We start from the raw sequence: 72,089 nt of genomic DNA, 5'->3' as shown, positions 1-72,089 counted from the left end.
CTCTCGAGGAAATTCCTCTAAGGCTGAGTCACTCACTGCTTTTAAGATATGTTTGAGTTTGAGGTGTCTAATATAATGATTTGATATATGTATATATTTTGAAGTGATAACACTGATAAGGTTAGTGAACACATTTTTCACTGCACATAATTACCAGGGTTTTTGTCTTGTTGTTGTTATGGTCAGTTATTTAAGGTCTGCACTCCAAGTAACTTTCAAATGAAAAGTACAGTATTGTTAACTACAGTCACAGTTAACAGGCAAGTGCACTGGGACGACCCAGAGGGATGGTATGGGGAGGGAGGAGGGAGGAGGGTTCAGGATGGGGAACACATGTATACCTGTGGCATATTCATTTTGATATATGGCAAAACCAATACAATATTGTAAAGTTAAATAAAATTAAATTTAAAAAATAGGCATTCAGAATATCAAATGATCTTTTTTCTCTTATACTATTCTTTGGCTTACATGTTTCTTTTAGAAAGATTTTCTCCCCGTAGTAGACAAAAGAGCATGGTATATGGGCTGAAAAGGAAAGTTTTATATTTTTATGTTTAAGAGTGAATCATCATGCTTTTCTAATTTCAAAACTAATATCAGGCCCATCATTCTAACTTACTAACCTCCTTCTAACTTACTAAAAATGACTCAGTTGTGTGCAGAGGTATAAATCTTAATCTCTACATTCTTACTGTGCATTTAAATTTTCAATCTAAGACATAATTTGTTTGATCTTTGCTGTCTTTATGCATCAGAGTCCCTCATAGGCACAGGTATGATAAAGACATTTAACCAGAGAGTTCAGTAGGTAGAGATGTGACCACCGGATGGCGGTGCACCTCTGCTGATCAGAACATGTGGAGGGTTCATTGAGTGGGTTCTGAATAGATAGGTAGGCTTGGGGCAGAAGCAGAGCCTTTTTCTTATTGGCTGGGTAGACAGTGAAAGAAACCACTAGAGAAAAGAAGGGATGACTTGGTAACAGAAGCAGCTCTTCTGGCTGGTGACTGCAGATCCACAGTTGATCCTAAATGGGAAAAGCAATGAAGACATCCATTGGAGCTTTAATCACATTCTTGTGGCTACAACTGGACTGTGAGTTAAGGATTTAAGGAAAATAGAGTGTATTAGTAGATATTCTTTAGATGCCAAGACTGAATTTATTCAGGTTTCTTCTAGTTACTGTAGAAAAGGAAAAGTAAACTCTAGAGCTAAATAATCTGACAACCCTTCTCCTTTCTCTGACTTCTACTTTCTCCGTAGGTGTCAGCCTTGGGAACAAGGTGGAGCAGAGTCCTACCCTGAGTGTCCAGGAAGGAAACAGCTCTGTTATCACCTGCACTTATACAGATGGTAACTCAGTGTATTTCCCTTGGTATAAGCAAGAACCTGGGAAAGGTCCCCAGCTCCTTATAGCTATTCGTTCAAATAAGGGCAAAGAGGAAGACCAGAGACTGACTGTTTTATTGAATAAGACAACCAAACGTCTCTCCCTGCACATCGCAACCACTGAAGCTGGAGACTCAGCTGTCTACTTCTGTGCAGCAAGTACACAGTGCTTCCCAGGCATCTTCTGTCTGTACTCAAACATGTGACTGGGGCAGCCCCCTTCCTTTGGTGCAACCTTCAAATATGACAAACGTTATATTGTTTGTCTGCAGGTGGAAACTGATGTGCTAGTCATAAAAAACATGTGAAAGAAAGTGAAAGTCACTCAGTCATGTCCAACTCTTTCCTACACATGGACTATACAGTCCATGGAATTCTCCAGGCCAGAATACTGGAGTGGGTAGCCTTTTCCTTCTCCGGGGGATCTTCCCAACCCAGGGATCGAACCCAGGTCTCCCGCATTGAAGGCAGATTCTTTACCAGCTGAGCCACAGGGGAAGCCCAAGAATACTGGAATGGGTAGCCTATCCCTTCTCCAGGGGATCTTCCAGACCCAGGAATCGAACTGGGTCTCCAGAATTGCAGGCAATTCTTTACCAACTGAGCTATCAAGGAAGCCATAAAAAGCGTTGGATAAGAATATTAGGCTCAAGGATAGCTAGAAAGGGTTAGAACATGTTGTTGGATACCTGTTGCTTACTGAATTCCTGAAGAGAGTTAGTAATTTACTGATTTATTTTGAAATTGTAAGACCAACTTTACATTTTGCCATTCAGACTCCTCTTCTATAAATACTCCCCCTGTTATCCATATCACAATCCTTATTATGAATGGGTCTTAAAAATATTGTGCTTTGAAAACAGCATATTTTTCTGATCATACAAATTACATGCCAAATATAAGAAAATGCTTTATATAATTAATATGATATTGACAAGTCTATGATCACACAATGTTGCTAATATTCAGTTTACTCTTTTTATAAATTCCTATCTTAATTAGTATCTTTTTCCACTTAATATTAAATATTGAACTGAGCATTCCCCATTTCATTGTCTTGTTCCCACACATCAGCTTTGAAATAAATCTATGAGAAATATTAATAAATTACAATTTTACTTTGACATCCCTTTTATGCACATTGACCACTTTCTTACTGAGAAAATGTGACATGTGTTTTCCTTTAGTGCCAAGTAATAGTATATATTTTTTGTGTATTTGAGGAAAAGTAATGCTGAAGCTGAAACTCCAGAACTTTGGCCACCTCATGTGAAGAGTTGACTCATTGGAAAAGACTCTGATGCTGGGAGGGATTGAGGGCAGGAGGAGAAGGGGATGACAGAGGATGAGATGGATGGATGGCATCACTGACTCGATGGACGTGAGTCTGAGTGAACTCTGAGAGATGGTGATGGACAGGGAGGCCTGGCGTTCTGCAATTCATGGGGTTGCAAAGAGTCGGACACGACTGAACAACTGAACTGAACTGAACTGAACTGAAGATAGAAAGTGATTTGAAAATGTCATGTTCAAATGATTGCAAATCAAATGGTGTATTTGCTTTCTCCTGTCTGGAAAATTTACTGCAAACTTCATGGCTTTCTCTCGATCCTAGCAGGCCAGTCTCGGTGTTGATAACCTCCATTTTTCTTCCTTTCCTTAGGGGGATGTTGGCTGCTTACATCTGTCTTGTTTCTTCCAGGCCATCAGAGTGGGGCCGCCTTCTGCACATGCTTACTGCTGCTACTAAGTAGCTTCAGTCATGTCCGACTCTGTGCGACCCCATAGACGGCAACCCACCAGGCTCCCCCGTCCCTGGGATTCTCCAGGCAAGAACACTGGAGTGGGTTGCCATTTCCTTCTCCAATGCATGAAGGTGCAAAGTCAAAGTGAAGTCACTTAGTCGTGTCCGACTCCTAGCGACCCCATGGACTGCAGCCTACCAGGCTCCTCCATCTATGGGGTTTTCCAGGCAAGAGTACTGGAGTGGGGTGCCATCATCTGCAAAGCCTCACTCTGGCTGTTCTTTGTGCCCTGGGAGCAGTGACAAGGTGGGGTGGTGCTTGAGTCAGACGTTGTATGATGGCTGGAATCCCTGGGCCACTTTTGATGATTGGCAGGCAAGGCATCCCCAGCCATTGGTGGGTAGTCCTGATGGAGCTGGTGCCCCAGTAGTAGGAAACGTGTCCATTTTAATGCCCTCCTGGAGACCTGGCTGCTGTTCCCAGGTGCTCCCCACTCCCCAGCTGAGCAGCACACCTAAGTATTCTGGGTGAGGTGAGAAAGGGGTGAGGCTTTTCTGTAGGTTCTCCCAAAGCTGGAGAGCAGATCCTTACTCACAGGTCCTCACTTTCCTCTGTGGAGAAATCACAGGTCAAGAATGTTTCTCCTGAAGCCCAGCTGTGTGCTTTGAGGGGAGGAGTGATGAAGGTAATGTGAAATTGTTCCCCTAACCCATGGATGTGAGAGTTGGACTGTGAAGAAAGCTGAGCGCCGAAGAACTGATGCTTTTGAACTGTGGTGTTCGAGAAAACTCTCAGGCAATGGAAACTATCTGCTCTGTCAGTAGGGGACCCAGGCAAAGTCGCTAAAAACATGTTCACAATTAGTCCACACAAGGATGGGAGGTGGACAATCAACACTGGAGAACAAGAACGATTTTGTGCCATCTGTCTTCTTGAAGAAGATTTAAATTATGAGGACTGGAATTTGGAGTTTGGAGGAATCACATCTACTTGAAATGCCTTGAAATCTGCAGCTGTCTCAGTGTTTTGAACTCTGTCATTGATTTGTAGGACATTTTTGAATTTTTTTCCTGTTGCCACATTGATTTTTGATGAAGTTTGTAAAAATCTACTTTAGTAACTATCCTTGCTTCTGTTGAGGGTGTTGTTGAAAATTGATAACTGTATTTCAAACCTCTCATCCCTAATTTAAGCAGAACAGGTATGGACAGCTCTGTGGTCTAAGGCTCTTTCCTTCTTTCTCCTCTTCCTCTCCTGCTCCCTTTGCCTCTCTCCTCTCTTGTCTTCTCTCAGCTCTTCTGCTCTTGATTTTCCTGGACTGATTCTGTTTTCTTCCTTCTCTGAAGTAAGCGTTTATAATTAACCATTTCTTTGAGCCATTAATGTTTAAAAATAATTTTATTGTGAAATATAACAAATGTTCACAAAAAGTATGTAAAACTAACAATATATATTATTTAGGTACATACAAATTTGAGACTATGGTTTTTTGCTTATGAAATCTCTTTATGAATTTTAAAAGTTCTCTGTATTAGGGTTCCCCAGAGAAACAGAACCAATAGCATTGATTTAATGTGCGTGTGTCTTCAGCTCTAATAATCCTATTCTGAAGGCCTAGTTTGTTATACGAGGGGATAATATGATAGCTTTTTTAAGGTAAGTGTTTATGTGATATATCTTTTGCCATTATTTTGCTGTCAAAATCTTTGGGCATTATATGTCAAGTTTGGAATAAATCCTCAGATATCCACACTCTCAAGTGTTCGTTGGCCTCTTATTTCACTGAGAAAATAGAAGCAATAAGAAAATTTTCACAAGCTTCTACACTTAACACTTTTTAAGGTAATTCACAGATTTCCATTTCTTTCAGTTGGTTACTGGAAATTTATTTCCTGCCTTTGATTGTATCATGTTTTCTCAATTCATTATGCATCTTGTAGATTTGCTTTGTTGTGTGAGCTTTTGAAGCAGCAGGTACCTCTCCCAGTATTTATGGTCTGGTCTTGACTAGAAGAGACCTTCCTCAGTCAGCAGTGCTAAATATGAGGCAAGATAGAGACCAGTCCTTTTGGGAGTGTACTCCTGAGGAAATTTGGACAAGGACCCGTTGGTTTCCTGTCTTTTCATTTGGAGGAAACACCTCAGTTCTATCCTTTCTCCACCTTGCAGATCAGTACTAGCTGTAATACCACACCATTCTTTTTCCCTTTGCTGCTAGCTGTTCCAGTGACCAAGCCCTGCCAGTCATTCAGTGCTAAGTATGACCTGAAGCAAGTAGAAACTCCATGGCTCCATGGGGGATGCTTTGAATTATCTGGCATATGGCCCCCTTCACTCTGTGTGGGGTTAAAACCAGTTCTGTGCTGATTCCCAGTCTTGCAGGGCAGTGCTAGTTGTGGAACCACACTCTCCCTTCCCTTATTCCTTACTATCCCAAGGGACCGGGCTCTGCTCCGTCCTGAATTGGGGGAGATAGAGACCATTCCTACTCTGAAATGATAGGAGTAAGGCCAGCTCCTTCTCCTCCCCCCATTAGCTCTCTTTTCCCTTGTGGAGGAAGAACCTCAGTTCTGCTCTTCCAAGTTCACAGAACAAGACTGGCAGCAAAACAGATGTCGTGCATTTTCCTTTGTTTCTCACTGTCCCGAGGGATTGCTCTCTGCCTGTCATACTGGGTACGAGGCAAGATAGAAAGCCACCCCACAGAAGGCACCCAGAGAGGACTGAAGGTCGGGTGCAAGCTCCAGAATCACTCCCCTCCCCATGGGGGACACGATGGGCACGGGCCATCCTTGGTACTGGGCTGAGCCCATCTGGCTGAGGGACGGATGTGGCTGAAGTGAAGTTGCTCTTCTCTCCCCTGTAAATGTGACTACCCTCAGCTTGTTCTTCCGGGAGTGCATTTACTTTTAACTGGATTCGGCATTGTCCTTCAAGGTATATTGTTGCTAATATCATTGTTAAGTCCATGTCTGAGGAGGAAAGAGAGATAGGGCTGCCTCCTTTGCCATTATGCTGATAGTCCACATCATGTCTTTTAAATCTTTCAAAAATGTCAGGAAAGTGTTACCATATATATTTTCAGATAAGAAAACTGAGGCTTAACTCTCCTATCCAATAAGTCAGAATTCATACCGGGGTTTTTAAACATGTTTTATGTACTAACCTACTCTGTTTACAGAGATTTACAGGGGCTTATACTCAGTATTATGTTCAAAATAGTGAGAAGGAAACCTAGCAAGAAGCCTCACCCAAGGTTCTGAGCAACCATAGCTCTGATCCCAGATGGCAGTATTTGCACTGGCCTTGCCTGTGGGTATGATTGAGTATGAAGCTGCAAAATCTGGTCTTTGGCTTAATAGGGTTGTAGTCTCTGATTGGCTAAGCATAATCCCTGAGAATCCTTTGTTAATGTAAAAAAATAAAAGGTGTTGAATAGACAAGTTAGTGTTGGGGAACAGCCCCGTGCAGAAGAATGGAGATGCATGTGAGACCCTCCCTGGTGGTTCTGTGGCTTCATTTTTGTTGTAAGTTAATGAAGAGTTTTAGCCAGGTTGACACAGTAAGTCCAGGGAATATTTTTAAAGGTTTTCAAAAAGGTGTATTGCATATATTGCTTGGGGTAGAAGGAGAGAAGAATTTGGGGCCATGTTATGGTTCAGCTGGGATTCATTCTGGAAAGGAGTAAGAGATGCAAATTAGAAAGCAATAAAAATGGGTGAGCTATCTCTCAGATCTCTCTTTGCTTTTTGAACAGGCATGAGTGGCAAAAACCAAGTGGAACAGAGTCCTCCATCCCTGGTGGTCCTGGAGGGAGAGAATTGCACATTTCAATGCAATTATACAGTGAGCCCCTTTAACAACCTAAGGTGGTACACACAGGACACTGGGAGAGGTCTTGTTTCCCTGATAACCATGACTTACAGTGACAACAAAAAGTCAAATGGACGGTACACAGAGAGCATTACTATCCTGAAGTAGATAATAATTTTGATTAAAAGGGAGAGGTCAACTCTCTGTGGGATCCAGCAACTAGTAGAATGTCGACTGAGTATAAAAGCAAAATGTTGACGAAGCTGATGACAATATTTGATAAGACCGCTACTGTCTTTTGTGTTTGTTTTCTTTATCTCGCAGACATTATGCACAGAAAATGACAATACCTTCCTTCTTGTATAATTTAATGTAGATTGGAAGAAGAATCCATACAAGACTTATGAAACAGAGTCCGGATATAAGATAATTATCCTGAGCTACAGTGTCAATAACTAAATTCATATATATCCGCTCTTTGAGAAGGTTTTGCACTGATCGGAGAGAAAAGAATCTTACGAGGTTTTCCCTGGAGAGGGTTGATTTTAATTATTCAATTTTTATGTCTTGTACATGGTAGATGGTCAAGAATTTTATATAAGTAGAAAGAGAAGAGAAAAATCTAGGAGATAAATAGTAGGTGTATCTCTCCAACTACTCTGCAACGACCCTGCACTTGATCTTGATGTGGTCCTCTCTCCATGTTACCCCTTCAGAGATCAGAAGATGCTGGGTGAGTGTGTGCACAGGGGCATGGATCTGATTTCTGATTTGCTGAGGAGTCTTTCAGGTTCTTGTGACAGCAAATTCATGAATATGCACTCAGATAAACAAGTTACTTGACGTGGTAGTGTCTGAGAGCCCACAGATTCCAACCTGAGTTCTCATGAGTCTGGCGAATGGAAAAAATGGAGGTCTTTGGGAGTTTCATTCCTGGTTCTTTTTTGGCAGCTGTACTGTGAGTTTGCTGGTTTTGAAGCTATGAATAAAAAGAGCAGATCCTAGTAATCTCAATAAATCTGAAAGTTATAGAAGGGTGACTAGTGTTACTAGGGTCACCTGGGGGGGATTGTGAAAAGGAAATATATTCTTTCAAAAAATAATTGGCCATTAATATATCTCCTTTGTCTATGGTTCTCTGTTCAAACAGGGGTGAGCAGCCAATATACATTGGACCAGAGTCCTTCATTCCTGAGTATCCAGGAGAGAACACATGATGATCTTAATTGTACTTATCAAAAGAAAACATTTTACCACTTAGTTTGGTTCGAGCAGGAGCCTGGGAAAGGACTTGTATCTTTGTCTTTAATTCAATCAAGTCAGAAAGAGGAGGCAGACAAAAATTTTAAAGAACTCCTGGGAAAAGAGAAGGTTTACAGTGTTTTGCATATCTCAGCCTCCCACCCTGGAGACTCAGCTATCTACTTTTGTGCTTTGCGTCGCAGCACTCTCCAAGCACCTGCAGCCTGTCCCACAACTGCCAGCTGGGCCTCTTGACAGGGGTCTACCCTTGGGGTGAGAATGAAGGTGTTTCCTTATCCACAGAGGGAGTTTTCTTTCTTTTTTTTTTTTTTTAAATTTTATTTTATTTTTAAACTTTACATAATTGTATTAGTTTTGCCAAATATCAAAATGAATCCACCACAGGTATACATGTGAGGGAACCCTCTTACACTGTTGGTGGGAATGCAAACTAGTACAGCCACTATGGAGAACAGTGTGGAGATTCCTTAAAAACCTGGAAATAGAACTGCCTTATGATCCAGCAATCCCACTGCTGGGCATACACACTGAGGAAACCAGAAAGGAAAGAGACATGTGTATCCCAATGTTCATCGCAGCACTGTTTATAATAGCCAGGACATGGAAGCAACCTAGATGTCCATCAGCAGATGAATGGGAGTTTTCTTAAAATCTCTGTCTCCAAACAGAAATCAAGGATAATCTATCCCTCCCTTATGTGATGAATCTGAATTTATATTGAATTAAATTTCCTTTTGTTACTATTGAAAATTCATTCCTCAGTGCAAACTGTACTCCTCCTGGGCCTGTTTGCCGAGATTTCTTTTCACTGTCTACCCTTCAGGTGAGAGGGCAGGCCTCTTTGTGCTCAGGCTCCAGTTCAGAAAGTAAGTTTTCACCATGCTGTACCCACCAGTAGCATCATACTCATTAGTTCATAGTCTTCATGATATTTTTTATATCTGTGTACCATTTATACAATTATTTACTAATTTAATATTAAACTTACTTACTGACTGTGCAAAAAGTTATCCTTGTTTTAATGAATGTTATATATGAAACCAAAGAAAGGCAATGCCAAAGAATGCTCAAACTAGCGCACAATTGCACTCATCTCACACGCTAGTCAAGTGATGCCTAAAATTCTCCAAGCCAGGCTTCAGCAATATGTGAACCGTGAACTTCCTGATGTTCAAGCTGGTTTTAGAAAAGGCAGAGGAACCAGAGATCAAATTGCCAACATTTGCTGGATCATTGAAAAAGCAAGAGAGTTCCAGAAAAACATCTATTTCTGCTTTATTGACTATGCCAAAGCCTTTGACTGTGTGGATCACAAGAAACTGTGGAAAATTCTGAGAGAGATGGGAATACCAGACCACTTGATCTGCCTCTTGAGAATTTGTATGCAGGTCAGGAAGCAACAGTTAGAACTGGACATGGAACAACAGACCGGTTCCAAATAGGAAAAGGAGTACATCAAGGCTGTATATTGTCACCCTGCTTATTTAACTTATATGCAGAGTACATCATGAGAAACGCTGGACTGGAAGAAACACAAGCTGGAATCAAGATTGCTGGGAGAAATATCAATAACCTCAGATATGCAGATGACACCACCCTTATGGCAGAAAGTATAGAGGAACTCAAAAGCCTCTTGATGAAAGTGAAAGTGGAGAGTGAAAAAGTTGGCTTAAAGCTCAACATTCAGAAAACGAAGATCATAGCATCCAGTCCCATCACTTCATGGGAAATAGATGGGGAAACAGTGGAAACAGTGTCAGACTTTATTTTTCTGGGCTCCAAAATCACTGCAGATGGTGACTGCAGCCATGAAATTAAAAGATGCTTACTCCTTGGAAGGAAAGTTATGACCAACCTAGATAGCATATTCAAAAGCAGAGACATTACTTTGCCAACAAAGGTTCGTCTAGTCAAGGCTATGGTTTTTCCTGTGGTCGTGTATGGATGTGAGAGTTGGACTGTGAAGAAGGCTGAGCGCCAAAGAATTGATGCTTTTGAACTGTGTTGTTGGAGAAGACTCTTGAGAGTCCCTTGGACTGCAAGGAGATCCAACCAGTCCATTCTGAAGGAGATCAGCCCTGGGATTTCTTTGGAAGGAATGATGCTAAAGCTGAAACTCCAGTACTTTGGCCACCTCATGCAAAGAGTTGACTCATTGGAAAAGACTTTGATGCTGGGAGGGATTGGGGGCATGAGGAGAAGGGGACGACAGAGGATGAGATGACTGGATGGCATCACTGACTCGAAGGATGTAAGTCTGGGCGAACTCCAGGAGTTGGTGATGGACAGGGAGGCCTGGCGTGCTGCGATTCATGGAGTCGCAAAGAGCTGGACATGACTGAGTGACTGATCTGATCTGCTCTGATATATGAAACCATGTATTTCATGTGCAGGTTATATTTTTTCTATACAAATTAAAATAATACCTTATATGTAACATATTACAAATTAAAATAATATCTTATCTGCAACAATTACAAGTTTCTTTTATGTACTGCCTACCATGACCTCTTGCATCAATCAAACTTTAGGAAATACTGAATCAGTCCATGCCATTCATTTCATAGGTGAAAGAATTAGGACCTACAGGATTTGAATGGCCACTTAAAGCATGACTTATACCAAAATGGAAGCTGGGAACAGAACTCAGACACTCTGACCTTTTGTCAATTGCTTCTTCCACTAAAGATAAAAAATGGATCCAGAGTTTGAAGGAAGGAGTCTAGTATTTTAAATTTAAATTAAGCTAAAATTTTATTATTTAATTATATATATTAATTTTGAATAAATTAGAAGATATAAACACATTTAAAAAGAGAACACTACCATAATTTCATGGCATAAAGGTTATGACTATCACCAGTTTTCAGAATTTTTGGTACATGTATTATACAGCTATATTTTTCTGTGAGAGGGACTATAATATACCCGGAATTTATAAATATATTTGTTTTTCTCAACATTGTAGATATTTCCATGTCAGAAAACATATACTAAAGGCATAATTTTAAATGATTGGCTAATTTCCATTATTTAGATGTATTTAAAAAATTAATCACTCTTTGGTATTTTTCCAATTATGCAGTATTATATACAATATTTTTATGAACAAACATCATTTAAGTTGTAGTTTCAATGGAAGTGAAATTGCTTGAATAAGGGAAAAAACATGACATTAAATGTTTGGTTTCCATGAAGAAATTTTTCAACAAGCTGTGGCTTCAACAGCAACCCATGAAGCGGCTGCCTTTCTAATACTATACCAAGTCAGGATATTACTACTTTAAGTTATTTTACTTATATTTACTTATATTACTACTTTAAGTTATTTTACTTATATTTACTTATATTACTACTTTAAGTCATTTTACTAAGTGAAAAATTTCAGTTTTAATTTCCTCTTAATCAGTAAGGTTTTTGTTATTACATATTTTTTAATAAAAAATAAGATTAGAAAACATCAGAGTACCTCACAGAGAATAAGAACTAATATATTTTCATAAAAGTGAAAAAGCTGGCTTAAAACCCAACATTCAAAAAATTAAGATCATGGCATCTGGTCTTCATGGCAGATGGGAAATAGATGGGGAAACAGTGGAAACAGTGATAGATTTTATCTTCTTGGGCTCCAAAAGCACTGCAGATGCTGACTGCAGCCATGAAACTAAAAGACGCTTCAAAGCTATCACAAACCTAGACAGCAAATTTAAAAGCAAAGACATTACTTTACTGACAAAGTTCCATCTAATCAAAACTATGGTTCTTCCAGTAGTCATGGATGGATGTGAGAGTTGAACTATAAAGAAAGCTAAGTGCCAAAGAATTGGTGTTTTTGAACTGTGGTGTTGGAGAAGACTCTTGAGAGTCCCTTGGACAGCAAGGAGATCAAACCAGTCAATTCTGAAGGAAATCAAGTCCTGAATATTCACTGGAAGGTTGATGTTGAAATTGAAGGTCCACTACTTTGGCCACCTGATGTGAAGAACTGACTCATTGGAAAAGATCCTGATGCTGAAAAAATTGAAGGCAGGAGGAGAAGGGGATGATGACAGAGGATGAGATGATTGGATGGCATCACTGGCTCTATAGACATGAGTTTGAGCAAGTTTTGGAAGTTGGTGATGGACAGGGAAGCCTGGCATGCTGCAGTCCACGGGGTTGCATAGAGTTGGACACGACTGAGTGACTGAATTGAACTGATCTTTTCTTTTTTTTTATTTTATTTTTTAAAATTTTATTTTACTTTTAAACTTTACAATATTGTATTGGTTCTGCCATATATTGAAATGAATCCGCCACAGGCATACATGTGTTCCTCATCCTGAACCCTCCTCCCTCCCCATACCCTCCCTCTGGGTCGTCCCAGTGCACCAGCCCCAAGCATCCAGTATCGTGCATCGAATCTGGACTGGCGACTCATTTCATATATGGTATTATACATATTTCAACGCCAGTCTCCCAAATCATCACACCCTCTCCCTCTTCATAAAATAAGATGTATTAAACAAAATTTGGAAAACACTGTTCTGGTCCAGGTTACCTTCTAACTTGTCTCTTTTCTCTCAAAGTGTATTACCCAGAGTTTTGATATTCAAAATATAGACCAGCAATATTAGAACTTGTGCAGAATCCCAGGATCTACTCCAAATCTACTGAATTTGAATCTTCATTTTAACAAATCCCCAGGTGATTCTACCACTTTCAAATTTGAGAAGCACTAATCTAACTGGTAGCAACAGTGTTTTTTAAATTATAAATCAAAGTTTTTGCTACCTGCCTAAATGCTTCAATGGATTTCTGTTGCCTCTAGAATAAAATACAAACTCTTGGTTATGCTATACAAGATTCAGCACAATGTGAATCCCACCTGACCCTTCAGTCTTAGTTCATAACTCTCTTCCCTGACTCTTTGTGCAGTCACGATGCTGATCTTTCAGTTTTCTAAACTTGTCACATTTTGTCCCACGTTGGGTCTTATTCTTTCATTTATCTGCAATTTTCCTCCCCCAGATCTTGGTGAGACTGACTTATTTTCATTCTTCAGGTCTCTGGTCAAATATCACTTGTTTATATTTGGTCACTAAATTGTGTCCAACTCTTTTGTGACCCCAGGGACTGTAGTTCACCAGGCTTCTCTGTCCATGGGATTTTCCAGGCAAGAATACTAGAGTGGGTTTCTATTTTCTTCTCCAAATATCACTACTGTAGAGAAAACCTTCTGACTTTTGCTGAACTTCCTGACTAGTGTAGCCACCCACAAACCTTTTCTTAACTCTGTATCAAACACCCTTATCATTTCCCAATGATAACCAAAATGAGCAGGCGTATTTTTGATTGACATGTCAATATATTCATTGCTAGTAACTCCAGTTAGATTATAAGTCCTGTGAGGTCAGTACTGTTGTGTGTTCTGCTCATGGGCTCTGCTCTTAGTGTCTAGAACAGTGACTGGACCATAGTAGTCAGGTGATAAATATCTACTAAATAAATGTTGTGTGGGCCTTCTCCCTCTTTGCTTTCCTTTTCCCTTCTTGTCATTTCCACCCTTGGAACTCTTAACTACATGTATGTTCTCATTGCTTCTTATGTGGTATACTTCAGTTATCTCTGGCTGTTACTTGAAGACTCAGGTTCCAGCCTTCCTTTGCTCTGTAGGCTCTGGTAAATAATTAGATCCACGCAGGGTCTCAGTCTGTCATCAGTCAACTGACTTCACTTTATCAGGTGTAATCTCAATGAATCTGGTCAACTTGAAAGCTAGAAACCCTGAAGTGAAATACGTAAAAGAGAAAAAAAAAAAAAAAAGACATGTCCCAAAGACTTTGGAAAATATAAAAGGAATTTCAAGTCAAATAATTATGAGCGCGTGTCAAAATTTGATTTCAAATTACTGCAAGAGAAAGTCTCAGGAAACATATTCAAATAATTAGCCTTGGTAGAAACATTTTATAGGAAATAAGTTTTTTTTTTTTTTTTTTAAGCTTTGATTAGAGATCATAATTATGGTCAGAGGGCTGGTTCATTTTTATTCTACTTTTGATTGTGTACTGGTATTGGGTTCCTCACATGATTAATAGTCATTTGAGGGTGTAACACTAATTTCCCAGGAGTCTTTATTCCATTACAGTATGTAACAGAATTGCTAAAGCATTTCATTAGAAATAATAGTTAAGTCCCATGTAAGGCTATAAAGAATATCCTTCAGAAAAGATCCATTTTAGCCCAGTTTGGGGAAACATTTTTCTCAAAAGTAATTCAAGTATTTATTATAGTATCTCTAAAGGTGGCAGACAGGGTTTTCTCAGGTCTTGATCTGACTACAAAGAAGGCAATGGCACCCCACTCCGGTACTCTTGCCTGGAGAATCCCATGGACAGAGGAGCCTGGTAGGCTGCACTCCATGGGGTCGCTAAGAGTTGGACACGACTGAGCTATTTCACTTTCACTTTTCACTTTCATGCATTGGAGAAGGAAATGGCAACCCAGTCCATTGTTCTTGCCTGGAGAATCCCAGGGACTGCAGAGCCTGGTGGGCTGCTGTCTATGGGGTCGCACAGAGACGGACACAACTGAAGCGACTTAGCTGCAGCAGCAGCAGCAGCAGATCTTACTCTCTTACAGGCTAATAGCTTGTTGTTTCTTTGGTGCTATCAGTAAAGTCACAAATCCTGTATCAGAGATGAAGGATACTACTACTTAGGACACAGCAAGCAGCATGAACACTAGTATATTTGCTTCAGTTGCCTTTGTCCATAAGTCTCTCATGGTGATTTCAGTTCAGTTCAGTTCAGTCACTCTCATATTTGACTCTTTGCGACCACATGAATCGCAGCAGGCCAGGCCTTCCTGTCCATCACCAACTCCCGGGGTTCACTCAGACTCACGTCCATCGAGTCAGTGATGCCATCCAGCCATCTCATCCTCTGTTGTCCCCTTCTCCTCCTGCCCCCAATCCTTCCCAGCATCAGAGTCTTTTCCAATGAGTCAACTCTTCTCATGAGGTGGCCAAAGTGCTGGAGTTTCAGCTTCAGCATCATTCCCTCCAAAGAAATCCCAGGGTTGATCTCCTTCAGAATGGACTGGTTGGATCTCCTTGCAGTCCAAAGGACTCTCAAGAGTCTTCTCCAACACCACAGTTCAGGGGTGTAAATGGATGCTATGCATGAGGGATTGTGTCACAGCTGATGAATAGCAAGCTTGAGGAATTCATTGCTATTTGGTATTGCTATTGCCAAGCGGTAAGCAAGCTCACTCTTTGTCTCAGAGAAGACAGTACACCATCCATCAAGGTTACACGCTGCAAGCACAACTCTGAGAAATGGTTCAGGTTGAGTGGTAATGATCTTACGTTGTTGGTAAACCCAGAACATCATGTAGAAGTATAAGAGACTCACAGCGAACTGCCTTTCAACAACATTCACTTCATGGTTCTAAATTGTATTCATTTCTAGAAATTTTTCTTGAGAGTTTGCAACTCCATCCACTGTTCTTATTTCTCTGAATGACAAAGACTGAGATTAAATCTATTTGATTTTTCTCTAACAACAGTTAATTAAATCCACTATTAGCAGGGCTTCCCTTGTGGCTCAGTGGTAAAGAATCTGCCTGCAATCCAGAAGACACAGGAAACACTGGTGTGATCCTTGGGTTGGGAAGATACCCTGCAGCAGAAAATGGCGACCCATTCCAGTATTCTCACCTGGAAAATCTCATGGACAGAGGAGCCTGGCATGCTAAAGTCCATGGGGTCATAAAAGAGCTGAACACAGCTTAGCAAATAAACAGCAACTGTGAGCAGAAATTTATATAGCAGGATGAGACCAATCTGCATGATTAAGCTCAGTCATGTCTCCTAGGATCCCAGATTCAGTCAACTGTGAATAAGTTCCAGGATATAAACAGCTTGGATGTCATATAATATTCATTATGACCCATGCAAGACAATTGGACACACTGGTCTTTGGTTTAATTTCTAAAAAGGGACCAAAGAGCAACCATCCTTCCCAATGGAGAGATGTTCTTTCTTCCCAATCACAAACATATAACTCCAAGGGATACAGATTGGTTCAGTTTTAAATTTATTGTTAAACTTGACTAGAATCATCATTACATCACTTATCAAGTTATATGAGCAGCGTCATTCATGAGGCATAATTCAAGATGGGCAGACACCAAAAGCATATGCATTTGAACCCGCCATACTGAAACAAAGTTGTGCTGATTTATAGGTTTGTACACATAGGGGGTTGGGAATCCATGTTGAACAGCTTCCATTGATGACATCAGGCACAAAAGAACAGTCCAGGACAAGCCGTATTCATACCAATTTTTCTGTTTTCACAGACCATATAGTTGTTCTGCTTAGGCTGCAGTGCTGGGTCTAGCATACAAAGAGAGCATGAACAATCTTCCCTTCCAACAAACACAAACTTTCCAGGGTCTGAGGTGTTCCCTTCTCTAGTACCAGGGTTGTTGCTCCTTTTCCACTACCACAAAATTGGTGTGATCATTCTAGTAGCTATAACATTGCCATTTTTCCTACTCATTTCCTAATCACACTCAAAACTTTTGTATAGACTGATAAGGAGCAAGAGGTATAAGGGCATTTTCACACCATTTACAGAGATCACTTATATTCACCACCTTGGGCCTACTGGGCCATTTAAGGGAATTCTTAGAGCAGTGTATTCAAGTAAACCATAGTTATCTCCACAATCTAGGGCAGTATTTATTCAACAGGAGAATCTAGGTGGCCGAACAAGAATTAAATAACTTTAATATCATTTTGACTTGCCTACTGCCAAGAAGGTAGACTAGCCAAGCTGGTCAGAGGTTCACTCTTCAGGCAAAGAAGGAAGCATCATGCTTTCTTTCCACTTCTGACAAGCTGTATTAGGTGTATTTTTTTTTCTTACTCAACCTGTTAAGGAAAGTTAGAAACCCTGGACCACATGTAAAAGAAAAACATAAGAATTTGGAGAGAAGCCAGACTAGCCTAGGAACTTGGGGCTTGAGGAGTGATAGAGCAGTGAGCTCCCTGAGCTTCCTTTTGCCTCATGTAACCCAAGTGAGTCCTAGAGAAGCCAGAAACCTGGAAATGCCAACAGATGTAAACAAAAAAGGCCATGAAAAGTCTTCTCTCTGCAGCCAAAGGTCCAGGAAGAGGACAGCTTAGAAAGACAGGAAACTTTAGCACATTTACCTGTACACAGAGGCAAACACCACAGAGAGCTATGCAGCAGCCGAGCAAACACATAAGCAGAAGGAAATGGACGCCTGACAGGAAAGCCCTGTGGTGTTTTCACTCACCCTTGTTCTGTCTTTCCATCACTGGATCCATGACAGTTTTTAGATAGCTGCCTGCATGCCCAGGGTGGGTTCCGGTGGTGGAGGGGGAAGAGCTCTTTGTCATGAAAGAGCAGAGCTTCACGGCTTTAACCTGTCTCATGGCTCCCTCAAGGACTAACGCAAAGGGCTTGTCTATATGTCACATAACTCAGCACTCTCTCAGGGCAGAGAAATTGTTACACAGAGAACATTTTCTAAGAAAAATACAACAGTAGATTTGAATAGGCAGGAGAAAGAACTTGAAGATAGGTTAATTGAAATTGTCCAGTCAGAGAGCAGAAAGAAAAAAGAATGAAGAAAAATGAACTGAGACTAAAGGACCTGGGGGACACTGTCAAATTTTCTGACATAAGTATAATAGGATTCCCAGAAGAGGAGGAGAGTGAGAAATAGCTGTGTGAGTTTTGTCAAAAGCAGTGTTCTCTTAAAGAAAAGGATCCCACTGTTGGCACCTTCTCCCTCATCCTACTTCCTACATAGTCATCGGTGGGAATAGGGAGGACCTGACCAGTCCATCTTTGATGGATACTGTTTACCTAGTTCTTGAGCAGAAAGGGACCTGCTGAATTGCTGGTCTCTAGCCACTAGCTTCTACAAGGGCATGAGGCAGGAGGCGAAATGAGAAGGAACAGTACTTGTCTGTGCTTCTTTTTCCGTTAGACTCAGTTAAGCTTCTTGCATAGTAGCCCTCTGATAAACCTGGTTTGCTGGTTAGGGTACAATAGAAAGGCAGAGAGTGATTGCTGCTGTTCTTGTCTAGTTGCTAAGTCATGTCTGACTCTTTTGCAACCCCATGGACTATAGCCTTGCCAGACTACTCTGTCCATGGGATTTTCCAGGCAAGAATACTGGAATGGCTTGCCATTTCCTTCTCCTGGGGAATCTTCTTGACCCAGGGATTGAACTCATGTCTCTTGCATTGCCAGGCGGATACTCCACTGAGCCATCAGGGAAGTCTTGGTAGAGAGACTGATACCAGACCCATAACTTCGGAGATTAATCCTGAGATGCCAGGGCTGTGTACAAGAAGAGGGATTAGACCCATGAACATGTCCTTTGGGTTTTATTTACACTCTAGGTACTGAAGGCTAGTCCATCTACTACTACCATCAGCCCAAGTAAGCGATGATTCCACAGATATGCCACTGGTACAAAATGGATGTAAGAATTAAGTCCTTGACTTTGTTAAAAATCTGCCCAAGTTGTGAGCTGGAAACATGTTTTTTCAGTTAGATTTTAGGTCATTATGTCTTGAGAGGATTCTTTTGAGTTAGATTAGATTTCTTTAAAAATAGAAGTGGGGAAATAAGATAGAAGTGTTGGCCTGATATGAAGAAAAGCTATACAGATCCCCTGAATCATGAGAGCCTCACCCAGATTTCTATCACTAGAATATTTTAGGACTAGTTTTTCAGTGTGAGAGAGTGGCCATTTGATAAAACTGCTTCTAATCAGACAAGTGTTGACATTTGATGTAAAACACATGTGTAGACATCACTCTATCCCCACACACATTGACTTGGACCATATGCTTCTCAAATTTTTAATTTAACTAAAGTAGCATATTTTTATTTCCATCAGTTCCTGCCAGAGTCCAACTCCAGCAACCAGGGATTCAACCTGAAGAGATGGATGGTGTTGACCAATGAGACAGCCTCTCAGTTTTCTACGGACTGCCTGTTTATTCCAAGTTTAAGGTTCTCTTTTATACTTTTACAAAAACATTAGGCCAGAGGTTTGACATTTTCAGTTCCCCCTCTCCCAGATTTATTATCTCCATAAATGGTTGTTGCCCTTCAAACAGAGTTCCTGCTTCAGTGATTCTCTGGGAATCAGCCTTATCGTCTATTATCTACCTCTTCTAATGTGTCCTATAGTTAACTTGTGATTACATTGTAACTCATGCTACATTCCTCAGTTTACTCCTTATCTTCCTAAGTCCTGTTTGCCCCTAACATCCTGAGCTCACTATCTCTTAAAAAGGCTACTAGCTATGTGTCTCTAAAAATTCCTAACTTCTATAAGCTATAGTAAAATATGCTAACTTGACAACATTCCTTACATCTTTAACTTCTAACTATTTTAATTATTTCTAAACCCTAAATTCAGTAAGCTCCTTTGCCATAAACATTCTCCTCAAAATAGGCTTCAGATATCAATCCCTCCCATGGCCTCAAGCTACAGCCTATGTGCTCACCCTGGAACACTCTTTTGTAAAAGTCCTTGAACAAATGTCAATGATTAACTTTATGAATTATTTTCTGAGCAATGCTGCAGAAGGCTTTGTGCCTTCTCATGCTCCTCTCAAGACCAATAAGCACCTTAATATTCCTTTTCAGTCAACTCAGCTGAGGAGAGGAAAAGAAAAGTTAGAATTACAAGGCCTAACTCCTTCATCCTGGGATTCGTGCCTGTAGAATAAGGAGAGGGGGCTGGAGACTGTGCCTCCATTTTGTCAGTAATGCCTAACACGGCTCCCGACAAGTTCCCATTGTAAGGATCTATGTTTCATATATTTCTTTGATCAGGGTCTTGAGTCCACAAGATGGCAGTGTCTTCTCAGGGACCCTGCTCATGTATTCCTTCCTGTATGTGTGTGTGTGTGTGTGTGTGTGTGTGTGAGAGAGAGAGAGAGAGAGAGAGAAGGTGGGAGAAAGTGGGAGGAGAGAGGAGGATCTTGGTGGTGTGCTGCATGGGTAATGAAAAAAGTCTCTTTTGTCTTTGATTGAACAGGCTCTTTTTATGATTTCTAAAGCAGAAAAATTGAAATGTCTGAGCTCGACTCTTTTTTTTTTTTTTTTCAGGGCTTAAAATTTGAATCCTCAGTGAACCAGAGGAGGAAAGAATGATGAAATCCTCAAGAGTTTTATTGGTGATCCTGTGGCTTCAGTTGATCTGTAAGTTTGCGGCATTTCTAAGGGACCATAAAATACACTATTTGGAGTCATTGTCCCTTCTAGGCTCATGGAGAAACATGAACACTATTTCCGTTAAATAAGGGATGGTAGAGGTGTGAGGCCTGTGAAAAGATAACTTGAATTCTGGAGAGGAAGCATCACCACCTAACTCACCTTCTCTGACTGAGCGTTCGTGTCTCTTTGCACAGTGGCGAGCACCCAGCAGAACACAGTGGAGCAGAGTCCTGCGTCTCTGCCCGTCCCAGAGGGAGCCGCCGCATCTCTCGGCTGCACTTATTCTGACAGTGCTTCTCAGTACTTCTCATGGTACAGACAGTACCCTGGGAAAGGCCCTGAGTTTCTGCTGCAAGTGTATGCCAACAACAACAAAGAGGAAGGAAAATTTACAGCGCAGTCCAATAAAACCAGCAAGCATGTCTCCCTGCGTATCAGAGACTCCAAGCCCAGCGACTCAGCCACCTACCTCTGTGCAGTTGAGCACACAGTGCTCCCCAGGCACCTGCAGCCTGTGCCCAAACCTGCTGGGGCCCCGGCAGTGCCTCTTGGAGAGCTTAGGCTGCAGGGCACAGACATTCTGTTACCTATCTAGCTGTAGATGAGGATTAAGAGTAACAGTGTAGAAGGTTTGATTGATTAGGGAAGTATTTTCATAATTCTGAAAACAGTTGATTCTGAAGGGAAATTAAAGACACAATTTGGTCTGAATGACTGAAATATTTTTCAAGCTTCTTATTGTACTCTAGTTTTGTACCATAACTTTACTCACTGGAATTGGTATTATGATGCTTTTACATATGACAATATTTTAATATGATAACTGAGATACTCCCTCATAGTTCCTGGTACATTTTGCTCTTTCCCCATGTAGTTATTCAAGGTTTTTGATATTCATTGCTTTAGAAAATAATAGAAAAACATAAATGCAGAAGTCTTTTTTTTAAGTTTTTTTTTTTTTTTTTTGATGTGGACCATTTTTAAAACCTTTATTGAATTTGTTGCAATATTGTTTCTATTTTATGTTTTTTGCTTTTTGGCTGTGAAGCATGTGGGATCTTAGTCCCCAGACCAGGGATTGAAAGGCACACAAGTGGAAAGAGAATTGCAAAGTCCCCCTGCATTGGAAGGCCAAGTGTTAACCACTGGACCTCCAGGGAAGTCCCAGAAAGGAGTCTTAAGCAACTATTTTGAAAAAGTTATAAGTCATGAATTATTTTAGTTATAGATCTGCCGCCTCATCTTCACCCATCTTCATCTTCAACTGCAACCCCATTGGTGGATTAGATAAGGATACATTTGATGGGTGGATGGAAGGACTAGCATCAGACAGTGAGAACTTGTTGAAACAAAAAGCCTAGAGAGTTGCAGGAATTCAGATCAGAGGTTTATGTTACCATTTTTGAGTAAAGGATGAGTACAACTCAAAGTTCCAAGTGTGAGCCTTCTGGGAGAGTGCATTGATTCCTGTGTACTTGAGTGTGGCTGGGGATGGTAGAGAGAATCAGCTACAGCCATAGAATATCCCACACCCACAGCAGGGTGTAGGGGTACAGATTTCCTGAGAAGGATCTCTGAGTAACCAAAGTTATGGTGATTAAAGGCCTACATGGATCATTATCAAAGACCATATGGTATTGAGGATGTTTTAGAAAATGTTGGTGAGAGAGCTAGGAATACCAACAAGGATATGAACATCTGCCCTCTCCTGACTCACTGGCACTGTGGAATTGTCCTATAACTTATGTCAAAGTCCAGGAAAAATGTTTGTGATCTGATGGAAATCAATTGATGCTTTTGAACTGTGGTGTTGAAGACTCTTGAGAGTCCCTTGGACTGCAAGGAGATTAAACCAGTCAATCCTAAAGGAAATTAATCCTGAATATTCATTGGAAGGACTGATGCTGAAGCTTCAACACTTTGGTCACCTGATGCAAAGAGTTGACTCATTGGAAGACCCTGATGCTGGGAAAGATTGAAGGCAGGGGAGAAAGGGATGACAGAAGACGAGACGGTTGGATGGCATCACGATTCAATAGACATGAGTTTGTGCAAGATCCAGAAGATGGTGAAGGACAGGGAAGCCTGGCATGCTGCAGTCCATGGGGTCGCAAAGAGTCAGATATGACTGAGTGACTGAACAATGACAAATAGATCCCGGGAAAAAAAATTAGAAGTCACAGTAGTCATAAAGCTGAAGTAGTGGTCTGTTAGACATGACATTGTTTATTTAGTCCAAAGAGCAGGAAAAGCTGGAAATGACTAATTAAGATTTTTACTCAGTTTTGTTCACATAGTCACTGACTAAAAGGACGTATAAGTATAAAAGGCTACAGCCCATGGGGTTGCACAGAATCAGACACAACTGAAGCAACCTAGCATGCAAAGAAGGATGTAATCTAATCGGAATTTGCTTCAAGTTCTCAGTCTGGAAAGGTATGACTCAGAAATATTTCCAAATCATGGAAAAAGCACTTGAAAGGCAATGAGAAAGGGCATGAAATGTATTGAGCTCAAGATACTCGAATTCTCTTTCCACTTTTGTGTCTTCTGGTGCCACTGGAAAGAACCTGGTTTGTGGTGCTGATCTGATTATCTTTTGTTGCTAACGAGTGGCTTGATTTCAGGCTATACTCATACATATTTCAGGATAGGTTTAGGATTAAGTGAGGTAGCATATTGTCTTAGGTTGACTTCCTTAACAAAGCCAAAGTTGGGATTTCTGACACCCATCTTATTTTGAGAAAAGCAAGTTAAGTGGGGAGGGGAAGAGGGTAAAAATTAATGTGGCTGAGCTGAACTCTCGATCCAGCCTGACTTCATGGGGGTCTCTGGAGCATGAAATGCCCCACAGAATTGATCCCTCCCACCTTGAGTCAAGGGGCCATACAGCTGATCTTAGAATAAGGCATTCATTGGAACAGGATATACTTTACTGGAGAATGGTGATGTATATTGGTGTAGATCAGTTTTCTGGGAAAGAGGGCAGCTATGAGCCAAGCATAGCCAACATTTGCAGCAGCTGGGAATTGGGTCCACAGGCCTGGAAAAGGGGGTCTAGTTTGAGCACCAGCAGTGTCTACTACTAGCATGAAACTCTCTTGTCATGTGAGTGCATTCAATCAATGGTAGACTTGAAAATTATTTTATTTTAAAAGTTAATTTCTTTCTCTATTTCTTGAAAGTGAAAGTGAGTCACTCAGTCATGTCCAACTCTTTGTGACCTCATGGGCTATACAGTCCATGAAATTCTCCAGGCCAGAATCTTCTTGTTAATTGGGAAAAGTGAAAAGTCAAAGTGTTAGCTGCTCAGTTGTGTCCAACTCTTTGCGACCCCGTGAACTGTAGCCTGCCAGGCTCCTCTGTCCATGGAATTCTCCAGGTCAGAGTACTGGAGTGGGTAACCATTCCCTTCTCCACGGGATCTTCCCAAGGTCTCCTAAATTGCAGGGATTGAATCCAAGTCTCCCAAATTGCAGGTGGATTCTTTACCATCTGAGCCACCAGGAAGCCCTTTCTCTTTCTTACCAATCTGGAAAAATTAAAATAATGTATGATAAAGAACTTATGAGAGAAAAATTTTTAAAATATAAAGAATTATTATTCAAAGCAAAGACTCCAGATTTTTTGAGAGTAGTGACCAAGGAACCATTATATTATTCTCTTAGATCCTTTGGTCATTCTCCAAATATGCATTTCCATATGAGACCATAAAGCATGACATTCTGCCACAACTTTGGTTCCAGGTATAATGACTGTCATATTCACAGTTGATGACTTGGTGCTTCAAGGTATGGAAAGAAATACCATCTCTACTTATTAATGACTAATGTTACTTTGTTCTTGGTTTATATATAAGAATGAAGAACTTGGTAGTGGGATGGACTTCTTATGTCATTGTGTCCCTGTTCTCCACAAAGTTTCTTCCTGAATGGGATTCTTGGCCAGTAGTCTGGCCATGTGGACTTACCATGTTACTTGGCAGGCTTCTGTTTAGGATGAATGAGCAGGGAACTGCTTATTAACCTGTTTCTTTCTCTCCTTTCCACCTAATATCAGTTTGAAGGTGGCTTAGCTCTGTTACTTCCCTGGTAGCTCAGATGGTAAAACATCTGTCTACAATGCAGGAGACCTGGGTTCGATCCCTGGGTTGGGAAGATCCCCTGGAGGAGGAAATGGCAATCAACTCCAGTACTTTTGCCTGGAAAATCCCATGGACAGAGGAGCCTGGTAGGCTACAGTCCATGGGGTTGCAAGGAGTTGGACATGACTGAGCGACTGCACTTCACTTAGCTCTGTTAAGTACTCACAGGAAAAAACAGCGCTCCAGGTGTTTTATTTCAACTTTAGTGAACATCAGGTGCCCACATACAGGACAGCCTGCTATGCTTCTCACATGTAAGTCCAGCAGCAGGGAGACTAGTATAACTATTCCACACAGTGACCTTCAGTTCGTCCCCATGTGCTGTCCCTCCTGCCCACCATCACACTTATCCTTTCTCAGTCCAGAATCTCTACAGGTTCCTAAGGAGTAAGTTTCCTTCACTTGCATGTCCAATGAAATCTTCTCATAGTTCATTCTGGGCTGTGTTTTCTCCCTCTCTGTCTCACCCATCAGAATGCTCACATCTACTTTTTGTCTTATGGGAACTGTTGATATCTTTCATCTTTTTATTTTTTCACATTATGGATTTAGTATCATCCTGTTTATACTTGTAAATTTTATCCCAGTGGGAAGTCTGTTGAGAAAGGAGGAGAGTACATATGTTTGATCAGATATTTTGAATCATAAAATTTCTTTTTTTAATATAAATTTATTTATTTTAATTGGAGGTTAATTACAATATTGTATTGATTTTGTCATACATTGACATGAATCTTCCACGGGTGTACACGTGTTCCCCATCCTGAACCCTCCCTCCCACCTCCCTCCCTGTACCATCCCTCTGGGTCATCCCAGTGCACCAGCCCCGAGCATCCTGTATCATGCATCAAACCTGGACTGGCGATTCGTTTCACATATGATAATATACACGTTTCAATGCCATTCTCCCAAATCATCCCACCCTCGCCCTCTCCCACAGAGTCCAAAAGACTGTTCTATACATCTGTGTCTCTTTTGCTGTCTCGCATACAGGGTTATCGTTACCATCTTTCTAAATTCCATATATATCTGTTAGTATACTGTATTGGTGTTTTTCTTTCTGGCTTACTTCACTCTGTATAATAGGCTCCAGTTTCATCCATCTCATCAGAACGGATTCAGATGTATTCTTTTTAATGGCTGAGTAATACTCCATTGTGTATATGTACCACCGCTTTCTTATCCATTCACCTGCTGATGGACATCTAGGTTGCTTCCATGTCCTGGCTATTAAAAACAGTGCTGCGATGAACATTGGGGTACACATGTCACTTTCAATTCTGGTTTCCTCGGTGTTTATGCCCAGCAGTGGGATTGCTGGGTCCCATGGCAGTTCTATTTCCAGTTTTTTAAGGAATCTCCACACTGTTCTCCATAATGGCTGTACTAGTTTGCATTCCCACCAACAGTGTAAGAGGATCCCCCTTTCTCCACACCCTCTCCAGCATTTATTGTTTGTAGACTTTTGGATCAAGCCATTCTGACTGGCGTGAAATGATACCACATTGTGGTTTTGATTTGCATTTCTCTGATAATGAGTGATGTTGAGCATCTTTTCATGTGTTTGTTAGCCATCTGTATGTCTTCTTTGGAGAAATGTCTGTTTAGTTCTTTGGGCCATTTTTTGATTGGGTCGTTTATTTTTCTGGAATTGAGCTGCAGGAGTTGCTTGTATATTTTTGAGTTTAGTTCTTTGTCAGTTGCTTCATTTGCTATTATTTTCTCCCATTCTGAAGGCTGTCTTTCCACCTTGCTTGTAGTTTCCTTTGTTGTGCAAAAGCTTTTAATTTTAATTAGGTCCCATTTTTTAATTTTCATATAAACCTTCAAACTGACCATATGATTTGCTCTTACATGTGAAAGAAAATCTATCAACAGGATCAGAAAGTAAATAGAAGCACAAGGGAGAACTGATTTCAAACTGGTACAAGTCAACGGAGTGCTCAGAAAGAAGAAAGGTGTTTTTACCTTGTCAAAAGGACCCCAGCTGACCAGACTTTCATTTCAGCGGAGAATTCTCTGCTTAATTTTTTTCAACATTAGGTTTCAGTGTTCTCTATGCTAAAATAAGTTGGGTAAGTAAGTCTTTCCCCTTTGGAGTTGCATCTTATTATTAGACCACAGAAGGAGTGCTCCTTGAATGACAGACCCTCTCTCCTACCTGCATGGGATGCTAATTGCTTTGCTGTGTTGAATGTCTGTGTCAGTTTACTGCTGTGTCCTCTGTACCTACAGAAGTTCTTCTCATTCCTGCTCTCCTGGCTTCACTCCTTCCCGCTTTATTGAGTTTATGTAAGTGTGCTCTTCTTTTTCTCACAATTTTTTCCAGAATCATTTGTACGTATGCTATATTTTCTTTACTGTTAGAATGTAGCTCAGGTTTCTCTGCAGATACTCCTCTGTTGACATTCTCCTTAGTGTGAGGTCCCCTTAATTTGGCACAGTATACCTGTCTGTTCTGACCATTGACTATTGGAATGGGACTTTCCCTTTCTGCATATAAACATGTGGTGCCCAAGTCATTTTTTTTTTAAGGCTTTAACAAATATCAAAGTTGTTCACCTGAAACCGAGTCATATTTAGACTTTCTGTCTGATAAAAAAATTGTTTTTTTATTAATTTGCATTGATTAAATAATTAACATTACATGTTCCATTCTGATGTTAAGTAAAAGTCCCTGATCTAATTTATTCTTTCCCATTTAGCACCAAACGAAGGAATAATCTCTCCCCATCCCAGTATCTGCTATGACACTCATATCCATCCTTCCTTTTGTGAATGTGATGCTCACTGAACCACCTGAGTCCAGCAGGGAGCCCAATCACAAAATTTTAACATTTCTGTCACTTCATTGCATTATTTTTGTATCTCCTACACAAGATTTGAATATTATTCAGATTGTCTCTGTATCTTAATAGGAAAATTTGCCTATTTGTATTTGTGTTTACATGCATTTATTGTTCCAGCTAGTATTTTTAACTACTTGAAGCAGTGTCTTTGTTTGGACCAAAGTACAATAGACCAGGTGGATTATAAACAACATGGATTTATTTGTTTCTCACCATTTTGGAGGCTGGAAGTCTGAGATCAGGGTGCCAGCATGGTGAGTTTCTGGTGAGATCCCTTCTCTGGTTTACAGACTACTCACTTCTCATTGTAGCTTCACATCGAGAGTAGAGAGAGAAACAGCCTGTCTTGCATGTCTTATAAAGGCACAAATCCCACAGGGAGGACTCCACCCTAATTGCCTCTCAAAGATCCCACCTTCAAATGCAATGACATTGGGGGACTAGAGTTTCAACATATGAATTTCATAGCAAATAATGATGACATTTGAGATTATAGAATGCTCCCTTCTTGAAATTCTTTATTTAGATTTAGAGACTGAGCTCTTTCTTGGTTCTCTTCCTGTTATCAGTTGCTCCTTCTCAGTCTCCTTTGAAGGTTTTTCCTTCATCCCCCTGATCTCTAAACATTGGAATGCTTCAAGAATTTATTCTTAGAACTCTTTACTTTCTACCAACAATTTATTTCCAGCTAATTGTATCCAGTCTCTTGGCTTTAAAAACTATTTAAATATCAGCATTTATATCTGAAACCCACCTGGCTCCTCTGATTTCTGAACTTGTATATTAAATGATCTATCTGACATCTCCATTGGGGCATCTTCTTGGCATATCTCTAGGTGATCTCCTGATTTCCACCACTCTAGTTACTTTATCATCCATACCTTCCAGCTGCTTTTTGTGAATTCATCCTCATTTACGCAAAATACAGCTCTGTCTATGAAATTCTCTAATCATCTTGGTCGGAAACCTTGAAGTTGCTTGCCCTTATCTCCTCAATTTTTCTCATATCGCCATTTGATCTGTTAGGAAAATCAATTAGCTCTTTCTTCAAAGTAGGCCCAGAATTGATCAGTTTTCACTTCCAACTCTGCTCTTACCTGATCCAAGCCACTCTCATCTCTTGCCTGGGGGTGGCAATAATAACCCTACCTTGATCTCTCTTCTTTCCTTCTTGCCCCTCTTCAGTCTGGTCTCCACCCAGTGGAGTGAGGTTTTGAGAACATAATTCAGATCATGTGGCTTCTGTGCTCACAACTCTCCAGTGGTTTTTCATCTCACTGAGATGAAAAGCAGATTCTTACTACCTGTAAGACTACTCCATCTGGTTCCCTGCCCCCTCTCTGACATGAGTCACTGTCTCCTCCTTACTCTCTCCACCTTCACCACATTTGATGTTGCTCTGACATGGCGATTGCTTTCCAGCCCTGGGGTCTCTGCAGCTCTTCTTCCTGCACCTTGAGTGCTTTTCCTCCAGGTAGCCACCTAGCTTATTCTTTCACTTCATTCTGGCCTCTGCTCAGGAGACAAGCTTGAAACATTTATTGTGGCACTTGAGGGTGGTAACAGTTGGAAAAAAGAAATACAAAGTGTTTCTCAGAAAATGAATTCAAAAGCTGTATTGCAAATCCATTCTACATTAATCCCCCTACATACAAATGAGTTCCATTCTGAGAGCGTGTGCACAACTCCAATTTGTTTTTAAGTCCAACAAAGCTAGCTTTGTCCAACTAAGCAATTGATTATATAGTACTGTACTGCAATAGGTTTACAATACTTTTCAGACAAATAATACATAAAAGACAAATACAAAAATAAAGAAAACAAAATAAAATTACAGTACCTTGAAAATTACACCAGATATGTGGACTGACTTAAGTGACTGGACATGAGAATGCATGTTTGCATCTTTGAAAGTTTGAAACTTGAAGGTTCGTATAAAGGGGACTTAATTATTATGAAGCAGGGTGGTAGCATCAATAGGTCATCAGGATGTTAACTGAGTTCCATAACTCAAGTTGCAAACTGTATACTATTATATATAGAGAGGAGAGATAGGTTAATAATATATTCATATGTACTTTAAAATTTTGAAATGCGTAATAGAATAGAACACTTTACCTCATATCTCCTAAATTACTTCCACCTGTGTGTCCATCTCCTACTCTTATTTTCATCTAGAAAGTGTCTCTAGTCTTTAGTCTACTCCCAACCTAATATCTCTACGTAACCTCTGATAACATTCCTTTTTATCATTTCCAGGAAAAAGACAAAGCGATTGTGTTCTCATTAATTTTTTGTCTGACTGTTCTCTGTTATAAGAAATGTTTCCTTATTTCTGGATTCATTTTGTACTATCTCATGTGCCACTTTGTATATGTATACACACACATACACACACGTCCTTGTCTTTCCTATTATACTGCAACGTCTTGTAAGTAGACAAAGCTGAATTCAGTTTTTAAGTTTTAAAGACTTAGAAAAAGATCTCACTCATAGAAAAATGTTGATAATTTGTTGTGGACTTATTTTGAAATAGATTGGAACAACCTTATTCAACTTTGAAGATGAAATTTGACAAAATAGTTTAAGATAGTAGTTTCCCTTAACTGACATTTTGAAGAAGGAAGCAGATCAGATCAAATCAGTCACTCAGTCGTGTCCGACTCTTTGCGACGCCATGAATCACAGCATGCCAGGCCTCCCTGTCCATCACCAACTCCCAGAGTTCACTCAGACTCGTGTCCGTCTAGTCAGTGATGCCATCCAGCCATCTCATCCTCTGTCGTCCCCTTCTCCTCCTGCCCCCAATCCTCCCAGCATCAGAGTCTTTTCCAATGAGTCAACTCTTCGCATGAGGTGGCCAAAGTACTGGAGTTTCAGCTTTAGCATCATTCCTTCCAAAGAAATCCCAGGGCTGATGTCCTTCAGAATGGCCTGGTTGGATCTCCTTGCAGTCCAAGGGACTCTCAAGAGTCTTCTCCAACACCACAGTTCAAAAGCATCAATTCTTCGGCGCTCAGCCTTCTTCACAGTTCAACTCTCACATCCATACATGACCACAGGAACAACCATAGCCTTGACTAGACTGAACTTTGTTGGCAAAGTAATGTCTCTGCTTTTGAATATGCTATAAGTTTACTTTAAAAATCCCCACCCAAGCTGACAGTTCTTTTGTTCCTGATAATTTGTAGATGGTCCTCAGGAGAGAATGGAAAGCTAGTGGCTGCTGATGAGCTAGTTGACCCAACAATTTTAGACCACTGGGGGTACTCTGCTGCTGCTGCTAAGTCGCTTCAGTCGTGTCTGACTCTGTGTGACCCCATAGATGGCAGTCCATCAGGCTCCACCATCCCTGGGATTCTCCAGGCAAGAACACTGGAGTGGGTTGCCATTTCCTTCTCCAATGCATGAAAGTGAAAATTGAAAGTGAAGTCGCTCAGTCGTGTCCGACTCTTAGCGACCCCATGGACTGCAGCCTACCAGGATCCTCCATCCATGGGATTCTCCAGGCAAGAGTGCTGGAGTGGGGTGCCATTGCCTGCTCCAAGGAGCACTCTAAGCTACTCCAAATGACAAAATGTTTTCTCAGCATTTGAGAAGAATCTTGGTGAACATTTAAATTAGGGTTTCTGGCAGTTAGGAAAACATCTGAACTACTCAGATGGGGAACTGAGGCATCTCCATATATTCATCTGTGAGGAAGATCTGTTGCTTTGAGTGGTGTAAAGAGATGATTCCCCAGCAGAATTGAGCATCAGATTAGGGCCATGGTAAAACTAAAATTTCAAGAAGAAATCACATGCATTACCTATCTAGTTTTGATACTCATGACTAAAAATTCTAAAATATGAGCCTTACTGTCATTTCACAATTATTCCAATGATTTCTACCTTCTATTACACATCCATTTCTCTCAGAGACAAAAAAAGAAAAAAGGAGATGAGAAGATGAAACAGAAGCGAAGTAGTGTACAGAAAAGAGAGAAAAGAAAAGAGAGACTGGGGAGAAAGAAATAGGAGACAGCTACTTGAATTGTGGCCCCTACTTCATAGTTACAGAGCAGAGTCAGTGTGAAGTACTTGCAAGATGAGTGGGGAAAGTGCTGGAGAGGAGCAGAAGGGAGGTGGAATTGAAGTCAGGTGGCCATCATGTTCATGTCCTGCTTCTCTTCCATCGGTCAAAATCTTGTTGGAGACACTGTATTTTCTCATGATAATTATGTCTGAGGTTTACATAATTCTCCTAATTTTATTTAATTATATTTATTCCCTCAAGAGGATTCAATACATAAGCAATGCATTCAGTGAGATATTCCTTCTTTGTGAGAGCTTCCTTGTAAATGAATTCTCAATCATTGAAAACTTTGTGTACTGATTCTTGGCTAGGGAAATTGGGTCACTGACCCTGATCACTTTTTCAGACTTTATTTTCCCCAGATGAAGCCCATATTTTTCTCTGAAGTATCCTTTCCCTTTCTTTACTCCTTTCTGGCATGTCTGATTGCTGGGGTACTTTAAGTGGAGGCAATGCTGTGAGAGTGAAAAAGCCTAGATATTTCTGTACCTGTGATCAGCAATGTCTTAGGCAGTACGGCACTGGTCTAAGCAGCAATGCCAGTACCTTGCTGAAAAACTAGAAAAACATGTCTTTGCTCTCCAATCTCGTTGTACTCCTCTCCATTTAGGACAGATGGCACTCAACCTGCTGCTTTCTTCTCAGCTATTTGGGGGCTAGAGAAAAGACTTTCTCAAAAGAACTAGCTTCCTTAGAGGTCCACTGATCTCTGCATGCAAAGCTTCCTTCACAACCTATAGTTTTCTGGTCTTTATCCTGGAGTTCCTTGCTATTGACCCTAGATTTATTATGAGCCCCAATGGAATAACTCACTCAAGCTCTGTTGGCACAGCATTGGCTGGCTTCAACAGAAAGCTCCTTGGCTAAACACAGGGGATCAGGAACATTTTAAATCTACCCTCTTTCTAGAATTGCCTTCTTTTTAGTTCAAATGATTGTTACTTTGTTAATGAACTATTTAAAAAAAGACTGAAGATCTAAAATTCTAAAGGCCCATTCCTGGTGTGAGGAAGGTCAGAATCAATGATGATGAATGGGAAGTAACTCGGTCTGGTAATGTTTAAGCATCTCATTAACAAACCTATACAAAAGCTTAAATTACTGTGACGTCTGATCTGCTATTATTTTCCTATACTCTTTCTGACTTTCATGCTTAGAAAATTCATGACCATCCTAAATTTATTTTTTAAAAAATAGCTATTACTTAAAAATATTAATTATCTATATTTAGAATTTATTTCGGAGAAGGCAGTGGCAACCCACTCCAGTACTCTTGCCTGGAAAATCCCATGGACACAGGAGCCTGGTAGGCTGCAGTCCGTGGGGTCGCTAAGAGTCGGACAAGACTGAGCGATTTCACTTTCACTTTTCACTTTCATACATTGGAGAGGGAAATGGCAACCCACTCCAGTGTTCTTGCCTGGAGAATCCCAGGGACGGGGGAGCCTGGTGGGCTGCCGTCTATGGGGTCGCACAGAGTCGGAAAGGACTGAAGCGACTTAGCAGCAGCAGTAGCAGCAGCAAGACTCATGTATTTTTTTGTTTGTTTGTTTGTTTAGTGATATTCATTTTTGAGATACTGTATTCATCTACTTCCCAGTTCTGTTGACTTTGCTTCCTAAAAGTCCTCTAGAAGATGTCACAATCCCCACAACCCAATTCACCTCCACAATCCTCATTAAAAATCCATCTCAGTCTCTTGCTCAACACTTGACACACCCCATCACTCTTCCATGTAGTCCCTTTTCCATGGTGAGAGCGTTTTGCTAGAGTGCAGATGTTAGCATGCCAGTCACCTGGATCCCCATTTGCTCTTAGGACAAAGAAGAACTGCCTCTCCAACTTTATTTCATTACATGTCCCTAATCTCTCCATCTTTGTCTCTCCCTCTCTCTTCAACAATACTGAGTATGTCAAAGGCACTATTTTCCTCTTATATAACCCATTCATATAGATATTTTAGTTGATTTTATTTATTTATTTTCCTAAAATTCTTTTCCTTGCTTTAAAAGAGTTAAAAAAAAATAGTAAATGCCTATTCATTCTTGTATACTTGTCCAAGAGTCAGTAGCTAAGGAAAGCTTAGTGGGTATTTTAGAATTATAGAACTTTGCATTTTCAGGTTTGTAATTTATTTTTATTTCTTTCATTATTTGTTTAAGGTCTATTTTCAATCCTACTCTGTGATCTCTTTGATTATAGTGTCCATATCTGTGGTTTTCATTCTTGAAAACTCAGCATCAATGTGTCTTAGGCATTTGCTGTTGTTTAGTTGCTAAGTCATGTCCAGCTCTTTGTGACCTCAGGGACTGTAGCCTGCAAGCCTCCTCTCTTCATTGTATTTCCAGGTGAGAATCCTGGAGTGGGTTGCCATTTCCTCCTCCAGGGGACCTTCCTGACCCAAGGGATAGAATCCACATCTCCCACATTGGCAGGTGGATTCTTTACCACTGAGCCACCTGGGAAGTATCTTTGGCATTAACATCATTCAATTTCCTTATTCATTTCTATTCATTAATGTGATCTTTATTTTAAGCCTCCTCAAAAACTATGATAATATTTAGTGAAAAAAGTAATCTTTAGAGGTTTATGGATAAATTCTTGGAGTATAGAGGGGATTGGAAAAGGATAGCCACAGGGCAAAGTAGCTTGATACTTATGTTTATAAATAAAGTTTTATTGGAAGACAGCCATGCTCATTTATTTATGCATTGACCATGGATGCTTTGTGCTATACCAGCATAGTTGTAGCAGAGACTGTATGACTTCAAAACCTAAACTATTTACTATTTGACCCTTTATAGACAAAAAAGTCTGCCAACCTACAGGGTGTAGGAATTACATAAGGATTCTTTGATTTGGATTTTTTTGTTTGATAACAACAAATTAAATAATTTCTATCATATTTCTAATATTTCTAATCATCTGTTGGGCCAATTTAGAATACTCCTCATCTTTCTGAAGATTTTGTGTTATGTCATTTTTTAAAAGTTATGACCAACCTAGATAGCATGTTGAAAAGCAGAGACATTACTTTGCCAACAAAGCTCCATCTAGTCAAGGCTATGGTTTTTCCAGTGGTCATGTATGGATGTGAGAATTGGACTGTGAAGAAAGCTGAGTGCCAAAGAATTGATGCTTTTGAACTGTGGTGTTGGAGAAGACTCTTGAGAGTCCCTTGGACTGCAAGGAGATCCAACCAGGCCATTCTGAAGGACATCAGCCCTGGGATTTCTTTGGAAGGAATGATGCTAAAGCTGAAACTCCAATACTTTGGCCACCTCATGCGAAGAGTTGACTCATTGGAAAAGACTCTGATGCTGGGAGGGATTGGGGGCAGGAGGAGAAGGGGACGACAGAGGATGAGATGGCTGGATGGCATCACTGACTCAATGGATGTGAGTCTGAGTGAACTCTGGGAGTTGGTGATGGACAGGAAGGCCTGGCGTGCTGTGATTCATGGGGTTGCAAAGAGTCAGACACGACTGAGAGACTGAACTGAACTGAAAGACAAAGGGAATAATGACACTTTACAAATAAAAGCATCGTAGGTCTTAAAATGGATAAAAGTTTTAAGAATATTTTTTAAACATCTAAAAAGTTTGAATGTATCAGCATGCAATTAAGTAGAAAAAAGTAGCAGTAAATTCACAATATTTTTTTTCAGTGCTGATTTTTTGATGCTTTCTTCAATAATAGATTTATATAATGCTGACTTAAATAGATATTTTTGAATAGAAGTAAAAATACTGGAAATCACTTATCACAGTAATTCAGACAATAGTGCAGAGAAGGCAATGGCAACCCACTCCAGTACTCTTGCCTGGAAAATCCCGTGGATGGAGGAGCCTGGTAGGCTTCGGCCCACGGGGTCACTAAGATTCGGACATGACTGAGCATCTTCACTTTCACTTTTCCCTTTCATGCATTGGAGAAGGAAATGGCAAACCACTCCAGTGTTCTTGCCTGGAGAATCCCAGGGATGGGGTGGGGGGATGGAGGGAAGCCTGGTGGGCTGCCGTCTATGGGGTCGCAGGGAGTCGGACAAGACTGAAGCGACTTAGCAGCAGCAGCAGCAGCAGGAGACAATAGTGCCTTAAGCTCCAAATCATCTTAATCAGGTGAATTATTGAATGACACAATCTATAGTTTTCTTCTAATGAGATTTCACCACCTCTTCAGTAAAATATCACTTCTCAAATTAATGTTTTAATATGAATTTTATTAATTTTGTATTTTATATGCACGGGCTTCCCTGATAGCTCAGTTGCTAAAGAATCCACCTGCAATGCAGGAGACCCTGGTTCGATTTCTAGATCGGGAAGATCCGCTGGAGAAGGGATAGGTTACCACTCCATATTCTAGAGTTTTGCTTGTGGCTCAACTGATAAAGAATCCGTCTGTAATGTGGGAGATCTGGGTTTGAACCCTGTGTTGGGAAGATCCCTGGAGAAGGGAAAGGCTACCCGCTCCAGTATTCTTGCCTGAAGAGCCCCACATAGCTCATGGGGTTGCAAAGAGTCGGACACGACTAAGCGACTTTCACTTTGATGATTAAGAACTGTGAACCGAAGAGGTTTATACTTAACCTAAGTTTTGTATGTATAAAGGTGCTATGATATTTTTAAAATAGTCAGTATGAGAGTGGTCTCTTATATGAAGAACTGTGACTTAGTTTTGAGAAATACCTAATGCCCCTGTGTTCAGACCCTAGACTTGCCTCTGGAAGCAGCTCATCATACCGAGGGCCTGAGAACTATTTCTCGTAGAGACTATCCTTCATAAACAGATCATTGTACACCCGGACATGTCCACTCATTCACTTATTCATTAATTTTTCAAATATTTTTAAACCATTTGCTCTGAACTAGTGTTCTGCATATTTTGAGAAGTTGGCCAATGAGATTAATAAGATTAAGTTCCTGATCTCAGGTGTATCAAACATAGTTTGAAAAACAACACACAAATGATTCCAATATGGTGTAGAAATGACAGTGATATATGTGCGTACAAGGTACAGTGGGAAGAGAGGTGGGTCCTAACTCAGCCTGAAGGACTGGATCAGCACTTTCATAAGGAGTAAATCGGTTCTTAAAGAAGGAATAAGAAGTTGCCTAGGCAAAGATTCTGGGCAGAAAGGAAGAACATTCTAAGCAGAGACAGCTCATCCCCTGATTCTAGGGGACCAGTGAGGGAAATGACAAGAAGAGATCTCAGTTCAGTCTTTTTTCACACTCACACTATAACTTAAGTTGCCTAAATGAGCTTATTGCTCAATGTGATCAGACAATAGATGCTGGGCCTGGAAAGCCTTAAGGGAACTGTATTTCTCTGCATCTTAAAGACAGAGGAATTACCGACTGTCTCAGCTTCGGGCACCATTGCGAAGTCTGCAGAAATTATTTGGTGCTTCCTTCCTTGAGCCCTGCGCTCACCCGAGGTACCTATTTCCCTCCTATGCCTACAGCTTGAGCTCCTTTTCAGGATAAATACTAAAAGATGTACAGCAGACTGCAGAAACAGAGGGAGAACGACAGAGGGCGCTGCTCCCTTTCCTTGGTGGTTTGATATAAATTCATCTTTCATTTCTGAGAACCTTTCTCTCTTGCTCAGCCTACAGCATGATCTTGTAGGGGAGTTTGTCTTGCATAACACATGAACCAAGATTTTCTTGAAGATTTCAACAAAAGATCAAGAAACTAGAGGAATAGTTTTTTCAACTTTTGTGTATCCCCAAACTCAGCCTCCCACTGCTTCTGAGCCAGCTATGCTGTCTGCTTTGTGCTTAGGACTTGTGATCTTGTTGATAATGCGTGAGTAACAGTTATTTAAAATTTCTAAGATGTTCTATTCCTTGGTTTTAGGATGTCATGTAACCTCTATCAAGCGGGAGATGGTCCCTCTTCCTTAGCCAACTTAACAAAGTCTTACTCTGTGTGTGTGTGGTTTTTTTCTTTAAGGAGGGACCAGTGGAGACTCGGTGACCCAGACAGAAGGCGTTGTTACCCTCCCCGAGAAGGCATCTCTGACTCTGAAGTGTACTTACCAGTCCAGCTATTCAGGTTTTCTTCTCTGGTATGTCCAGTACCAAAACAAAGAGCTTGAGATGCTCCTGAAAAGCTCATTAGGAAACCAGAAGGTGACCAGCAGAGGTTTTGAAGCCACTCATATCTCAAGTGACAGCTCCTTCCACCTGCAGAAATCCTCTGGACAAACATCAGACTCAGCTGTGTACTACTGTGCTCTGAGTGACAGTGAAAGAGGCCGCAGGGGGAGCTGAACACAAACCCAAGGGCACAGATGGGGTCAGTCTGTGGGCAGCTCTCCAGAGTTCTGTGCTAGAGGCATCGTCAAAGTACTTTGAGCTCTGAAGTTCAGAGCTAAGAACCTTGGAATTCTTGGATTGCCCTACAGAGAGGAATCTGGGGTGGGACAGTATAAAGAGGAACCTAAGGGCTTTTCTCTGAATGCCTGTTTTCAGCCCATTCACATTCCCCCTAAAGACACAGAATCCCTTGAAGTGTCATTAACTTTTCAGTGACAATTCAGTTGATATATGCTGAAATATTTCACAAGCTGTTAATGAAAACTCCCAGGAACATTGTTAACGGATGACTGTATGATCTGGAAGGTAGTCTCTGGTTTTAATAATTCAGACTAGGATTGTATGTCTTGCTGAGATATACCTGCAGACACTCCATCTTCAGAGACTAGGAGCTTTATTCTCTCTTCCCTTGACTTTTCCATCCCTATGGCTGCTACAGCAAGGTTGCTACCCAGGTAAGTTCCAGGAGGAGAGTTTTCTGACAAGATAATCCTTCTGTCAATGGCCCTGTGGGTCAGAGCAGTCCAGTTGGTAACTATTGCAGGCATAATGTGTTGTATTAAAACAGGGTACAGGATATTCTCTTTGCCAATAATAACGTCACCTCAGGGGAAATTTATTCATCATCAGTCATATTTCTGATATATGGAAAAAGTGTTTATGTACTCTTACAATAAGCTATCTTTGGAGTGGAGTGAACTTTTCACCTGCTCCAAGAAACTAGGAGAAAATATCACCCGCTCCCAAGGCAAGAACATCTCCCCACTCCTCTGCTCATGAGCAGGAATGTGGAGCCACTTGGGCTCTGCATCTCTGCAACAATCATGCCCATTGCACAGAGCATCCCCTCTGCATCTCTGCAGGTTGAACTCCTGTCCACGCCTTTGGGGACCAGACTTTCTGGAAGGACAGTGGGGGACACAGAAGGTGTGAAAAGAGATATGTTTTACTGCCAGGCAGTCAGGGAGATGTGGCCTAGACACTGGTTATTTGTCATCTCATAATTTATAAACACAGCAATCAAAATACAGAGTTTAATAGTAGAATAGTTTTAATGGTCCTGGAGGATGTAGACCCCATCCTCATTTAACAGGGTGGATGTCAGGACACCTACCTAAAGGTCAGTGCAGACTTCCTCCCTAACATCCTAGAGTCCTGCACCCTGGGTGTTGGCCACCTGAGCACTGGGGGTTCAACATCTTGATAAACAGGCCAGAGAAAGGGAGAGGGAGATGAAAAAACAAAAATAAATCTTACAGTGGAAAAAAAGTATCCAAGCAGGGTTTATTTCCCTGGTGGTAACTGTATCAGCTCTCTACTTCTGATCTGATCCCTCATTCCACATCTCTGGGTCCAGGCTAGTGGGACTACAGACAGGGCAGAAGATTATTATTTTTATTTATTTATTTATTTTTTTTGCTTACCTGCTCCTCAGTCAACTGAAAGCAATTTGAGATGGGAATCATGTCTGGTTTTCAGTTTACATGTTGTAGGAGAAGGAAATGGCAACCCACTCCAGTGTTCTTACCTGGAGAATCCCAGGGATGGCAGAGCCTGGTGGGCTGCCGTCTATGGGGTCACACAGAGTCGGACACGACTGAAGCGACTTAGCAGCAGCAGAGAACTTTTTAAATTTCCAGAATGAATGCTGGAGCCTAGGGATTCCTGAACATGCACAAAAGTTTAAGAGCACCTAGGTGATCTGCTGAGCCAGAGAGTCCTACCAGCACGATAACTTGACTCAATTTTAGGGGGAATTTTTGTCCAGGGGATAGGACTCTGCACTCCCAATGCAGGGGTCCCAAGTTCAGTCCCTGGTTAGAGAACTAAACCTCACAAGCTGAAGCTAAGACCCAGGGCAGCCATAAACAAAACAAATGACAACTCGGCAAACAGCTGTGCATTAAAAAAATAGCTCTAATTTTAGTAGGAGTTCATTTTAACTGGTGAGAAAATCTCTGTAGGTGGAAAGGTACATTTGAAAAGATTGTTCTTGAAATTGTTCTTAGTCAGTTCAACTGACTACATCATAGCCATTGTTACTGGATTGACAGCACTGCCCTGAAAACCCGTGTAAGGCAACCTCACACCTGACTGCAGCCACAGAGTCTTCATGCCTTAAAATGGTTTATGTCAGCAAAGAACAATGTTTTGACTTCTTACCATAGTACAACCATACTTTCCATAAAGTAAATCCCAGAAAAAGAAGCAGCTATGAAATGACTTTGTTATATCTTCTGCTGGGTTCACTTCACTTGCACAAATAATTGCACAGGAACCTAGACAAACAGGCTGATAGACGCTGAGCAGACAGCTCTTTCCACTGCGACTCCTGAATCTCTAATAAAATAAATAAACAGGAGCCTGATAAACACCACACACATGCCTTTGAAATGAAGCAAGCCTGGTTAATATATTAAGTATCTGAACTTGACTTTCTTAAAAAAAAAATACTTAGTTGAATTAAAACAAGAATGTGACAAGTGCTATCATCCAAGTATGGTCGAGGGGCCCCAGAGGAGATCTTTTCAGGGAGGTTTACCAAACTCACCAAGGTTTCTCTCTTTTATTGCAGATTATCACTCAGCCCAAGATTCAAAGTGGATCTCCTCCCTCCTCATGCTACCGCCTTGCCCTTGTCTCTCCCTTTCTCTCTTTTTGTCCACATCCCTCCTCTCTTGTACAGTGGTCCACAAATTTCTAGGTTCCATCTCAATCCCACAGTGGGACAGTTTTGGTAAATCCCTCATGCACTGGTGCCTGGAAGCTGCCTCCATGAAGTAAGCTGGGCAATGTCAGTGCTCTTCTCTTCTGTCTTCCTTATCTCTGTGCTACCTGGTGTACAAGGTCCAAAATTTGTTTCATATATTTTGTCCAGTTTTCTGGTTGTAAGGTCAACTCTACCTTTAACTGTGAAAAAGAAGTAATGGTAATATATTTATTTATTTTTTTGAGGATATTTTTACCAACGTGTCATTTTATGATGGTAGGGTATGTAATAATAACCTTATCATTCAACCACACATTATTTGAGACCTGCCGGAGATAAGATTTCCTCCATGGCATGTTGACTGAGTCTTGGGGATGAACAGAGCTAGTTCAGGTAAAGAACTTCAGGAGAGGAGGGAGCACTTTCCATTCAGGGGGATCCTTCTCTGACTCATGGGAATCTTGGAGACACATGAAAGAAAGAAATCTGACTATTCCATCTAGAAATTCTAACTGGGGTTCCTTGCAAAGCTAGAGATACCTGTAACATGAAAAAAATATGGAAGCAATAATATATTTCCCTAAGCACGCTTATGTTTAGGACTCTCTTCTTGGGGTTCTGTCCCATTCTCCTGTATGTACCCCACAAGTTATCAGGAGGAATAGGTCAGACCGCACTGTGGTGCAATTTTCACGATCACCACCAGAGGGCGGGGCTTCCTTCGGACGCGGTTGCTCATTGTATTCCGGAGCTGGTTTCTCTTGCCTTCTTTGTAGCCACAAGAGAGAATATTGCTGCAGTACAGAAAGGGGCTCTCAGTTTCTGAGCGAGCAGCTTCTGTAACATTCAGATGGAGACTATATTTATTACATCTGTGTATTCCAGAGACCAAGGATCGTTTTCTTTTGCGAACATGCATTCTGCCACTCACTCAGTTCTTCTGATCATCTTAATATTCAGTAAGTAACATTTTATTCCAAATGTTAACGATTTTTCATTTTCCTATGATTATAGGTAAGTTTTATTTTTCTTCTCTGGCTGAAAACTCTCCTCCTGTACATTTCTACTATAACAAAGTGATTCTCTTCCAGGAGGCACCAATGGTGACTCAGTGAACCAGACAAAAGGCCCAGTGACTGTCTCAGAGGGGGCTCCCATGACCCTGAACTGCACTTACCAGACTGCTGATTTTGATCCCTATCTTTTCTGGTATATCCAACATCTCAACAAAGCTCCTCAACTCCTCCTGAAGGGCTCGATGTCAGACCAGAACCCAAAGAGTAAAGGTTTTCAGGCCACTCTGTTTAGGAGTGACAGCTCCTTCCACCTGCAGAAACGGGCAGTGCAAACATCAGACTTGGCTGTGTACTACTGTGCTCTGAGTGACACAGTGAGAGAGGGCTGCGGGGGAGCTGAACACAAACCCCGAGTGCAGATTGGGGCTCTGGCTGTGGGCAGCCCTGCAGGGGGTTGCTGTTTCTGTCTTAGGTGTGTTATGCTAGCTGTGTTGTTGTTTATGTACTAAGTCATCTCCGACTCTTTTGCGACCCTGTGACTGTAGTGGGCTCTTCTGTCCATGGGATTTCCCAGGCAAGAAGACTGGAGTGGGTTGCCATTTCTTTCTCCTGGGAATTATCCCCACCCAGGAATGGTACCAATGTCTCCTATTTGGCAGGCAGAGTCTTTACCAGAGCCACCTGGGAAGCCTGTGTTATGCCAGAGGCATTTTCAAAGTATTTCCAGCTCTGAAGTTCAGTGCCAAGAACCCTGCAATTCTTGGATTGGTCTACAGAGAGGAATCTGGGAAGGACAGTGAAAAGAGGAATCTAAAAGGCCTTCTCCAGAAATGCCTGATTTTAGCCCAGTCACATTTCTCCAGATGGCACAGAATTCCTGGAAGTGACATTAACTCTGTTCAATGACAGTTCAGTTGATATATGCTGAAATATGTCACAACATGTTGATGAAAACTCCCAGGACATCTCATTCATGGATGAATGTATGACCTTGAAGCTACTGTCTGATTTTTATAATTCAGACCAGAATTTTGTGTCTTGCTGAGTTTCACGTGCAGACACTCCATCTTTAGTGACTGGGACCTTTACACTCTCTTCCCTTGACTTTTCCAACTCTTATGGTTGCTCAAGAAATGCTGCTGCTGTGAGTTCCATGAAGATGGATTCCTGAGAAGATATTCCTTCTGTCAAGGGCCCTGTGGGTCAGAGCAGTCTAGTCAGTGAACCTTTTGTGCATGAGGTGTCTTGATTCTATGTTGGTGACACAGCTCGACCCTCATCTTGTCATCATGGCAGCTCTTCACAGAATGCTAGGTCATGATCCCGATTCTGGTCTTGAGGATCTGTGCTGTGAGAAATTCTGGACATAAACATGACCACGTAACCTGACATATTATCTTTATCGCTGTATTGAGGCCTCTGATCCTTTTGAAATGTGTCAAATTCAGTGACCAAGCAAACAGTCCTTTAGTGAAAGATGGCACATGGACTTTTGTTGACCGGGATTCTAAATTCTTGACATATTCACAATGTTCCCATAGCAGAGGAGCAAAAAAACAAAGAAATGTGTGGCTCTCATTATAACTTGCAATGAATGAAACTCACTGAGAGAAATTTGTCCCGGCATTCTGGAAGTCTCTGAACCTCACCATGCTTTATCTCTCTTGTATGATTCTGTGGGACTGACAGGTACGGATGAAGGTTTTGCAGAGCCTGAGCCTTCTGAGACTTTCAGAGGGTCTTCTTTAGACAAAGAAAATGAAATTGCAGAATCAAGTTTCTTGGGCCCAGGACACTAAGGGATCCTGAAATACAGGCTGAATTTGCTTAATGGTAAAACCCTCTGAAAGAGATGGGAATACCAGACTACCTGAACTGCCTCTTGAGAAATTTGTATGCACATCAGGAAACAACAGTTAGAACTGGACATGGAACAACAGACTGGTTCCAAATAGGAAAAGGAGTACGTCAAGGCTGTATATTGTCACCCTGTTTATTTAGCTTATATGCAGAGTACATCACAAGAAACGCTGGGCTGGAAGAAGCACAAGCTGGAATCAAGATTGCTGTGAGAAATATCAATAACCTCAGATATGCAGATGACACCACCCTTATGGCAGAAAGTGAAGAGGAACTAAAGAGCCTCTTGATGAAGGTGAAAGAGGAGAGTGAAAAAGTTGGCTTAAAACTCAACATTCAGAAAACGAAGATCATGGCATCCAGTCCCATCACTTCATGGGAAATAGATGGGGAAACAGTGGAAACAGTGTCAGACTTTATTTTGGGGGGCTCCAAAATCAGTGCAGATGGTGATTGCAGCCATGAAATTAAAAGACGCTTACTCCTTAGAAGAAAAGTTATGACCAGCCTAGATAGCATATTCAAAAGCAGAGACATTACTTTGCCAACAAAGGGTCGTCTAGTCAAGGCTATGGTTTTTCCTGTGGTCATGTATGAATGTGAGAGTTGGACTGTGAAGAAGGCTGAGCGCTGAAGAATTGATGCTTTTGAACTGTGGTGTTGGAGAAGACTCTTGAGAGTCCCTTGGACTGCAAGGAGATCCAACCAGTCCATTCTGAAGGAGATCAGCCCTGGGATTTCTTTGGAAGGAATGATGCTAAAGCTGAAACTCCAGTACTTTGGCCACCTCATGTGAAGAATTGACTCATTGGAAAAGATTCTGAAGCTGTGAGGAATTGGGGGCAGGAAGAGAAGGGGACAACAGAGGATAAGATGGCTGGATGGCATCACTGACTCGATGGACGTGAGTCTGAGTGAATTCTGGAAGTTGGTGATGGACAGGGAGGCCTGGCGTGCTACAGTTCATGGGGTCGCAGGGAATCGGACATGACTGAGTGACTGAACTGAACTGAACTGAAACCCTCTTCATAGATTTTACCCTCCTCTTTAAGATCAAAGCATTATAACCATCTTATTTTGTCCTGATATTGGCAGATTAGCACCCCCCAGGACTCTTTCTGTCCCAGCACTTGATCTGTAATTAATATGAGTATTTTCAGCTCTATCACTTTTTAAATAACAGCTTTATAAAGATAATTCACATATCATCAACTTCACGCTTTTAACTATACAATTGAGTGGTTTTTAGCATGTTCACAGAGTTGTGCAGTCAACAGCACTATCTGATTCCAGAACACCGCCCCAGGAAGAAACTTTGTACCCATTAGCAGTCACTCTCATTCCCCATTTCCCCCAGACACTGGCATCCATTCCTCTGTTCTCTGTCTCTATGGATTTGACTGTTCTGGATGTTTGCTAGAGATAGATCACATATGACTGTTTGTACCTGTCTTCTTTCACCTAGCGGAATCTCTCCATGGCGTGTCTCCATATCAGCTCTTCACTACTCCTTATGGTCACTTAATTCTCCTTATCCATTCTTCACTTGAAGAATGATTGTTTTGGAAACACTTTGGTTATTTCTACTTTTTAGCTCTTATAAATAATGCTGGTATGAGCACTCATGTGCAGGAGCTCTTGCTCTAAATGAATGCACTTTCAGCTAGAGGTTTAATTTTTGTGTTTTCATATTTGTTTCATTTCATTTTGCTTTATTTGGTACCAACATTTCCTTATGGATGTAAAATGAGTAAGTACAAGAGAAAATGCTCTTTAAAATTATGATTTAATGCTTACATGGGATGTAATCATTCCAAGCTATACCTGCATTCATTCAGGAACACTTTTTGAGCACCTACTCATATATGTCAGTCACATGAATAAGTTTTGAGAATATAGTATACCTGACGAAGTCACCTGCTTTGGGATTGTATTGCTTTAAGACACCATATGTGTCTTAAAATAATGTTTCTTTCACAAATCATTTTATTCACTCACTGAGCTCTGTTTGTCCCCAATATGTAACATTGACAGGTTTATGGGCAATGGGCTAAGCTTTTAAATCCCTCTCCACCTCTACAGGTAGATACTAGGAAACTTCCAATTTACAAATGACAAAATTGAGGTGTAGAGCTGTTTAGTAACTTAATCAAGGTTACATAACAAGTTAGGAGCAGAGCTTGGGTAGGACGTCAATCATTCTGATGCATGACTAATATTCATAAAAGCTAATTGATAGAACTACCATGAAATCTGTTTCTTTTTTGTTAAATACCATTGCTTTCTTAGAATTTTATACTTTTTGAAATTTTCGTTTGATGAAAGATAAGTTAATGCAGTAATGAAAACTGTACCTTATTCAGTGGGTAATCACAGGAGTCTGTATATATTCCTGAACACTGAAGCCAAAAAATTGCAGTCATCATCTTTTATGTCTTTGAACATAACGTTGCTCAGGTTCTCTGTGATTGAATAACCTGCTTATTCAGGGCTTATAGCTGAGCCTCAGTAGCCATATTAAAGAGGATATACATCACAGGTCTTTGCCATGGCAATGAGGACTATATTTTTCAAATTAAAAAACCCCTTCGTGTGGCAAATATGTCTCCTCTGGGACTGTAAGACAGCATTTTCTGTTCTTCTACACTGTATATCTTATTAAAGCAAATCCTTTTTTAAGACAATTAGTAAATATGGGTCTGGGCTTCCCCGGGGGCTCAGTGGTAAAGAATCCGCCTGCCAATGCAGAAAATCTTCTTCAGGATGAGTAAGATCCCTGGGTTGAGCAGATCCCCTGGAGAAGGATATAGCAACCCACCCCAGTATTCTTGCCTTGGAAATCCCATGGACAGAGGAGCCTGGTGGGTTACAGTTCATGGGGTTGCAAAGAGTCGGGCTCAAGGTAGTGACTAAACAGCAACAAATACAGGCATGATGAGGAAGTTTCATTGACTTTTCTAATCACATTAGTAATTCATGCCAAAGCAGAAACTTTCAAAGGCAATTTTCTCCCAATAAAAAAGCCTAAAATCTAGTGTTTGCTTTAGTGGCTTCAAGAATTTCTAGGGTTTTCAAGTGAAAGCTACCTGATGAAGCTGAGAGGGAGGGTAAAATGAATGCTGGTCCATCTTCCTCTCTAGCATTAAGCAGATTGATTTATCAAGAATTCTCCAGGTCAGAATACTGGAGTGGGTAGTCATTCCCTTCTCCAGGGGACCTTCTCAACCCAGGGATCAAACCCAGGTCTTCCACATTGCAGGTGGAATCTTTACAAGCTGAGCCACCAGGGAAAGCCCTTATGAAGAGCAATAACATTTAAAATTTTGACGATCTTGGTCTTACATGTTCTCATGGACCTATGTCTAGAGCAGTGAGACACAACTCCCAATATTTAAGATGGCAAAGAGTTTTAAGACTATGATGCAGGGAACAGACGTCAATGGAGATTGAACTGAGCTGGCATTTCTAACAGGATTTCTATTGCTTTTGATAGTGCTTTGGCTCTGTTGTGTATTTTTAGGGTTTTCCCTAGCCCAATTTCCACCATAATTAATGGGTGTGGTTTAGAAGAGCTGGGGGTGATTCAGAAATACATGTATTGAGTTTTAATAGAGGTTCTTATATTTAGGCACTGACTAAAATTTTCTGAATTTACTTTTGTTTACACACATACACACATGTAAATTGTGATCACATATACATGTATTTTCCCCCTACTGCTATTTAACATGGCACACACTAGACAGATTTTGTGACGCAGAGGCAAGATATGAAATCGTTCATAGACAACAAAATATTTCGCAGGTAACTTTTACCAGATTCCATAGGAGGCAGGAACAAAGATGAAGCAAAAATTTCTGCCTTTCTGTTAGAGTTGAAACCCCATTGTTACATTTGATTCTCTGATCCAAAGGAGAATGAAACGAACATGATTCAGTTTTACCACTGTTTATTTCTAGTATGATAGTGTTCTAATTCGAATGATGTGCAGAAGTCTAGCATTTCTCTCCTGTAAAGGAAGTGTGTCACATAACACAGACAAAAGGCCCTCCAGCTGCTGACTCAGTTTCCTGCATGGGTCAGAAACATCACACAGCCCAGGACCTCTGCCTGGACCTCTTGAGCACAGGGTGCAGAATTCAGATCTGGATCTGAAATGGAACAGAGGCTGCCTCACTGTAGGGAGAAGCTGCCCATATGCTGGTTGCCAGTGCGCCAAGGGCAGGCAGAGCCTCTGTCTGTCTGATGAGGGTGGCCACTCACAGGACTCATGCCCCTCTCTCAGTGTCAAGACTGTGGGGAGGGCAGAGCATTGTTACCTGATGCATCTTGAAAGGGAGGGGTAATGGGCAATGGAATCGGGGCATTACGTCCTAAGCCACTTCATCCCCTATACCACCATGGTTGTAAGTAAAGGCTCTTTCCTGCAGGATCCAGCATGACACAGAAAGTAACTCAAGACGAGTCTGCCATTTCTGTGGTGGAAAAGGAGGCTGCAATATTGGACTGTGTTTATGAAGCTAGTAGTTATGGTTATTATTTAAAAATCAGACATCACATTGAAAACTGGATTTCTAGCTTCTCTATAAAAGTGTCTAAGAGCACAACATCCTCTGGGGTAGAGGTCAAAAGTCGTGTTTGATTGCATAATGCCTTTGACATAGACTCATTTTATGTTTCAAATCTATGCAGATTTACCATTCACAACATGAATAGCCCAAAAATAAAATTTTAAATTATTATTCATAATATAGAAGCTGATCCACAAAGCAAACAAATTGGAATTAACATCTCATGGAAATATATCTGTTTTATTTTTTTTTTTCCCCTGTGGTTTTTATCATCACAGCATGGATCCCAGTGTGAGAAATTTCAGTATAGTTTATTCATTAATTCTTAGTTTTTGGGTAAGCATTGTGGAAACAATAGTTGGCAAGACAGATGTGATGTCTGCTTTGCTGGAGCTCATGTTCCAGGGGGCTGTAGTGGTATCCAGTACAGGAACGTAGGCATAAAGGACATTTGATATCATCCTTAATAAAACGATGAACTGAAATTAGCTGGATTCAAACCCTGTCATCTGCATCACAGCATGACTTTTGAGGTATTCCTTAGCCTCTCATGCATCAGTTTCTTCATATGTAAAATGGCAATAATAGAACCTACTTCATGGACTTAAGAATCAAAATCATCTATATATCTCTATCTGTTTAAAATCATTATAAAATTAAATTATATAGAAACACACCTGCCTGTGTGTTTTATAGAAATAAAAACTTAAGCACAGGTACATATTATGGCATCTTGATACAGCAGGGATCACTCACTGATGACCATTATTAATATAGAAGGCAGAGTTTGTTCCAGTACCTACATCAGATTTTCATTCATGTCATTTTCTTTATAACACAAAGTTTCTCCTTATTTTTCTTTTTATTTTATTTTAATTTTTTAAGTTTACAATATTCTATTGGTTTTGCCATATATCAACATGAATCCACCACAGATATACACGTGTTCCCCATCCTGAACCCTCCTTCCTCCTCCCTCCCCGTACCATCCCTCTGGGTCGTTCCAGTGCACCAGCCCCAAGCATCCAGTATCAGTGCATCGAACCTGGACTGGCGACTCATTTCATATATGATATTATACATGTTTCAATGTCATTCTCCCAAATCATCCCACACTCTCCCTCTCCCACAAAGTCCAAAAGACTGTTCTATACATCAGTGTCTCTTTTGCTGTCTCATATACAGGGTTACTGTTACCATCTTTCTAAATTCCACATATATGCGTTAGTATACTGTATTGGTGTTTTTCTTTCTGGCTTACTTCACTCTGTATAATAGGCTCCAGTTTCATCCACCTCATTAGAACTGATTCAGATGTATTCCTTTTAATGGCTGAGTAATATTCCATTGTGTATATGTACCACAGCTTTCTTATCCATTCATCTGCTGATGGACATCTAGGTTGATTCCATGTCCTGGCTATTATAAGCAGTGCTGTGATGAACATTGGGGTACACGTGTCTCTTTTGATTCTGGTTTCCTCAGTGTGTATGCCCAGCAGTGGGATTGCTGGGTCATAAGGCAGTTCTATTTTCAGTTTTTTAAGGAATCTCCACACTGTTCTCCATAGTGGCTGTACTAGTTTGCATTCCCACCAACAGTGTAAGAGGGTTCCCTTTTCTCCACACCCTCTCCAGCATTTATTGCTTGTAGACTTTTCGATTGCAGCCATTCTGACTGGTGTGAAATGGTACCTCATAGTGGTTTTGATTTGCATTTCTCTGATACTAGTTTTAGAAAAGGCAGACGAACCAAAGATCAAATTGCCAACATCCACTGGATCATAGAAAAAGCAAGAGAGGTCCAAAAAAACATGTATTCCTGCTTTATTGGCTATGCCAAAGCCTTTGACTGTGTGGATCACAATAAACTGTGGAAAATTCTTCAAGAGATGGGAATACCAGAACACCTGATCTGCCTCTTGAGAAACTTGTATGCAGGTCAGGAAGCAACAGTTAGAACTGGGCATGGAACAACAGACTGGTTCCAAATAGGAAAAGGAGTACGTCAAGGCTGTATATTGTCACCCTGCATATTTAACTTCTATGCAGAGTACATCATGAGAAACGCTGGACTGGAAAAAACACAAGCTGGAATCAAGATTGCCGGGAGAAATCTCAATAACCTCAGATATGCAGATGACACCACCCTTATGGCAGAAAGTGAAGAGGAACTCAAAAGCCTCTTGATGAAAGTAAAAGTGGAGAGTGAAAAAAATGGCTTAAAGCTCAACATTCAGAAAATGAAGATCATGGCATCTGGTCCCATCACTTCATGGGAAATAGATGGGGAAACAGTGGAAACAGTGTCAGACTTTATTTTTCTGGGCTCCAAAATCATGACAGATGGTGACTGCAGCCATGAAATTAAAAGATGCTTACTCCTTGGAAAGAAAGTTATGACCAACCTAGATAGCATATTCAAAAGCAGAGACATTACTTTGCCAACAAAGGTCTGTCTAGTCAAGGCTATGGTTTTTCCTGTGGTCATGTATGGATGTGAGAGTTGGACTGTGAAGAAGGCTGAGCGCTGAAGAATTGATGCTTTTGAACTGTGGTGTTGGAGAAGACTCTTGAGAGTCCCTTGGACTGCAAGGAGATCCAACCAGTCCATTCTGAAGGAGATCAGCCCTGGGATTTCTCTGGAAGGAATGATGCTAAAGCTGAAACTCCAGTACTTTGGCCACCTCATGCGAAGAGTTGATTCATTGGAAAAGACTCTGATGCTAGGAGGGATTGGGGGCAAGAGGAGAGGGGGACAACAGAGGATGAGATGGCTGGATGGCATCACTGACTGGATGGACATGAGTCTGTGCCGGGGTCCAGCCCAGGCTGATCCACGGTATTCGAAGGAGAGACGGCGTCGGCGAGGATCAGGAAACAACTGCTTAATTAAATGTTAATTAAGGATATAAAAATTAATAGAATAAGGATAGCTCAGTGAGGAAATTCAGTGGAGAAAAGAGGCTGAATAATTCAGCCAGAAGGTAAGAGAAAGAACGACATGGTGAGACCAAGTTTCGGTGAACAAGGCCTGCACTTTATTTTCCAAAGTAGTTTTTATACCTTAAGTTATGCATAGAGGATAATGGGGGAAGGGGTAGAGTCATGTGGCAAGCCAGGCTTTCTTCCTGCAAACTTATCATATGCAAAACTTAGGTGATTTGCATCATCTTCTGGCCCGGAGGCCTGTTAACATTTTAAGACCCTTTCTTCAGAAAACTTATTTTTCTCTAAAAGTGATTGGTCAGGAGCCACCCTCCAAAAGCATTAGATAAAGTTGCATTCCTACAGAGCAAAGGTATGGTGGGCTATAACAAGAAAAAGAATTAACTCAAGGGTCCCAGGTTACAAACATTAAAGCTACTACTTACACCAATTATATTAATCAATACACTGCCAGGGACACAGCAGGTAAGGGATATGGAAACTTAGCAGCAAACATTGGCCCAACAAGTGAAAATCCCTTAACCAATACAATTTCTAATCAATCTTTTAACTACTCAAAAGAATCTGTGTTTAGACAGTTTAGAACATCTCCTGCCTCCCACAGTTGGGAGGCTCTGAACAATCAAATGTGGCTGGAAAAACCTATTCAGGCAGGCTAGAGGATTTCCAAAGGAGTTTGTAGGTTAAACACTGTCACACCCAGGAATTACTAACTGGAACTGTAAGCTAACTCTTTTTTCAGAGAGAGGTAGTGGGGGACAGCCCCCCGTAAAGTCAGAGGTGTAGGTGAAAGCACAAAGCAGAAAGTAGGCAGACTCTGGTTTGGGGGGTATATGCTCGAGAATTTCCAGGGGGACTCCTGAAGCTCGATCCCACCTTTGCGTATGCCGAGCCTCCTTCTTCATGACCTTTGTCATGGGCGGAGTTCCTCACACTGGCTCTGGGCAGTGATAGAATTCCAGTTGAGCTATTCCAGATCCTGAAAGATGATGCTGTGGAAAGTGCTGCACTCAATATGCAATATGCAATATGCACTCAATATGCAATATGCCGGCTCCCGGCAAGTCTGAGTGAACTCCGGGAGTTGGTGATGGACAGGGAGGCCTGGTGTGCTGTGATTCATGGGGTTACAAAGAGTCGGACACGACTGAACCACTGATCTGGTCTGATCTGATCTGATAATGAGTGATGTTAAGCATCTTTTCATGTGTTTGTTAGCCATCTGTATGTCTTCTTTGGAGAAATGTCTACTTAGTTCTTTGGCCCATTTTTTGATTGGGTCGTTTATTTTTCTGGAGTTGAGCTGCAGGAGTTGCTTGTATATTTTTGAGATTAGATCTTTGTCAGTTGCTTCATTTGCTATTATATTCTCCCATTCTGAAGGCTGTCTTATCACCTTTGTTCCCTTTGTTGTTTAGAAGCTTGTAAGTTTAATTAGGTCCCATTTGTTTATTTTTGCTTTTATTTCCAATATTCTGGGAGGTGGGTCATAGAGGATCCAGCTGTGATGTATGTCGGAGAGTGTTTTGCCTATGTTCTCCTCTAGGAGTTTTATAGTTTCTAGTCTTACGTTTAGATCTTTAATCCATTTTGAGTTTATTTTTGTGTATGGTGTTAGAAAGTGTTCTAGTTTCATTCTTTTACAAGTGGTTGACCAGTTTTCCCAGCACCACTTGTTAAAGAGATTGTCTTTTCTCCACTGTATATTCTTGCCTCCTTTGTCAAAGATAAGGTTTTCATAGGTGCGTGGATTTATCTCTGGGCTTTCTATTTTGTTCCATTGATCTATATTTCTGTCTTTGTGCCAGTACCATACTGTCTTGATGACTGTGGCTTTGTAGTAGAGACTGAAGTCAGGCAGGTTGATTCCTCCAGTTCCATTCTTCTTTCTCAAGATTGCTTTGGCTATTCGAGGTTTTTTTTTTGTATTTCCATACAAATTGTGAAATTATTTGTCCTAGGTCTGTGAAGAATACCATTGGTAGCTTGATAGGGATTGCATTGAATCTATAGATTGCTTTGGGTAGTACACTCATTTTCACTATATTGATTCTTCTGATCCATGAACATGGTATATTTCTCCATCTATTAGTGTGCTCTTTGATTTCTTTTACCAGTGTTTTATAGTTTTATATATATAGGTATTTAGTTTCTTTAGGTAGATATATTCCAAAGTATTTCATTCTTTTCGTTGCAATGGTGAATGGAATTGTTTCCTTAATTTCTCTTTCTGTTTTCTCATTATTAGTGTATAGGAATGCAAGGGATTTCTGTGTGTTGATTTTATATCCTGCAACTTTACTATATTCATTGATTAGTTCTAATAATTTTCTGGTGGAGTCTTTAGGGTTTTCTATGTGGAGGATCATGTCATCTGCAAACAGTGAGAGTTTTACTTCTTCTTTTCCAATTTTTGGATTCCTTTTATTTTTTGTCTGCTCTGATTGCTGTGGCCAAAACTTCCAAAACTATGTTGAATAGTAATGGTGAAAGTGGGCACCCTTGTCTTGTTCCTGACTTTAGGGGAAATGCTTTCAATTTTTCACCATTGAGGATAGTGTTTGCTGTGGGTTTGTCATATATAGCTTTTATTATGTTGAGGTACGTTCCTTCTCTTCCTGCTTTCTGGAGAGTTTTTATCATAAACGGATGTTGAATTTTGTCAAAGGCTTTCTCTGCATCTATTGAGATAATCATATGGTTTTTATTTTTCAATTTGTTAATGTGGTGTATTACATTGATTGATTTGTGGATATTGAAGAATCCTTGCATCCCTGGGATAAAGCCGACTTGGTCATGGTGTATGATCTTTTTAATGTGTTGTTGGATTCTGATTGCTAGAATTTTGTTAAGGATTTTTGCATCTATGTTCATCAGTGATATTGGCCTGTAGTTTTCTTTTTTGGTGGCATCTTTGTCAGGTTTTGGTATTAGGGTGATGGTGGCCTCATAGAATGAGTTTGGAAGTTTACCTTCCTCTGCAATTTTCTGGAAGAGTTTGAGCAGGATAGGTGTTAGCTCTTCTGTAAATTTTTGGTAGAATTCAGCTGTGAAGCCGTCTGGACCTGGGCTTTTGTTTGCTGGAAATTTTCTGATTACAGTTTCAGAATCTGAATCACAGATTCAGTTTCTGTGCTTGTGATGGGTCTGTTAAGATTTTCTATTTCTTCCTGGTCCAGTTTTGGAAAGTTGTACTTTTCTAAGAATTTGTCCATTTCTTCCACGTTGTCCATTTTATTGGCATATAATTGCTGACAGTAGTCTCTTATGATCCTTTGTATTTCTGTGTTGTCTGTTGTGATCTCTCCATTGACATTTCTAATTTTATTGATTTGATTTTCCTCCCTTTGTTTCTTGATGAGTCTGGCTAATGGTTTGCCAGTTTTATTTATCCTTTCAAAGAAACAGCTTTGGGCTTTGTTGATTTTTGCTATGGTCTCTTTTGTTTCTTTTGCATTTATTTCTGCCCTAATTTTTAAGATTTCTTTCCTTCTACTAACCCTGGGGTTCTTCATTTCTTCCTCTTCTAGTTGCTTTAGGTGTAGAGTTAAGTTATTTATTTGACTTTTTTCTTGATTCTTGAGGTATGCCTGCATTGCTATGAACTTTCCCCTTAAGACTGCTTTTAGAGTGTCCCACAGGTTTTGGGTTGTTGTGTTTTCATTTTCATTCATTTCTATGCCAATTTTGATTTCTTTTTTGATTTCTTCTGTGATTTGTTGGTTATTCAGCAGCATGTTGTTCAGGCTCCATATGTTGGAATTTTTAATAGTTTTTCTCCTGTAATTGAGATCTAATCTTACTGCATTGTGGTCCAAGAAAAGATGCTTGGAATGATTTCAATTTTTTTTTTTTTTTTAATTTACCAAGGCTAGATTTATGGCCCAGGATGTGATCTATCCTGGAGAAGGTTCCATGTGTGCTTGAGAAAAAGGTGAAATTCATTGTTTTGGGGTGAAATGTTCTATAGATATCAATTAGGTCTAACTGGTCTATTGTATCGTTTAAAATTTGTGTTTTCTTGTTAATTTTCTGTTTAGTTGATCTATCTATAGGTGTGAGTGGGGTATTAAAGTCTCCCACTATTATTCTGTTATTGTTAATTTCCCCTTTCATACTTGTTAGCATTTGTCTTACATATTGCAGTGCTCCTATGTTGGGTGCATATATATTTAGAATTGTTATATCTTCTTCTTGGATTGATCCTTTGATCATTATGTAGTGACCTTCTCTGTCTCTTTTCACAGCCTTTGTTTTGAAGTTTATTTTACCTGATATGAGTATTGCTACTCCTGCTTTCTTTTGGTATCTATTTGCATTGAAAATCTTTTTCCAGCCCTTCACTTTCAGTCTGTATGTGTACCCTGTTTTGAGGTGGGTGTCTTGTAGACAACATATATAGGGGTCTTGTTTTTGTGTCCATTCAGCCAGTCTTTGTCTTTTGGTTGGGGCAGTCAACCCATTTACATTTAAGGTAATTATTGATAAGTATGATCCCATTGCCATTTACCTTTATTGTTTTGGGTTTGAGTTTATACACCCTTTTTGTGTTTCCTGTCTAGAGAAGATCCTTTAGTATTTGTTGGAGAGCTGGTTTGGCGGTGCTGAACTCTCTCATCTTTTGCTTGTCTGTAAAGCTTTTGATTTCTCCTTCATATTTGAATGAGATCCTTGCTGGAAACAGTAATCCGGGCTGTAGGTTATTTTCTTTCATCACTTTAAGTATGTCTTGCCATTCCCTCCTGGCTTGAAGAGTTTCTATTGAAAGATCAGCTGTTATCCTTATGGGAATTCCCTTGTGTGTTATTTGTTGTTTTTCCCTTGCTGCTTTTAATATTTGTTCTTTGTGTTTGATCTTTGTTAATTTGATTAATATGTGTCTTGTGGTGTTTCGCCTTGGGTTTATCCTGTTTGGGACTCTCTGGGTTTCTTGGACTTGGGTGATTATTTCCTTCCCCATTTTAGGGAAGTTTTCAACTATTATCTCCTCAAGTATTTTCTCATGGTCTTTCTTTTTGTCTTCTTCTTCTGGGACCCCTATGATTCGAATGTTGTAGCGTTTAATATTGTCCTGGAGGTCTCTGAGATTGTCCTCATTTCTTTTAATTCGTTTTTCTTTTTTCCTCTCTGATTCATTTATTTCTACCATTCTATCTTCTAATTCACTAATTCTGTCTTCTGCCTCTGTTATTCTACTATATGTTGCCTCCAGAGTGTTTTTGATCTCATTTATTGCATTATTCATTATATATTGACTCTTTTTTATTTCTTCTAGGTCCTTGTTAAATCTTTCTTGCATCTTCTCAATCCTTGTCTCCAGGCTATTTATCTGTGATTCCATTTTGATTTCAAGATTTTGGATCATTTTCACTATCATTATTCGGAATTCTTTATCAGGTAGATTCCCTATCTCTTCCTCTTTTGTTTGGTTTGGTGGGCATTTATCCTTTTCCTTTACCTGCTTGGTATTCCTCTGTCTCTTCATCTTGTTTATATTGCTGAGTTTGGGGTGTCCTTTCTGTATTCTGGCAGTTTGTGGAGTTCTCTTTATTGTGGAGTTTCCTCGCTGTGTGTGGGTTTGTACTGGTGGCTTGTCAAGGTTTCTTGTTTAGGGAAGCTTACGTCGGTGTCCTGGTGGGTGGAGCTGGATTTCTTCTCTCTGGAGTGCAATGAAGTGTCCAGTAATGAGTTATGAGATGTCTATGCTTTTGTAGTAACTTTGGGCAGCCTGTATATTGGAGCTCAGGGCTGTGTTCCTGTGTTGCTGGAGAATTTGTGTGGTATGTCTTGCTCTGGAACTCGTTGGCCCATGTGTGGTGCTTGGTTTCAGTGTAGGTATGGAGGCATTTGATGAGCTCCTGTCAATTAACATTCCCTGGAGTCAGGAGTTCCCTGAAGTCAGGGTTTGGACTTAAGCCTTCTTCTTCCGGTTTTCAGTCTTATTTTTACTGTAGTCTCAAAACTTCTTCTATACAGCACCATTTATACAAACATCTAGGTTAAAGATGAAAAGTTTCTCCACAGTGAGGGACACCCAGAGAGGTTCACAGAGTTATATGGAGAAGAGAAGAGGGAGGAGGGAGTTAGAGGTGAACCGAATGAGGTGAGGTGGAATCAATAGAGGAGAGAGCAGGCTAACCAGTAATCACTTCCTTATGTTCACTCCACAACTGGACCGCTCAGAGATGTTCACGGAGTTGTAGAGAGAAGAGAAGAGGGAGAAAGGAGACAGGAGTGGCCAGGAGGATAAAAGGGGGGAATGAAAAGGAGAGAGACAGATCCAGCCAGTAATCAGTTCCCTAAGTGTTCTCCACTGTCTGGAACACACAGATATTCACAGAGTTGGGTAGAGCAGAGAGGGGTTAGGGAGGAGACAGAGATGACCTGGTGGAGAAAAAGGAGAGTCCAAAGGAGGAGAGAGCAGTCAAGCCAGTAATTTCGGTCCCAAATAAAAATGGGTACTGAAGATTGGGTTCTTAAAGGTACAAAATTGATAACAAATACCAAAAAGCAAAAATTAAAAATCTAGAGTTGGAATTTCAGAAATATAATGTTGAAGAAAAGAAGAAGAAAGAGAAAGAGAAAAAAAAGTCACAAAAATTATTTTAAAAATGTAGGTACAAAATGGATAACATATACCAAAAAGCAAAAATTAAAAATCTAGAGTAGAGTTTGGAATTTCAAAAATACAACATTAAAGAAAAGAAGAAAAAAAAAATAAAAGAAAGAAAAAAAAAAACACAAAGTAACAAAAATTATAAAATATATATATATGGTTTGCTTTAAAAAAAAATAGGGTCTTTTTTTTGCAAAGTAATAGTAGGTTATAAAAGTGAAAATTAAAGAAGTAATAGAGGACTTAAAAATTTTAAAAAAAAAGAAAGAAAGAATGATCGTAAAAATATATCTAGGACTTTCTCTGGTGTTGTTGTGGGTATTGTGGGGTCAGTTCATTTTCAGCTAGTTCTTTGGTCCAGCTTATATTTCTCAAGATCTATAGGCCCCTTCCTATGCAGTCGGTACTAACGACAGGGTTTTAATCTATTGCACCTGTTGCTTCCAAAGCGGTTCCCTCTGTTTTAGCTTCCTCTGTTTGCTGGTCTCTTCAGTGTCTGATTTCCGCCCTGACACAAAATGGGCAGTGGGGGACACTTTTTTTTTTTTTTTTATTTTTAGGCTCACTTGTTCAGTTGCGCTGTGGGGAGGGAGGGATGCTGCAAACAAATAACACTGGCATGTGCTCACAGTGCCTTAGCCACACTGGTCCTGCCCCCGCTCACAGCGCATGTATCCTCCCCGCCCACACTGCTCAGGTTCTAGGTTGCTCCACCGGGAACTGTCTGAGGCCCGCCCTGGGCTGCATGCACCTCCCAAGTCTAAGCCACTCAGGTTCAGACACTCGGGTAGTCCTCAGAGGCGCAGACTCCGTTGGGCCTGCGTTTTGTGCCCTTCCCAGGTCTGAGCAGTTCAGGTGATGAGGTGTTTGGTGAGTGTGGTCGCTGCGACTTATCGTCTCCCCACCGCTTGGTTTTCTGGGTGTACAACCGGCACACCTTCTCAGGTGGATGTTGACCATCCAGAACCCCAAGAAGTCTTAGTTAGCAAAGAAGCCTGCTTACAGTTTTGTAGATAATGTCTCTCTGGGGCTGCGATTGCCCTTTTCTGGTTCTGGCTGCCTGTCACTGGAGGGGACGGTCTGCAGCCGGCTATCTCTGTTCAGTCCTTTGTTCTATGCGTGGGCCTGGCGGTGTCTGAGGTTAGGGCTGGCTTTTCGCGTGGTAGTTATCCCACAGTCTGGTTTGCTAGCCCAAGTTAGTTTGCTCAGATAGCACTTGGGGCATTCAGGCCGGATCCTTACTCTAAGCAATGCAGCCCGTGCCTCCCTGCCCAGCTCCCAGTTGCTAGTGGTGGGTGCAGGCACCTGCATTGCTTCTCCGCTGGGGGAGTTACTGTTGGGCTCATAATATGTGGGTTTTAATTGTTTATTTATTTTTCCTCCGTTATGTTGCCCTCTGTGCTTCCAAGGCTTGGCACAGACTTGGCAGTGAGAGTGTTTCCTGGTGTTTGGAAACTTCTCTCTTTTTAAGACTCCCTTCCTGGGACAGAGCTCCATCCCTCCTTCTTTTGTCTCTTTTTTTGTCTTTTATATTTTTCCTACCTCATTTTGAAGACAATGGGCTGCTTTTCTGGGTTCCTGATGTCCTCTGCTGGCATTCAGAAGTTGTTTTGTAGAATTTACTCAGCGTTTAAATGTTCTTTTGATGAATTTGTGGGGGAGAAAGTGATCTCCCCGTCCTATTCCTCTGACATCTTAGCTCCTCCCTGTCCTTATTTTTCAAGAAAGGAACCAAAGCTCAGTGAAAAGCCAGGGCAATGTTGGCACTGCTAGAAATGCCGCCTACATGGTTTGGTAGTCCTGTGGTCAGTGTTCCCATTCTCAGAAGCCCATCCAGAGAAGCCCCCTGTCCTGACAGAGAAGAGCAGGTGCCTTATGCTCAACATAAAGTGCCCTTCTCAGCGCCAGGCAGGGCCACTTTAATTCCCCTGACTATATAACTGAAAGTGTATTTTCCCATATTTGTTGACAGATCAATGGGAAAGTGCTCTAAGACATGATCAATGTTCACTGCCACCTTCAAACTGATTTGGTTTCAGCCTTGCACACAGTTAATGAACTTTCAGCAAAGTTCCACATGTCAAGATAAAAGATAATGAAGAAATGGCATTTTTCACCTAAAAAAAAATATACTGCTATTGGATAACTTTTGAGATACAAAATTTCCGTGTAAGTTAAGGAGAGATTTTTTTCCTGTTATTGTTTTAAGAGTATATAAACACTTTTTCAATATATCTGAAATGATTGATTGATTAATTAATTTTCCCTGAGATGATGAGATCACTGGCAAAGCAGATATTCTCATCCTGTACCCAGTTTGAAGGCAGACTGCCATTGGAGTGGAGTGAGTTTTTCACGTACTCCAAGAAACTAGGAGAAAGTATCAACCCCTCTCAAAGCAGGAACATCTCACCATTCCTCTGCTCGTGAGCAGGAATGTGGAACCACTTGGGTCAGTGCTCTGCATCTCTGCTAAAATTGGGCCCATTGCACAGAGTTTACCCTCTGCATCTCTGCAGGCTGAACTCTTGTCTACAAATTCGGGACCAGACTTTCTGTAAGGACAGTGGGGGACACAGAAGGAGAAAAGAGATATATGTTTTATTTCTGGGTAGTCTAGGAGATGTGGCATAAACACTGAATCATTGTTATTTTAAAATTTATAGGCATAACTATAAAAATGCAGAATTTAATACTTATAATGGTTTTAATATTCCTGGAGGCTGTAGTCCCCATCCTTATTTAACAGGAGGCATGTCTGAACACCCACCTGAAGGTAAACACAGATTTCCTCCAAACAAACTAGAGTCCAGCACACTGGGTGTTGGACACCTGAGCACTGGGGCTTCGATAAACAGGGCATAGGAAGGGAGAGGGAGATGAAAAAACAAAACGAAATCTGAACAGTGAAAGGAAAGTATCCAAGCAGGTTTTATTCCCCTGGATGTAACTGTGTCAGCTTCCAGTCTGATCCCACATTCCACATCTCTGGGTCCAGGCTAGTGGGACTACAGACAGGGCAGAGGATTTTTTTTTTTTTTTTAACCTGCTCCTCAGTCAACTTAAAGCAGTTTGAGATAGGAATCATGTCTGGTTTTGGTTTCCACATTGTAGGCAACTCTGTAAGTTTCCAGAATGAATGCTGGAGCCTAGGGATTCCTGAACATGCACAAAAAGTTTAAGAGAACCTCTGTGATCCACTGAGCCAGAGTTCCTGCCAGCATGATAACTTGACTCAAGACCTTAATTTTAGGGGGAACTTTGGTCCAGGGGATCGGACTCTGTGCTCCCAATGCCGGGGGCCTGAGTTTGATCCTTGATCAGGGAACTCGATCTCACAAGCCAAAATTAAGACCCGCACAGCCAAAAACAAAAACAAAACAGAACAGCTCAGCAAACAGTCGTGCATTAAAAAAATACCCTAATTTTAGAAAAACAGGTCAGTTTGACTGTTGAGAAATTTTATGTCCGTTAATAGGTGTCATTTGAAGAAGATTGCCCTTGTGTTCAACTAACTTGGTCATTGCCATTTAGAAACATTTATTTTTAATTGGAAGATAACTGGAAAGCTACAGGTAAAAGGATGACACTAGAACCCTTCCCAACACCGAACACAAAATAAACTCAAAATGGATTAACGACTTAAATGAGGGCCAGAATCCATAGAACTCTTAGAGGAAACATAGGCAGTACACTCTTTGACATACATCACAGCATGATCCTCTTTGATCCACCTCCTAGGGTATTGGAAATAAAAACAAAAATAAACAAAGCAGACTTAATTCAACTAAAAGTCACAGCATTGTTCCTGGGTTGACAGCACTGCTCTGAGAGCCCATTTAAGGCAACCTCCAAGCTGTCTGTAGCCGCAGCGTTGCCATGCCTTAGAATGCTTTATGTCAGCAAAGAACAATGTTTTGGCTTCTTACCATAATACAGTCTTACTTTGCATAAGATAAACCCAACCCTAGAGAAAACATCTATGAAATACCGCTTAAATCTTCTTCTGGGTTCACTTCACTAGCACAAATATTTTGCACAGGAAACCAGACTAGTGGGCTGACAGACACTGAGCAAACAGTTCTTTCCATAGAGATTCCTGAATCCCTAATAAAACAAACAAACAGAAGACAGAGGAACACCATGTACACATGCCTCTGGAATGAAGAGTGCCCGGCTAACATATTAAGCATCTAAACTTGACATTCTAAAAAATACTTAGTCGAGTTAAAACAACTATGTGACAAGAGGTAAAAAGACTTTTCAAGAACCAGGTTACCTAAGTAAGGTCACCTGTCCCTCATGAGGCTAAAGGCGTAAGGTTGCTGTCGTCCAAGGATGGTCTAACTCGTCCCCCACTCTCCCCCCTCCAACCTCTGCCTTGCGCTTATCTCTCTCTCTCTCTCTTTTTGTCAACATTCATCCTCTCTGGTACAGAGGTCCACAATTTTTAGGTATTTCAGGATCACCGTTCTCCTATTCTGTCTCAGTCCCACAATGAGACAGCTGCACTATTTTTGGTCAATCCCTCATGCACTGGTGCCTGGAAGCTGCCTCCATGAAGTAAGCTGGGCAATGTTAGTGCTCATCTCATCTGTTTTCCTTATCTCTGTGCTACCTGATGTTCAAAGTCCAAAAATAGTTTTCAAATTGGAGATCAACTCTACCGTTATCAGTGAAAAAGAAGACACGTATTTTACTTTTATTGTATTTTACAAATATGTCATTCCATGATAAATCAGGATAATAACCTTATCATTTAACTACAAATTATTTGACACCTCCCTTACAAAAAATTTTCTCCATGGCATGATGACAGAGTCAACATGAATATAACTACTTCAGAGAAGTGACTTTAGGAGAGGAAGAAACACTTTCCATACAGAGGGATCCTTCTCTGTCCCATGGGAATCTTGGAAGCACATGCAAGGAAGAAACCTCTGACTATTCCATCTAGAAATTGTAACCGGGGTTTCTTGAGAAGCTAGAGATACCTGTACCATGCAAAAAATTATGGAAGGAATAATAGAATATTTCCCTAAGCACGCTTATGTGTAGGACTCTTTTCTTAGGGTCCTGTCCCATTCTCCAGTATGTACCCCACAAGCTATTATCATGAGGAATAGGTCAGACCGCACTGTGGTGCAATTTTCACGATCACCACCAGAGGGCGGGGCTTCCTTCGGACGCGGTTGCTCATTGTATTCAGGAGCTGGTTTCACTTGCCTGCTTTGTAGCCACAAGACAGAATATTGCTGCAGTACAGAAAGGGGCTCTCAGTTTCTGAGTGATGAGCTTCTGTAACATCCAGATGGAGACTAGAGTGAGGAGCTTCTGTAACATCCAGATGGAGACTAGATTTGTTTGACTGGTGTATTCCAGGGAACAAGGATCGTTTTCTTTTGCGAACATGCATCCTGCCACTCACTCAGTTCTTCTGATCATCTTAATATTCAGTAAGTAATATTTTATTCTAAATGTTAATTATTTTTCACTTTCTTATAACTATAGGTAAGTTTTATTTTTCTTCTCTGACTGAAAGCTCTGGTCCTGTACATTTCTACGATAATAAAGTGATTCTCTTCCAGGAGGGACCAATGGTGACTCAGTGAACCAGAGAGAAGGCCCAGTGACTGTCTCAGAGGGGGCTCTCCTGACCCTGAACTGCACTTACCAGATCACGTATTCAGATCACTATCTTTTCTGGTACGTCCAGCATCTCAACAAAGCTCCTCAACTCCTCCTGAAGGGCTCAATGACAGACCAGAAGCCAAAAAGTGAAGGTTTTCAGGCCACTCTTGATAGGAGTGGCAGCTCCTTCCACCTGCAGAAACGGGCAGTGCAAGCATCAGACTCGGCTGTGTACTACTGTGCTCTGAGTGACACAGTGAGAAAGGGCTGCGGGGGAGCTGAACACAAACCCAGAGTGCAGATGGGGCTCTGGCTGTGGGCAGCCCTGAAAGGGGTGTTGTTTCTCTCTCCAGTGGGCTATGCTAGAGGTATTGTCAAAGCACTTCCAGGTCTGATACTCAGAGCCAAGGACCTAGGAATTCTTGGGTTGCCCTACAGATAAGAATCTGGAGCAGGACAGTGCAAAAAGGAACCTAAGAGCTTTTCTCCAGAAATGCCTGTTTTCAGCCCATCAACATCCCCCAGATAGAATCCCTTAAAGTGACATTAACTCTTCAATGACAATTCAGATTATATATGCTGAAATATTTCACAATGTGTTAATGAAAATTCCAGGGCACATTGTTGATGGATGACTGTGTGACCTAGGAGCTAGTCTCTGGTTTTTAAAATTCAGGCCAAGATTGTGTATCCTGCTGAGTTTCACCTGCAGACACTCCATCTTCAGTGACTGGAGCTTTATTCTCTTTCCTTGACTTTTCCATCCCTTCTGGTTGCTCCAGAAATGCTGCTGCTTAAGTAAGTTCCAGGAGGAGACCTTCTGAGAAGATATTCCTCTGTCAAGGGCCCGTGGATCAGAGCAGCCCACTCTGTAAATATCGCAGGTGTTGTGTGTATTGTTTGTATTCAATGGGTACAGGGTATTCTCTTTGCTAGTAACCTCATCTCAGAGAAATGAATGCCAAAGAATGTTCAAATTACCATACAATTGCACTCATTTCACATGCTAGCAAGATTATGCTCAAAATTCTTCAAGCTATGCTTCAGCAGTACGTGAACCAAGAACTTCAGATGTACAAGCCGAGTTTAGAAAAGGCAGAGGAACCAGAGATCAAATTACCAACACTGGCTGGATCACATAAAAAAGCAAGGGAATAAAAAAAAAATCTACTTTTCTTTCATTGACTATGCTAAAGCCTTTGACTGTGTGGATCACAACAAACGGTGGAGAATTCTTAAAGAGATGGGAATACCCTAGAAACCTGTATGCAGGACAAGAAGCAACAGTTAGTACTGGACATGGAACAATGGACTGGTTCAAATTTGGAAAAAGAGTACTCAAGGCTATATATTGTCACCCTGCTTATTTAACTTATATGCAGAGTTCAGTTCAGTTTAGTTCAGTCGCTCAGTCGTGTCCGACTCTTTGCGACCCGATGAATCACTGCACACCAGGCCTCCCTGTCCATCACCAACTCCTGGAGTTCACTCAGACTCACGTCCATCAAGTCAGTGATGCCATCCAGCCATCTCATCCTCTGTCATCCCCTTCTCCTCCTGCCCCCAATCCCTCACAGCATCAGAGTCTTTTCCAATGAGTCAACCCTTCACTTGAGGTGGCCAAAGTACTGGAGTTTCAGCTTTAGCATCATTCCTTCCAAAGAAATCCCAGGGTTTATCTCCTTCAGAACGGACTGGTTGGATCTCCTTGCACAATGCGAAATGCTGGGCTGGATGATTCACAAGCTGGAATCAAGTTTTCCAGGAGAAATATTAACAATCTCAGATATGCAGATGGTACCACTCTAATGGCAGAAAGCAAAGAGAAACTGAAGAGCCTCTTGATGAGGGTAAAAGGGGAAAATGAAAAACCTGGATTAAAACTCAACATTCAAAAAACAGATTGTGGCATCCGGCCCCATCACTTAATGGCAAATAGTTGGGGAAAAAGTGGAAACAATGACAGATTTTATTTTCTTGGGTTCCAAAGTCACTGCAGATGGTGATTGCAGCCATGAAATTAAAAGACACTTGATCCTTCGAAGAAAAGATGTGACAAACCTAGACAGTGTGTTAAAAAGCAGAGACATTACTTTACCGATAAAGGTCCCTGTAGTCAGAGCTATGGTTTACCCAGTAATCATGTCTGGATGTGAGAGTTGGACCATAAAGAAGGCTAAGCGGCAATCTTGAATCTGAAATTCTGATGCAGTTACCACCAGTGGAATAAAACCTGCTAGAATACTGAAACTGAAGCTCCAATTCTTTGGCCACCTGATTGCGAAGAACCGATTCACTGCAAAAGACACTGATGGTGGGAAAGATTGAGGGCAAGAGCAGAAGAAGGTGACAGAGGATAAGATGGTTGGATGGCATCACTGACTCAATGGACATGAGTTTGAGAAAACTCTGAGAGATAGGGAAGGACAGGGAAGCCGGATGTGCTGCAGTTCCGGGGGTCGTAAAGAGTCAGACATGATCTAGGGACTGAACAACAGCAAAATCAGGGAAAATTAATTCATCAGTCAGTCATGTTTCAGACACGTGAGAGAAGTATTTATGTACTCTTACAATAAGCTATCTTGGCAGTGGAGTGGGCTTTTCACCTGCTCAAGAGACTAGGAGAAATTACCACCCACTCACCAAGCAGGAACATCTCCACACTCCTCTGCTCATGAGCAGGAATGTGGAGCCACTTTGGTCACTCTCTGAGTCTCTGCTACAATCGCTCCTGTTGCACAGAGAGTCCCCTCATCTTTTCAGGCTGAACTCCTGTCTGCAACTTCTGAGAGCGGACTTTCTGGAAGGACAGTGGTGGGCACAGCAGGTGGGAAGATATGTATGTTTACTGCTGGGCAGTCTGTGAGATGTGGCCAGGATACTAATCATTGTCATTTCATAATTTATAGGCATGTGTGTATTGTGTCTGGTGCTCAGTTGCTGAGTGGCGTCTGACTCTTTGCAATCCTGTGGACCGTAGCCTGCCAGGCTCCTCTGTCCATGGAATTTTCCAGGCAGAATACTGGCGTGGGTTGCTGTTTTCTCCTCCAGGGGATTTTCCTGACCCAGGGATTGAACCCTCATCTCCTCAATTGGCAGGCAGATTCTTTACTGATGAGCTACTGGGGAAACCCAATTTATAGACAGAACTACTTAAATGCAGAGTTTAATATTTATAGTAGTTTTATGGTCTTGGCAGATGTAGTCACCATCGTCACTTAGGGTGAATCTAGACACCCACCTGAAGTAAGCACTGCCTTCCTTCCTAACATCCTAGAGTCCTGCACACTGGGTGCTGGCCACCTGAGCACTGGGGGTTCACATCTTAATAAAGAGGCCACAGAAATGGAGAGGGAGATGAAGGAACAAAAATAAATCTTAATGGTTGGGAAAAAAGTATTCTAGCACGTTTTATTCCCATGGTGGTAACTGCATCAGCTCTCTACTTCCAGTCTGATTCCTCATTTCATGTATTGGGTTCCAGGCTAGTGGGAGTACAGACAGGGCATAGGATTTTTTTTTTTTTTTTTGCTTACCTGCTTCTCAATCAACTGAAAGGAATTTGAGATAGGAATTGTATCTGATTTTGGTTTCCACATTGCAGACAACCCTGTAAATTTCCAGAATGAATGCTGGAAGCTAGGGATTCCTGAAAATGCACAAAAGTTTAAGAGAATCTAGGTGATCTGCTGAGCCAGAGAGTCCTGCCAGCATGATAACTTCAACTTATGATTCTAATTTTAGGTGGAGGGTTGGTTCAGTGAGTAGGACTCTGCACTCACATTGCAGGAGGCCTAGGTTCGATCCCTGGTCAGGGAACTAGATCCCACAAGCCTAAACTAAGACCTGGTGCCGACAAAAAACAAACAAAAAGAACAGCTCAGCAAACAGATGTGCGTTTAAAATGATCCCAGCTTTGGTAAGAACTAACAAAACTCATTTTAACTGGTAAAAAAAAATCTCTGTAGGTGAAAAAGTCACATTTGAAGAAGACTGTTTTTGAGTTCAACTGACTTAGTCACAGCCATTGTTTCTGGATTGACAACGCTGCCCTGAGAGCCCGTGTAAGGCAACCTCACAGCTTTCTGTAGCCACACGCTCCCATTCCTTAAAATGCGTTATGTCAGCAAAGAACAATGGCAACAATTCTTACCATAATATAGTCAGACTTTGTATAAAATAAACCCTATCCTAGAGAAAAGAACAAGCTATGAAATGACCCCATTAAATCTTCTGTTGAGTTCACTTCACTGACACAAATAATTGCACAAGAAACTATGCAAACAGGCTGACAGACACTGAGCCAACAGTTCTTTCCACTGAGATTCCTGAATCCCTAAGAAAACAAACGAACAATCAGAAGACAGATCAATACCACACACATGCCTCAGAAATGAAGAGTGCCCGGCTAACATACTAACCATCCACACCTGACATTCTAAAAAAGATACTTAGTTGAATTAAGGCAAGAATGTGACAAGAGGTAAAAAGACGTTTCAAGAACCAGGTTACCTAAGTAAGGTCTCGTGAGGCTAGAGGTGTAAGGTGGCTTGTCATCCAAGTAGGGTCCAGGGCCCCAAAGGAGGCCCCTTCAGGGGGGTTTACCAAACTCAGGGAGTCTTCTTTTTTTAGAGATCAGTACTCAGTCCAAGATTCACAGTGACTCCTCCCCCCATCTCTTTGCCCTCATCTCTCTTCCTCTCTCTCTTTTGCCCACATCCCTCCTCTCTGGTACACTGGTCCACAAATTTCTAGGTTCCTCAGGATCTTCAAAATATTATTCCATTTCACAGTGAGACGGTTGGGCCATTTTTGTTAAATGCCTCATGCACTGGTGCCTAGAAGCTGCCTCCGTGAAGAGAGCTGGGCCATGTCCTGGCTCATCTCACCTGTTTTCCTTATCTCTGTGCCACCTGATGTCCAAGATCCACAACTGGTTTCATATAATTTGCCCAGTTTTCTAGTTGGAAGGTCAACTCTACCTTTATCAGTAAAAATAAGTAACAGCAATTTATTTTTTAATTTTACAAATATGACATATTGTGATGGGTAGGGGTAATAACCTGCTCACTCAACCACACATTAGATGAGATCTGCCTTAAATGATCTGGTGGCTCAGATGTGTAAAGAGTCCACCTGCAATGCGGGAGATGCAGGAGACTCTGGCTCAATCCCTGTGTTGGGAAGATCCCCTGGAGGAGGGCATGGCAAGCCACTCTAGTATTCTTGCTTGGAAATCCCATGGACAGAGGAGCCTGGCAGGCTATAGTCTCTAGGGCCACAAGTGTCAGACACGACTGAGCAGCTGAGCAGAGCACACAGCACAGGGGTAGTTACTGCTCACTCAGCTGCACGTTATTTGAGACCTGACTGAGATAATGTTTCCAACATTATGCAACATTCCAGCATTCCAGCAGCATGTGGGCTGTGTCTTGGGTATGAATAGAGCAAATTCAGGTGAAGGTGTAGGGAGAGGAGGGAGTGCTTTCCATGCAGAGGGAGCCTTTCCTGACCCATGGGAATCATGGAGACATATAGAAAGAAGAAACCCTCTGACCATTCCTCCTAAAAATTGTTAACTGGCATTATTTGCAAAGCTAGAGATACCATACCACACAGAAAATGATGGATGTAATAATGGGACGTTTCCCAAAGCATGTTTGTCTTTAGGGCTCTCCTCTTAGAGTCCTGCCCCGGTCTCCTGTGTGTACCCCACAGACTATCATCAGGAGGACTAGGTCAGGACCAGGTCAGGATGAGGACAGTGAAAAAGCTGGATTTAAACTAAGCATTCAGAAACTAAGAGCATGGCATCCCATCCCATCACTTCATGGCAAATAGATGGGGAAACAATGGAAACAGTGACAGACTTTATTTTCTGGGGCTCCAAAATCACTGCAAATGGTGACTGCAGACATGAAATTAAAAGACACTTGCTCCTTGGAAGAAAAGCTATGACCAACCTAGACAGAATATTAAAAATCAGAGACATTACTTTTCTGACAAAGGTCCATATAGTCAAACCTATGGTTTTTCCTGTAGTCATGTATGAACGTGGGAGTTGGACCAAAAAGAAAGCTGAGTGCTGAAAAATTGATGCTTTTGAACTGTGGTCTTCAAAAGAGAGCCCCTTGGCTCTTGAGAGCCCCTTGTACTGCAAGGAGATCAAACCAGTCAGTCCTAAAAGAAATCAGTTCTGAATATTCACTGAAAGGACTGATGCTGAAGTTGAAGCTGCAATACTTTGGACACCTGATGCGAAGAGCCGACTCATTGGAAAAGACCCTGATGCTAGGAAAGATTGAAGGCAGGAGAAGAAGGGGACGACACAAGGTGAGATGGTTGGATGGCATCACCGACTCAATGGTCATGGCTTTGAGCAAGCTCCGGGAGCTGGTGTTGGACAAGGAAGCCTGGCCTGCTGCTGTCCATGGGGCGCAGAGAATTGGACACGACTGAGTGACTGAACTGAACTGAGGTCAGATATGACTGTGGTGTAATCTTTAAGATCACCACCAGAGGGCGGGGCTTCCTTCAGATGTGATTCCTCATTGTATTCAGGAGCTGGTTTGACTTGCCTACTCTGTAGCCACAAGACAGATGACTGCTGCTGTGCAGAAAGGGGTTCCCAGTTTCTGAGTGAGGAGCTTCTGTAACATCCAGCCAGAGACTAACTTTGTTAGATTTGATGTTTCTAGGGAACGAGGACTGTTGCCAGAATGTTTTCTGCCACTCGCTCAGTTCTTGTCGTCTGCTTAATACTTGGTAAGTAGCATTTTATCCTAAAATGATTTTTCATTTTCCTACGATAACAGGTAAGTTTTATTTTTCTTCTCTGGCTGAAAACTCCTCCTGTACATTTCTACTATAACAAAGTGATTCTCTTCCAGGAGGGATCAATGGTGACTCAGTGAACCAGACAGAAGGCCCAGTGACTCTCTCAGAGGGGGCTCTCCTGACCCTGAACTGCACTTACCAGACTGCTAATTCGGCTTCCTATCTTTTCTGGTATGTCCAGCATCTCAACAAAGCTCCTCAACTCATCCTGAAGGGCTTAACAGCAGACAAGAAGGTAGAGCATGAAGGTTTTCAGGCCACTCTTGTTAAGACTGACAGCTCCTTCCATCTGCAGAAACGGGCAGTGCAAGCATCAGACTCGGCTGTGTACTACTGTGCTCTGAGTGACACAGTGAGAGAGGGCTGCGGGGGGAGCTGAGCACAAACCCAAGGGGAACAGGAGGCTAAAGTCAGGAAGAAGTATATTCTGTCCTTGATCAGAATTTAGTTTACATTTAGAGTTTTTCAGGAAAACCAATCAAGCTCAGGTCTAATCCTAGAAACCCATGAGGTTGGTAATTGCTCTACAGGGATAATAGGGTGGATGTCAGTCTTAAAGAAGACCCAAGATCCAATCCCCAGAAGCACCCCTCTTCAGCCAGAAAGATTCCTCTCTTCTCTAGACTGACTTTTAAAAAAGAATCTATTTTTCTCATAATGTAAGACAGATATTAGATGCCACAGAATTAATAATTCATTTAGAGAAAAGAAATAGATGATTAAAAGCTGCATCACCTGAATCATAATCATGAACCAACACAGAGGCACCAAGCAAATCACATACCAGCCTGCATGTGGCTGAGACGTAACGCTGCTGAGGGGCTCTTTTCAGTGAAAGCCTTTGAACTGGAGCTGCTGCAGCCGTGGGATGAAAAAGCATTTGTGACTTTTGAGTGGCTATGTTTCTTTTTTTATTTATTTGTTTATTTTATTTTTGCTTCAGCTGGGTCTTTGTTCCTGAACTTGGGCTCTCTCCAGTTGCAGTGAGTGGAGGTCACTCTTCACTGCAGTGCATGGGCTTCTCAGTGCGGTGGCTTCTCGTTGTAGAGCACAGGTTCCAGGTGCACGGGCTTCAGTAATGGCGGTGCACGGGCTCAGGAGTTGTGGCACGCAGCCTCTAGGGCTACATTCTGATATAAGGAAATAAGAATCTGTGGTCTGGTGAGCTTGTCCTCATTTTGACTATAGGGTGGATATTTAAAAGCAAGATTATTTTCGCACATATTATTGATTACTGTTAGACACATAAAGCTGGACAAATTTTGTCCACCAGGAAACTTGCTATGATTGCATTAAACAGACAAGGACCTTTATCCAGCATAAATTCCCCCAGGAACCCATGCCTTGGAGTGTAGGAAGAAAAGCTATGATGATTGAGACTAAACAGTTTTATCTTCCTGTATGAAAGAAAAGCTTGCGAGCTTATTTCACTGTAGATTTGGGCTTCAGATCCCTCCCCCCAAAAAGGAGCTATACAAAAATGGATGACTATTTGTTCTCAGAGGTCACTGTAATCATAATAAATTGTTTTTGTCACAAAACGTATGTCTATCCTAGATGCATTGACTGAATATGCATGCAGCCCTGATGTAGCTGTTGTTAATTTAATTACAGCATGGCAGCCCACTCCAATATTCTTGTTTGGAGAATCCCATGGACAGAAGAGCCTGGTGGGCTACAGTCCATGAAGTCACAAAGAGTCAGATATGACCAAGTGACTTTAAAGTCTAAATAGGCAGGTTACAATCACCGACCACATCAACAAGCCATGGCACGACACAGGCAAACTGATATCAGCCAGTTACCCTTCCTGTTCTGATGCAGAAGCATCTCACAGCTCAGTCACTGTGCATGTGCCCTGGCAGGCACAGGTCAGGCATCTCGACCCAGATTTGAGAGAGAACAGAACATTTCACTCAGGGGAAGAACTTCCAGCATGGGGCTCCCTGGCCTTCTCAGAACTGTAATAGCCTCTGTCTGCCTTGGTAAGGCTGGTAAGGATGACCGCAAACAGACTCAGCTCTGCTCAGCTCCC

General features: G+C 41.3%; 2 gene segments (V, D, J or C); both read left to right on the top strand.

Annotated features, from left to right (window-relative positions):
• Positions 1-20,246: 20,246 nt before the first annotated feature.
• On the top strand, positions 20,247-53,559 carry LOC109564829 (T cell receptor alpha variable 18-like). The segment is given in 4 exon segments: positions 20,247-20,257; positions 20,366-20,458; positions 37,501-41,534; positions 41,667-53,559. Coding segments are annotated over 2 exon segments (543 nt in total).
• On the top strand, positions 22,083-37,820 carry LOC139185437 (T cell receptor alpha variable 18-like). The segment is given in 3 exon segments: positions 22,083-22,134; positions 24,220-24,264; positions 37,501-37,820. Coding segments are annotated over 3 exon segments (417 nt in total).
• Positions 53,560-72,089: the final 18,530 nt, after the last annotated feature.

The sequence above is a fragment of the Bos indicus genome, chromosome 10, assembly GCF_029378745.1.
Source record: "Bos indicus isolate NIAB-ARS_2022 breed Sahiwal x Tharparkar chromosome 10, NIAB-ARS_B.indTharparkar_mat_pri_1.0, whole genome shotgun sequence".
NCBI lineage: Eukaryota > Metazoa > Chordata > Mammalia > Artiodactyla > Bovidae > Bos > Bos indicus.
This window is presented reverse-complemented; position numbering and strand designations above follow the sequence as displayed.